The sequence below is a fragment of the Maylandia zebra genome, linkage group LG3 (assembly GCF_041146795.1).
Source record: "Maylandia zebra isolate NMK-2024a linkage group LG3, Mzebra_GT3a, whole genome shotgun sequence".
Taxonomy (NCBI): Eukaryota; Metazoa; Chordata; class Actinopteri; order Cichliformes; family Cichlidae; genus Maylandia; species Maylandia zebra.
In genome coordinates this window covers 5,901,094-5,973,182 of record NC_135169.1, presented here as the reverse complement: position 1 = coordinate 5,973,182, position 72,089 = coordinate 5,901,094, and the positions used below count along the sequence as shown (strand labels likewise).

At 41.7% G+C, this 72,089-nt stretch overlaps 1 protein-coding gene across 1 annotated transcript; it reads left to right on the top strand.

Moving 5' to 3' along the window:
- Positions 1-46,332: 46,332 nt before the first annotated feature.
- Positions 46,333-65,947, top strand: LOC143416643 (C-type lectin BfL-1-like). The gene is made up of 5 exons (XM_076882085.1): positions 46,333-46,353; positions 46,536-46,578; positions 65,121-65,504; positions 65,599-65,870; positions 65,942-65,947. The coding sequence occupies exons 2-5, from the start codon at positions 46,539-46,541 to the stop codon at positions 65,945-65,947; spliced, it is 702 nt and encodes a 233-aa protein (XP_076738200.1). The 5' UTR covers positions 46,333-46,353; positions 46,536-46,538.
- Positions 65,948-72,089: the final 6,142 nt, after the last annotated feature.

Here is a 72,089-nt window from a genome sequence, read left to right as displayed (position 1 = left end):
CAGGAAATGATGTCATTTTCGCGGAAATGTAGTTTTTTTTAAACTTCAGGGCCTCATAAGCCTATACTGGTATTTTTAAAAGTTATGTTTGACTTTATGACTTTCTGTGTCATATCTGGGATACTTAGAACTCAAATTGCACTGCTGGGAATAGTTTATTTTGATGCATATGCCATTTTTTCTTTTTGCAAATTTGCATTACAATATTTATTTTGGTTTTTCCTGCAGTGTATAAAAATTGGTTTATTTCAAAAATAAAATTATGAAGACACTCAAAATAAATTTCCTGTGGTGGGAAACTGTTTTGTGCAACTTTTTTGTATTTACAGTTTTGAGGGATAAGCCTCTTAAATTTCTCTAACTAGAAATATATGTTAAAAAGACAAAAATGATTTTCAATTTTTTTGTAGTTTATTGCACTTTTTTGCAATTTATGTAAGTACTATGCACTTAATGCAGACATATTATTAAAATCTGGGCTATAATGGTTGTATTGATGTATAGCAACTTGAAATGCTCCCAAAAATGGCTCCACAGCATGTAAAAATATAATATAAGCTCTGGTGGACTTGGGCTACGTCCACACATACACAGGTTTTTTTTGAAAACGGAGATTTTCTGTTTTCGTTTTAAAAAATAATCCCGTCCACACGTAAAGGCAGAAATGAAGGAAAACGCTGTTAGGAACATGCCAAAGCATTTTTAAAAATCTCCGTTTTCAGTGACCAAAAACGCTGTTTACGTGTGGACGAAAGGTGCAAATGCTTAGAAAAATCTGAGTTTTCAAAATTACCCGGGTACGTGTGAACGTAGCCTTACACAGATGTTAAAGAAAACAATGTGTCATGTTAGCAGGTATACAAGAAGTAATATGTAATGAATGAGTCCTTTGTTGGTTTTTACACTAAGTGATAAATCAGGTGACATTGCTACAGATCCATAAAATTAAAGCTAGTTTGACACTGACGTTTCTTAAGTTTTTTTTTTCTCTCTGTGTAAGTTTGAGGTCCATGTTAAAATCAGAGGCATTCAAATGTAAAAGGCCTGAATGTCATTTATACAGTCTATGAAAGAGGAGCTGTAGTGGAAACAGAAAGGTTGACCAAAAAAAGACATGACTGAAAACTCCTGAGAAACGTATCCATGTGTCATGGTGGGGATATGGGGAAGTAGGACCCAAATGCTGGACTTCGTGCGATGAAAGCAATGTATTTGTTTACGTGAAGTAAGTCATACACAACAACAATAAATCCTCATGCGTCCCCGACTTCTATGACGTGTCTTCTCCCAGTGTCCGTGCTTAGTGTCCTCACTCCCTAGTCTCCGTGCACCTCGTGCTTGCGGCCCTCTCGTTTTTGCAGTCCTCCTTGGAAAATCACAGAGGGAGATGTAAGAACACTCTCGCAGACTGACTTGCTGGGAAACTGACGGGAAGTCTCACATAGCGATCCGGCTTGGAGAGAGCTCAACCTCTGACGAGGCTTTATCAGCTGCAGGTGTGTGTGATCACCCTCCCGGCTGAACACAGCCTGTAAACTGGTGCTCTGCATATACAAGACAGTGCATTTCTGTGTCTGTCAGGCTTTATTTTCACAGGTTTTTGGCACAGTCCCAATGTGCATTATAACATCATTAATAAATAAACCCTCACTGACTTAAATGACATCACCTAGATTTTAGTAGATTGCAGTAACTGACTTCTTACCTCTCCCAATACAAATGCATAATCCTGTAGTTGTTGCTGTAGGACAAACAGCCAAAAGAGAATGAAAACATTAGATTTAGACTGTAATTTAGACCCATAACGACCTCGTGTTTCTACACCTGTATGGACCACATCCACCAGTTTTTCTCTATCTGTGGAAGCTATCAGTCCACTGCTTCCTGTTTACACCATCAGTGTGGTTAATGGAAGTGATCCAATAATCAGGCTCAAACAAAAAGTATTGTTATATGGGTTTTATTAATTTTAGTCTTGTACATTTCAGTCATATTTAATGTAATAACGTGATTTGCAACTGATTTGCTGACAACTTAGTATAAATCATTATGTGTAAAGTTGCACATAAAAAGTAGTAATAATATTAATAATTAATATCATACTGAATATTAGAGATGGACCAATACCAATACATATCGGTCCGATCCTGAACTAAATTACTGGATCGGATATCGGGGCGAAATAAAAACTGTAATTCAATCCATTAAGTATCACAAGAGCACCTCACAAAACTTGCGACATGGTATAACCCGGCTCATGACCTTAGCACGTCGAAGCAGTGTGCGTCACGTGATAGAGTGGCTGTTGTGTGCAACACCTGTCAGCGGTCTAGAGTTACTTTACACTGAAGTCTTCTGGAGCCTCGCTATATAACCAGTGTTTCATCTCGAAGAAAGGTATCCCAGAGAAGTAAAGCAAGTGTGTAAGTTCATCAATTAATATTTGTAAAGCATTCCTAAATTAACCTTAACAACTGATTTATGGATCTCGGACGTCTGTGCTGCTATTGAAATTTTAACAACAACCTCCAACACCCCCAGGGAGCGTTTTGAAGTGGTTTAATAAGCACATTGCAATGTGGAGAGAAACATCACAGCTAAACACTAGGATAATCTCTGAAATTTGGCCGCTCCCTCACATGTTAAAGACACAGACAGATAAAGAAGATTCCACAACTCTTATATCTCAAGGGGGCTATACCTTCAGCCCAATCCTTAAAACCTTCTCCCTCACAGAGAGAATTATGACCTTTCTTTCTGCTTGGCCGTCACCTCCCTTAAATAGGATGTCTGGAGATTTTCAAGTCTACAATGGGTCCACTGTGAAGGTGCATCTCCGAAAACATTAGAGCACTTTTGCATATGTGATGTCTTGATAAATCAAGCAGATATTTAAAGTTTACACCGCATGAAAATATCTTGAAAGTTTATATAAGATATTGCATTTCGTCATTTTGAGCTGATTGGAGACCAGAACAGCCAATCAGACTGTTCAGACCAATAAGAGCAACACATTGTGAGCAAGAGCAAATGCAAAAACTGAGCAAGAGGGGCTGCTGTTGTGTGTGTGTGTGTGTGTGTGTGTGTGTGTGTGTGTGTGTGTGTGTGTGGATAATAGCAAACACTGAAATATGTTTTTTGCACGCAGCAATGAATTGTGTTCACTCAAATGTAGCTTTTCTTCGCTCAAAATAAATTTCTCCTCAAAATGCAACACTTGCAACCTGCAATTTTTTTTTACATGAACTCAAATTTTTTTTTTTACGTGCGCTCAGAATAGTGGCACAAAAATAACTCCATACAGTTGTGGCTGCCTCCAGCACAGGAACACTTCCGGGTCGCGATTCCTAAGGTGACCCAAAACATCTGGGAGCACACACTGAGAGACGGGGCAAAAAAGGAGAGAAAACAACAAAAGACTACACACAGAAAAAATTAAACATATAGAAAAATACGTGAGCCCTGGGTCCCTAGTACCAGGCCATGACAAGTATAACAGAATAGTTTTAGTGTTTTGTTTATTAAAACTGTAGTATGAACTACAAAATGCAGCAACACATTTAAAAAAACAAAACAAAATGGATGCTGTATCCTGTATCCTAAAAATAATAATGAGAGAGAGAGGATTGTTTTCTTTTACACATGCACGTGTAATAAGTTGAAGTAGTCGTATCAAAAACATTAATTCAGTGAATACAAATGACTGTGCTCCATGAAAATGTGAATCCTGCCGGCGGCAGAGTGTAGAAGCAGCAGGTACACCACCTGCCAAAACTGATGTGAAGCACACCAAAATCTGTTTTAGTCGTGGTCATGTGACCTGGGTGTTTTGTTATGCTTTGTCATCTGCGCTTCGGAAGCTCAACACAATGCCTGCCTCACACTCTGTCAGTAAACAATGTTTTAAATTAATATTTGACTAAATGTAGGAGTTTTTTTTATTTCACAGACGTGCTGCTGACAACCAAACTCCATTAAAAACTTGCAGATTTAATGCTGAGTTAAATGATTCAGCTTTTATTTTAAAGGAGATGCACTCTCACTAAACAGTGTGAAATAAAACTTATCAGAGACATCGTGACTGTGGCTAAATTAAACCAAAAAACCAAAACCTAATTCAAGACTTAAAGACTTTCTTCATGACACAAATGAGATTTCAGTGTATTAATAGAACTAAATAAGCTCAGAGTTGAAAGGCTGGAGTATTATGTACGTGCTTCACTGTCAGGATCTTCAGGGGGATTCAAAGGGAAACATCAAACTGCTGTAATGAGATAAACTAGTTGGGCTGAACACACTTATCTGTAGTTTGTCTCCATCCAGGATCATCAGAATATAATGAACATGTGTGAAGAGCCACAAAATGCTGCTGCCCTCTCAGCATGATGAGCTCCAGCCTTTGTTAACAGGACAACAGGAAACATGAGACAACTTTCAGAGACAGTAACCAACTGTGGCCACAAGATGGCAGCAGCTGATCTGAGATCCTTTATTGGACAGAACGACTCTGCTCTGTGACATCATCAGAGAGACGGCCTTCACTCTGATAGATCTGACGTCATGTCTGCACTGCCTGCCTTGTTTGTCCTGAGCACCTATATGTGAATGTAAGCAGAGAGAGCGACAGCACAGTGGATCAAAGCTGCAGATGATGATCACACACACCTCAAAGCTTTGAAAACCCACCTGAAGACTAACTGTGCTGACTGTTCTCCACGGTCACCAGACCTCAGACCCACTGAACATTTAAACTCTGAACTTATCCACCTTTTTAGCTCATGATTTAAACCTTTGACCACACATTTTAATCTAAAACTCAAGTCTTACTGTCCATTTACAGTTTGTTTTTTATGGTTATCGATCAGCCTTAATAAACACCTAGATTTAGATTTGTCTCCATGTCTCAGCATTTGGACCACTGCTTAACATGATCTGCGTCCCACAGCAGTGAAAGGTTAAGGGCCAGCCATAAGGGGTTCAGCATCCAGGGTAATGGTGACACTGAGACGGTCGATGGCGATGACAGAGACCGTGAAGGAGGCGTGAGCGGTGGGACGTGCAGGACAGCAGGGAAAGAAACGATAAAGAAGGAGAGCAAGAAGCCAACAACACATGAACTGAGGCAACAGTGTCCCTATAGTAATCTTAACATTGCATTTGGGAATATTTCATGGTGCGTGGTACTTTCTGGGATGTTAGGTGACTGTGAGTGACAGAGAAAGGAGACCAAACAGAAAGGATGAGACCACACCAGTGAGTTACCAGTGATGGACATAAAGTGCTGATAGTGGCTGTAGGAGGGAAGAACAGGTCGCTGATGGAGAGCAGCAACATTAAAGAGTATAAAACAAACTCCATACGGACATGAGAAGTCATAAACGACACACCTGTAACTGCTTCAGAGATGCTATATCTGTATTATCCACGTAGCTCTAGTGCATCACAGCCACAGTCCTTCAACAATGTCACAGATATAGAGGTTGGAGAATATAGTGTAGATGCCTGTGAAGTATCATGAAGTCATTATAACCCAGGATATAGTGCAAGGATGTGCTCTGATGTCAGTACATTTCCTCCTTTATAGTTTTAAGATGAAATATTCAAATTCAAAACAAATATATGGTTCACTATTTCATTGACCTGCATGTGGAGAAATCTGTTGTTAAATCAGAACATATATCTGTACAGGACAGGCTGCGTTCAGACTCATATTACTGTGTATCATGTGTCACTGCATGAATATTTATTTATATGTTTATGTTTCTAACACATTTATGTTCATTCGCACATGAACATATTTATTTTATGTATTTTTTGTCTTTTAACTTCCACTTGTTTACACTGTAAAAACTAAATTCCAAATAGATGGTTTGTATGCAGCATCTTTTCTGCTCTACCTGAGCACACAACAGTGAATACTAAAATTATTTTTGGCTGTGTTACCACCAGTTGTTTTGCTGGTAACTCTAAGACTCCACTGACTGAAACTGGATGAGCAGACAAGATGGTGATGATCCAGAGCAGCTGGTTTCAAGAGATAAAGCCTGATCACATACTCTATGAAAACAAGGTGAGTTTAATATCACGAGTGATTTCGTTTTTCAAGGTATGGATCATATTTTAATAATGAACTGCTTATATTCCATCTGAAAGCAGTTAACTTCTTGTTAAATTCATTGATGCATAGGTAGTGTTTTTTGGGCACTTTTGAGATGAAATTATTTGCAGTGTCACAATAATGCTATGCTTTTTATTAAGGTTCAAGGGTTCTTCATTTGTCACATGCATAGTTATACAAGTATAACACACAGTGAAATGTAGCCTGACACGCTCCTCGACATGTGCAAAAATGGGGGGGGGGGGGGGGGGGGGGTAGAGGAAGAACATTATATATATATATTTATATATAGTATATATTAATAAGTGTTATAAAGTCATATAGTGTAGTATTAAGTGGACACAGCCCTGAAAAATAAAGGCATGAGACCATGTGTCCTTGGGGAGTAGAAAGCTGCAGACTCTCGCTCATGTTTGCCTGGGAAAATGTAGATAAGAGGGACCATCTCTAGTGGAAAGTTACTGAGACACTGTTGTTTAGACTAGAATGAGAGCTTCTGTAATGAGACTGTCAGGGGCACATCGCCATTTTGAGATCCGCGACAGCGTGTCATGCAGGACGCACCTCCCTTCTAGAAGTAATGTGAAAGAGAATAAAAGTGTGAAATGATCTACTGAGCAGTGTTTTGTCTTCCATTGGATGCCTCTGAGGAATCAAAAGAACTTGGTGAAGTGTTGGTACTTAACAGCACACACATAACTCTACATGTATTATAGGAAAATTATTAATGATAATGCACAGTAGATCTGACCAAAGTCTACCTCTGTCCTTTCTTGCTGGTTTTCAGTGGTAGAAACAGTGTACACATCTATTAAAGTCATTTTTCACATTGGTTTGCTCAACATTAAACATTGTAGTTTTATTCGGGTTATTTTTAGCTTTGAAAACAACAAAAGAAAACTTTTAAATTTCTCCTATCCTGTCTTGTCTGCTGGGATTTAGGAACTGTGTTCACAGGCCAAGGTTTTTGCTTGGAAAGTGACCGTGCTCTCATTTTCAAAGACTTCAGTATTATTAGGGCCATTATGGCCACATCCAAATCTTGGCAAATAATACAGAAAACAACAAAACAAAACAACAAAAAACCCTACTAAAACAACCAAGTGTCCAATAAAATGCCAGCTTTATGTAAGCTGCGTCAGACTCATTGACTATCTTTCCTCTAAACTTTCAGCTTTGTGGAGCTGCTGTCACACTGTGCCTGGGATTTCTGAGATGACCCTAATCTCATTGAAAAGCACAGAGTCGCTGCTTTCAGAAACCATTGAAATTTTTCAGGTGTTACAGACGTTTAAAGACAGTTGGATGATTCCTGTCTAAAGCCAGCGACTGGTTAGGATTTAGAGGCTTAAGCATTCCCATCCCTGAGATTTATTAACAACCTGTACAGTGCCCTGAATCATGGAGAACCATGTCTGAACTTATTTGCTTTTTTCCCTATTCAACAGCTTGATTTTCCTAATGGTTTGCATGCTGGTGAAGCAGAATCATCTTTGTGTAACCTTGCTTATGTTTCTTTAAGCATTGAGGCACGTCATTTACAGAATTCCTGGTTTTAAAGAAACAGGTATGGTCACATGGCCAAAAATACCACTATATTAAGTTTTGGTAGTGAACTACAAAGCTACATGTTGTTGTGTTTTGACTCTCTGTCTGACTTTCATCTTCTCCTGTGACACTATGCCTTGGATTTCTGAAATAACCCAAATCTTACTGAAAAGCACAGAGTTGCTGCTTTCAGTTTTTCAGGTTTTACAGATGTTGTTTCCTGTCTAAAGCCAGCGACTGGTTAGGATTTAGAGGCCTAAGCATTCCCATCCCTTAGGTTCACTAACAAACTGAATCATGGAGACACAGACTCCATAATCCTTTTTTTTTTTTTTTGCCTGTCCCGTTTGGCTCTTTTGCCATCAGAATTATTGTCTAAAGGCAAAGAAAGATGCCCAACGGATTTACTTTACCAAATTGACCATCCCAGCCTTGCCATAATGGTCCATTTGATTCACCTTTTATTGTTTATTTTATTTTCACTTACTGAATACGGGACAGACTTGACTGGGGGAAAGAAGGGGAGAAAGAAAGAGAAACAGCTGAGAAGAGGGACGGGGGAGAAGGGCAAAAAACTAAAACCAACAGAATGGACAGAAAAAAAAAGAGAAAAAAAATGCATATATCGATCACCTGGATCACCTGTTGAGAAAGAAAAAGGAAAACAAGCAGAAGAGAACAAGAGTAATAGAATAAACAACATCACAATGATATATGGGAATATGACAGTAAATACTAAATATTAAACATTATTGTGCAGCACATAAGATCAACAGCACACAGTGTGCTTTGAGGTAGGAGCCAAAAAGGGTGTAGTTTGTGGGTGTGATCACCCGTGTGTACACCTGTGAGCATGGACGCGCTTGTTTTTTTAAAAGGTTCCTTCATGTAATGATCTGCTAGAGCGTGTGGGGGGGGGGGGGGGGGGGGGCACAGCCCCGTCCTCCGGGGCATGAAGCAGGTATGGAGGAGATCAAAACTCCAGACATCCAGAGGCCCCCAGAACACAAGAGACCAAGGAAGACTAACAGACTCCATAATCCTTCCTCACTTGTTCCTCCTAACAACTATGTCTGTTCCGAGAATGACGTCTGAGCTTATTTGCTTTTTTTCATATTTAACAGCTTGATTTTCCTAATGGTTTGCATGTTGGTGAAGCAGAATCATTTTAGCGTAACCTTGCGTGTGTTTCTTTAATCACTGAGGTGCCACTGCAAAAACATTTGATGACTGTTTTGACTCACAAAGCCTGTTGCCCCACAGGTTTTATAGAAAATATCTGCAAGTCCACTTGTTACCTTTTTGAAAATTACAGATACGCCTACTTGAAGATATCAAACATTTATGTATGTTTCTACAGAGACGTCACTCCCTTCTGGTTTCCTCATTTGACAGTAAAATATATGAAAAGACCAAATACAGACCTTCTTAAGAGCCAACTTCAGTCCACAGATGCAAAGATAAGCTGTCAGGTAAGTTATGCATCATTAATTATAAAATTATATTATTGTGTATTTTATATTCTAAACATTATTCTAAAACTTAGAAATGATCATTTAAACCATTTTAAAGACACGACAGATTTTACATGTTTAAAAAGTATTGGATATAATGTTTTTGGACATGCATACAAACTGTGTTTAAGGCACAGGTTAAAAACTGGTTATGGACAAATCAAGGATGTGATCATGTATAAGTATAGTTTTAATGTTTTATTTGGGAACAGAATGGTGTGTATGTGTGAGTTTGGTGATGGAGTTTTTATTATGAATGAATTATGATTTTTTTATGAATTATGTCTATTTTCTATGTTTATGGACAACAGATGGAAATTAGCCCTTGGCTCTAATCTGGTATGTTTACATTCATGTAATTTTTTACATTTATGTTCATTAACATGCACTGTCCTAAATAAAGAAATTAAATTAAATATACTAAGAAACTTAGACTGCAGATAAGAAATCTTAAATAAACATCTTTGGTAATAAATATGGTACAATAATAATCATGATTATATCTGTTATACATAAGCAGAGAATGGAAGAAACCTGTTTACTGGTCATCCTGCTGCTCTCAGGTCAGTAATATTAATATCTTAAACATTTCAAATATATCCTATAAACACATTGAGACAGACTGATGTCATTTGGGTAATCAAATTACATGCACATTTTTAAAAAATGTATTTATTAACACATCAACCGCAAGCACCGGGAGAAATTCTTTACCTCCTAATACCACAATACCTGCATTAATTTTCAATTATGTTGGCTTTTTAAAATCATTAAATTTAGATTTTTTGAATGACTGTTTGCAGCTATTTCTATGGTAGCTATTGAACTAACTAGTTTTTAATGTTTAATGCTGATACATGGTCTGAAGAGCTTGGAATGCAAAGCATCTGGACTTCTTTGAGTTGCTTGAAGACGTTTCACATCTTATCCGAGAAGGTTCTTCAGTTCTAGGGTCAAATGATGGAGAGTCCCCAATTAAAGTCATAGGGGAGGGTCCCCCAAGGGGGTCGAGAACCCCCTATTGATCCTCTACCTAATCGCACGAGCCAAGGTGTGAAAACGGGTGTAGGTCACAATCAGCCAAGGTGAAGCCGCTGTCAAAACCTAGCCCCACCCTATCATGTAATTTCCTGAGGTCAAAAGGCCAAGGATGAGAGTGGGCGTTAAGGCATCTGGGAAAGGATCTCAAAACTGGATTATAGATGGCAGACAGTTGGTGTCTAATCTTCTTTTCTGTGACCCCCTTGGGGGACACTCCCTTAGGACTTAAATCTGGGACTCTCCCCCATTTGACTTTAGAACTGTAAGAAGCTTTTCGGATGAGAGGTGAAACGTCTTCAAGTAACTTAAAGAAGTCCAGACACTTTTCTTTCCAAGCTCCCTAAACTACGATGACCTTCACTTCTTTCCCTCCTCATTGTTGCATAAGCATTTCTTTTTTTAATTTATTACATAAAAAGCACCTTCACTAAGTTAGCTGACTGATTTCCCTCTATAATTGATACAATGCTTATCCTGGACATTGACGAAGTAGGGTTCAGAACTAATAATACAAAGCTACACCAAACTTCACATACCTCTTATGTCAGTAGGTTGAACTAGCTCACCGTGTAGTCCTTGTGAACTGTGAGTGTCTATAGCGAAGGTGAACAACATTAAAGCTACATATGTTGGTCAGAGCTACTTACCGCATGTTTTTTCCTTAGTCCTGACTAAAAAGTTATGGTTGAAGATGCAGAGTTGGGTTTTACTCTTCTGCTTGTTGGTAAATGAGGACAGTGCCAATGTCCCTCCGTTCCTTCTGCTAACTGTGTTAGCATAGCAAGATAACTGTTAGCTAAATGTTACTTTTAGGTATTGCATTATCTTTTTTATTTCCTTAATTGTCAGTACTTGAAGGCAGCGGTTCTCAGACTTTTCACAATGAGTACCACCTCATAAAATATATGGCTCTTGAAGTACCACCCTTATGACTGACATTAAAGTACAGTAGTATAGGCCTATTTAACACCATATACAGTTTACATGAGACAATTTCATATCTTATATGAATGTTATCACTTGTCACATCTTCTTTATGGCAGTTAAAATAGATAATCATAAAAAGTGTACCGCATTAAAATATTCACAGCAGGTGGGATATCCGATCTTTAAGCGATGACGTGATTAAATCTTGTGAATCCTGCTTCCAGTTCCAAACTACTAAGTTTATTAAGGCTGTTGTGTTTTTAACATGTTTTAATGCCTTTTATCTTGTTCTCTTTAATCTGAACAAGACCCTAAAAAAAGCACAACATTATATACCAACTAGCCCAACTTCAGTAACCCTACAAACACCACTGCTGTTTAGTTTTCTGTCTTCACGTACGTTGTAATTTTTGCTGTGGTGGTTAAGCTCCAAGATTGTTGGCTTCATGACCCTCCTTCGTGGTTTGGGGACATCAATGCTCAGTTTGCTCTTCGTGGCATTTCAGCTGATGACACAAAATACATCTTGTGGTGGCTTCGCTGGATCCACTGTCCACCAAACTTTTCACAATGAGCACCAATGTGATAACCCTCCATGACCCCACTGATTATCTGTGGGCCTCCAACTCACGGATAGTGGCTGGGATCACAGCACTGCGGAAAAGGGCTCTTTTTATTTACCATCAGCATTTTGGCAGCGTTGTCTGCCGCCTTGCAGTTTTAAGGTTAAATATAATGGGGTCGGCGGACGCGCCCGCGTATCAAAATCAAGATGCAGCGCGTCAGAGTCTCCATTTCAACTTGGGTTGAAAGTGCGGACTTCAAACTATATACCATTTTTTGAATTATATGATAATAAAATGATAAAAAATACACGCAATGTTTTTTTCTGAACAAAACAGTGGTGTTTACAGCGGGAAGAAGGGTAAAAACTGCGTTTTCTACAGACAGCGCTAGCAAACACTCTCCGCTTGTGAGTGAAAAAAGAAAAAGAAAATAAGCCCCTTCCCCATTGGTGTTAGAGTTTACTATGTCAGCCAATCAAAAAATGATAAGGCAACATGTGGCACTTGGTTGTTTAGGGAGAAGGGGAAGTTTTTAGGAGTGACACCGGTGACGGAAAGCGGGCGAGCAAAAGACAGAGAGAGAGCGAGTTTTCACATGTGAGACATTAGTGACGTTTAGCGTGTTTGGAGGCTGTAGTTAGCTCCTCCTGCTGTCAGACCTGCAGGGTTTACGCCTGTGCTGTTCTCCTCTGTCTTATACTGAACACAAACTATTTTTTTGGACTGGCACAAATAATTTGTGTGCCTTCTTATTTGATGCAGCCCAGCTGATTGTTCTGGAAATAGATTTAAATGGTTATATAAAAAACTGAGGCCTTGGCTGCATTTGTAGGTCAATAGTACCAAACAACTTTGGTGTTTGCAAAACTTGTGCATAATTTTTAGAAATGTACAATTTCTATTTGTATTTCAAGTTACCGTATTTTCACGACCATAAGACGCACTGTGCTAAAAGGCGCAGTCTCAGTTATGTGTGCCATTACTGTATTTAACACACACATAAGGCGCACTGGATCATAGGGCGCATACAAGTACCGTATGCGTATTTAAAAATAAAGCGGGAGCAAACCTGAGTTCGGTACCTTACTCACATTTTTATTACCAGTAATCGTCATCATCAACAACACACAAGCATACAAGTGTGCGTATTTAAAAATAAAGCAGGAGCAAAACAAAGTTTGGTACTCACATTTTTATCATCAATCAAACCCATCGAAGTCCTCATCCTCTGTGTCTGAATTGAACAGCTGCGCTAAATCTCCATCAAACATGCCAGGTTCACTTTCTTCACTGTCAGAGTCACTTTCCGTGCCGTGCGGCTCCTCGGAAATGATGCCGGCTTTTGCGAAAGCTCGAACAACAGTGCCACCAGACATGTTAGCCCAAGCATCTACAATCCATTGGCAAATTGTGGCGTAACTCGCCCGACGCTGCCTTCCACTCTTGGTGAAACTGTGGTCTCCATCGGTCATCCATCGCTGGATGTGTTTGTCGCCGATGTGTTTGCTGCAGTAGGAGCGGAAGATGGCCAGCTTTTCCTTATAATCCGCTGGAAGTTGCTGCGCTACCGTAGTCCTGGTCCGGATGGAAAAATGGCACGGTTTCATAAAAAGTGAAAGTGAAACTGCTTTTAGCCGAAAGGTGACCGTCGAAACGCTTCTCCCTTTAGCGTTCTCATTGTGTTCTCTACTACGTCCTCATTACAACACACAGGGCGCACTGCGCTATAGGGCGCGCCGTACTTTTTGAAGAAAATCTAAGACTTTTAAAGTGCGCCTTATGGTTGTGAAAATACGGTATGAAAATAATTCATTAAACAAGTTTGTTGGTTTTACAGTAAAAAATATAACTTTTTTCTACTCGGATTTTGAATTCTTTGTCTGAATTTAGATCAACTATGCTCATATAGTATGACAAAATGAAAAAATAACTCAAATTTCAGATATTTGAGGTTGTGCTGAAAATACTGATACCAAACACGGACAAAAAAACATATTTTAAAGGTGAAATATAGAGGTAAAATCAAAAGTAGTCAAAAAGTAGCCAATTACACCATGGACCCCAGAGGGTTAAGCTGTTAAATTTACTAGTACTCAACAACTGAGGCAATCGTTTGCGTTAATATTGATATGTTGTGTGAGATGTTTTTTGAGCATTAATGTCTAGATCTTTGAATTTTGGACAATTAAGAAAGATTACAACAACTGGGAACTATTACTTACATTTTACTACAGTTTTGAGAAATTGAAATTCTGTTGGATATGTTGACCAACAATGTATATGGCTATTTTATCTCTGTCCCCATGTATGTTATAATGTTGTAAAGTTCCTTCTGCAAAATCTCTGTACATCACCAATTAAAACTATATATATATATATATATATATTTTTTTTTTTGATAAACAAAAAAAGTGATGTTCCAAAAATGTTGTAATGGTTGCACTAAACATAGTTGTTGCATTTTGAGTACAGAGAAGAGAAAAAGAAATACAATTAAAATATAAAAAATATAAAAATATAGCTCATTCACCAGCAGGACCTTCTTTTATGCAGTGATATGAAAAAGAAACTTCAATCAAATGTGTTGAACGGAGAAATGTGATAAACTAAATAATATATAAACTAAAAGGACAGAAATCTGTAAAAATGTAAGATAAGAAAGTAAAATATCTCAATAATCTAGGTAATATAACTATAACAAATTATTTTTGCTTTTTACTTTCTGCCTCTGATAAACCTCCATTAAGTATGACTATTTATATTGTCTTTTCAGTCTTTTTCAGTGGTTTGTCTAACAGCCCAGTTTCCACAATAAAAACTTTTTCTTTTTCTCAGGAGGACTTTCCACTCTTCCTCCCCACTCCAGAGAATACCACTTTGTGAACCAGCCGATGACCTGGACTGAAGCTCAGAGTTACTGCAGAGAACACTTCACTGACTTGGTCACCATCTACAACAGCAACATCAACCAACTGCTTCTCTCAGTTTCACCAAGGATCAATAATTGGGCTTGGATAGGGCTCTATGATGATCGTTACAGCTGGAAGTGGTCCATGGAGGGAAAACTTTTTTATGTTGGCAGTACACATGAATTTCTGATCTGGGCTAACGGCCAACCAGACTGTGTAAATGCAAAGGAATACTGTGTGGCTCTTCAGGGACAAACACAGATGAATGATAGACCCTGTGGAGCTTCTTACCCTTTCCTGTGTTACAATGGTAGAAAAAAAGATTTGTTGCCATAGTTACCCTAAAATTTCATGATATTCACAACATGTTTTTTTTTTAATTCTTTGTTTCTTTTAATCTTTTACAGCCAAAAACACAAGTTACATCTTAGTGATGGAGAGCCGCTCCTGGTCAGCGGCTCAGTCGTACTGCAGGACATACCACACAGACCTGACCAGTATAAGAAGCAAAGAGGAGAAATCCAACATCACACTCACTTTGAATGGATCAGGGGTTCAGTATGTGTGGATTGGCCTCTACAGGGATCCCTGGGCCTTCTGGTCTGACAACACAACCTCCACGTTCACTAACTGGCTGTCTTCTAAGCCTGGAAACTACTTTTTAATTGAGTACTGTGGAGCATTTAATTTAATGTCAGGGAAATGGGGTGATGCCGACTGTGGTATCAGATTCTCTTTTTTCTGTTTCACAGGTGAGGTCCAGAGTGCAAACACTGTAAGATCCTGTCATCATGTAAAACACTAATGTTTGTGTTTTATATGTGGTTCATTTTTAGCAGTGACAAAGCAAACAGTGGTGAAAATGAAGCTTCAGTCAGAGGCAGACATGCACAGCACAGAGATCCAGCAGCAGGTTTCACAGCAGGTCAGCAGTTCAGTCACCAACACAAACTTGACACAAGTTCAAACTATGCTTCATGTTTTTCATCATCTGCACATTTTGTCCAGCTGTCAGGCCTCATGCTGTCAGAAGGACTGACAGACTTCAGGATTCGTTGGAGGAAAGTCCAGAGTTACCGTGACGACCAGTCAAAGAAGCAGGATGTGGACGGTGGCTGCAAAACTGAAGACTGACTGGACTGAACCACTTCATGTGTGAAGTTAATAACATGCTGTGCTGAGCTGTCTCATCCTTTGAATCTTTCAATATTTCAGAGTGTAAAGTTCCACCAACAGCTCATTTGTTCAGCTGCAGTTGTAGTTTGGTAGAAAGTCTTTAATCAGAGGTCCACTCACTAGTTTTCCTGATAGGCTCTAGTCTCTTGCTTTGTTTTGCAGCGTCTCTTTCAACACTTTAGACTCTGTCCTTCTGTATAAGTCACTGCACAGGCTTTGTCTGTGTGCAGTTTGTTAGGATCCATAGTTCTGTTTCATCTGACAGCAACCTCTGCTGACTTACACAAATGATGGAGGACAAAGTGAGGAGAGCCAGAGATCTGCTTGAGGAGGTCAGGGGGGACAACAAAACATTGTAGTGTTTATGTCCTGTTTCTACTTCTGCTGTTTAATAACTGTAACAGCCATGAATGAGACCATAACAGTCCCAAACCTTATCTGATAGAAATTTGGTTCATCGCTTTCAATGGAGTGCAGTTTCAAAGCATGCTGGATGTCCTCGTATCTGTCATTTTAACTTGACTGTTACTTTGTAGGAGCAGACAGAGTCACAGAGACCTAACTGTAGTAAGCAGAGCAGGTGATGGGTAAAGCTTGTGCTGGTGTTACCATAGTTACTGTTGTGATCTTAGTTTTTGACTTGTATTTTCTCCTGTGTTAACATGTTTGTCCACTTTTGTGTTTGTAGCTTTCAGCTTTCTTCTAGTTATAATTTAAAGGGTTTTTACGTGTTCAGTTTCTTTTATTTCAAGTAATAAAACAGCTATTTGATTGAAAACGATGCATCGATGTAGGCAGGTATACAGAAAGTAATATAAAGCAAGAGATACATATTTAAAAAATTTAAAATTTTATTGCCTTGTGCGGCTCCTTTTCTTATTCAATAACTTGACAATAGAACATTTACATCTTGCCCACACTGACAATTTGGTTTGTTTCATTAGCTTGGCTGGAGTGAACTCATGAAAATAGGGACTATTTTTCTATTATTAAGTGAATAAGTATTTTGTGGATTTTTACACTGAGTAATAAATCATGTAACATTGTTCCAGATCCATGATCATAAATATTTTTGATGCTCAAGTTTTTTGTTTCCTTTTTTCTCTCTCTGTAAGGTTGAGGTTTATGTTGAAATCAGAAGTTTTCAAATGTAAAAGGCCTGAATGTGATTTCTACAATCTAAAAAAGAGCAGCTGTAGTGGAAACAGGAAGGTTGAGAGAAGACAGCTGACTGAAAACTCCAGAGAAACTTATACATGTTTAGTTAAACTGGTGCTGGGAAGTATTTTATACACATGTTGCAGTTATGCTTTGTACTACAATTGTGTTTAATATATAACTTTTTATCAATGACAGTAAAAGGTCAAATCCCAATGTTCCTGCTCAGACATGAAGGTTGAACGTTGTCTCAGAGTAAAACTGGATGCCTGAGGTCTCACAAAGTTCTCTTGAATATTTTCGTGCGTCTGTATGTTTGCAGACTTTAACTTAAGGCATTACTCACAGTTTATACCACTGTGATGTTAACCAAAGGTTAACCAGGGCAATCATGAAAGCACTACAAAAAAAAAAAACCTTAAATAAGCAGAAGAGAAAAAACTAACTCTTAACCCTTTAAGACCTACCATAGAACCGCGTTTTTAGTCACTGAAAACGGAGATTTTTAAAAATGCTTTGGCATGTTCCTAGCAGCGCTTTCCTTCATTTCTGCCTTTACATGTGGACGGGATTATTTTTTAAAACGAAAACAGAAAATCTCAGTTTTCAAAAAAAACCTGTGTACGTGTGGATGTAGCCCAAGACCGCCAGAGCTTATATTATATTTTTACATGTTGTGGAGCCATTTTTGGGAGCATTTCAAGTTGCTATACATCAATACAACAATTATAGCCCAGATTTTAATAATATGTCTGCATTAAGTGCATAGTAATTACATAAATTGCAAAAAAGTGCAATAAACTACAAAAAAATTGAAAATCGTTTTTGCTTTTTTAATATATATTTCTAGTTAGAGAAGTTTAAGAAGCTTATCTCGCAAAACTGTAAATACAAAAAAGTTGCACAAAATAGTTTCCCACCACAGGAAATTTATTTTGAGTGTCTTCATAGTTTTATTTTTGAAATACACCAATTTTTATACACTGCAGGAAAAACAAAAATAAATATTATAGTGCAAATTTGCAAAAAAGCAGCATATGCATCAAAATAAACTATTTCCAGCAGTGCAATATGAGTCCTAAGCATCCCAGAAACGACACAGAAAGTCATAAAGTCAAAGATAACTTTTAAAAACACCAGTATGGGCCCTGAGGCCCTGATGGTAAAAAAAAAACTACATTTCCGCGAAAATGACATCACTTCCGGTTTCGAGCAAGTAATGGTGGACATGCAAAAGTTCGCGCTGACGTCTATTCCAACTTTGGAAGTGTTATGAACAGCTGATCGGATCGGCAAAGCGTGTTTCTGGAATATTATGTTTTTGTTGCTGCAAGTGCTTTTTATTCAGTTTTTGCAAAGCTATATGTGGAAGGAAACCGTGACCGAGGACAAGCTGATGGCATAAGTTGTAAGTACAACTCCTCCGGTTTCATATGCAACAAAAATTATTGCACTAGCTTACGTGGTTGCAGTGCTACCGGGATTTAAAAATAGTTACGCAAAACAGAGCGTGCCCGCTCCGACCGGCTCTAAAGGGTTAAATCTTAGGGTCGACTTGAGATTACCACATCTGTAGGAACATAAACTGTCACAGATATAACAGATTTAAAAATGCATTGTTGTACGTCACTGATAAAGAGCTTAAACTGTTCTTTTTTTTATCTCAAACTTTTTTCAGCTTATAGTTCACATGCTAAAAGATATATGAAAAACGTTGGGTTACTTAACGTAATCCCTGGTTCTTTGATAACAGAGTGAGGTGTTTCACTATAGGAATCGCCTCGCCGTGACCAACTACGGAAGCTCCAATGACACCACGTCTGTCTATGACAGACCTGTCGAGCCGTCCTCAGGGCTCCGCCCCCTCATACTAACACGGCCGACCAGCTCCTCCTAACTCATTCCAAGCAGATTTCTTTCCGTGCCTAAGCAAGGAGGGAAGTGTTGGTGAAACACCTCACTCTGTTATCAAAGAACCAGGGATTACGTTAAGTAACCCAACGTTCTTTTTCTAACTTCGCTCGGTGTTTCACTATGGGAGATATGGCCCACTCCCGGATTGCGCCAGCTCCCGAAGCTACTCTCCAGTGCTACTCCAGGATCTCAGGTCGAACCTGAGGCACCAGAATCCAGCACCGTCTGAGCCAGGGATGACTGTGCAACATCCAGCCGATAAAACCGGACAAACGTGTGCGGTGTAGCCCAGCTTGCTGCCGCACAAATATCCTGGACTGATACACCTCTGAACAATGCCCAGGATGTGGCCACACCCCTAGTAGAGTGTGCTCGGAGTCCCGGGGGGGCCTGCAAGCCCTTACAGCTATAAGCCAGAGCTAAGGCCTCTACAATCTAATGAGCTAGCCTTTGGCATGATACGGGCCTGCCCTTGTGAGGGGAGGCCCAGGAAACAAACAGCTGATCCGACTTCCTGAATCCAGCTGTTCTGTCAACATAAGTCCCCAAGGCCCGGACAGGGCACAAAGTGTTCAGCCTCTGCTCCCTCTCGGAAGAGAATGGAGGGGGGTGAAAAGCTAGGAGCTCTACTGTAGAGCACCTGTATGACGTTTCCAACACTTTAGGGACAAAGGCTGGGTTAGGCCTCAGGAGTGCTTTAGTGAGTCCCGGGGCCAGCTGTAGACAAGAGGGGTGAATAGACAGAGCCTGTAATTCACTAACTCGCTTGGCTGTGGTTAGAGCCAACAGCAGAGTGGTTTTAAGAGAGAGAAACTTCAACCCCACTGCCCCAATAGGCTCAAAGGGGTGGTGGGAGAGGGCGTCTAAAACGACTGACAGATCCCATAAAGGGACCAGTGGTCTAGAAACTGGGAGCGTTCGACGCACCCCTCTCATGAAGCGACCTACAAGGGGGTGCTGCCCAGCAGGTTTATCACCAAGCCCCACGTGGCAGGCTGAAATAGCTGCTAAATAGACCTTTATAGTGGAAAAAGCTTTCCTTTTGTCCAGCAAGTCTTGAAGAAAACACAACAGCTCCACCACTGAACACAGAAAAGGGATAATCTGCTTTTCATGGCACCACTCTTCAAAAACACGCCATTTACTGCTGTAAATGGAACGAGTGGAGGAGGCTCTGGCATTCTGAATGGTTTCAATAACCTTCGGAGGCATGCCTGCTGCCTTCAAATTCCACCTTTCACTGGCCAGGCCCAGAGAGCAACCTGGTCTGGATGGGGATGGTATATCTCCCCCCGCGCCTGAGACAGAAGGTCCCTGCGGATGGGGAGTGGCCATGGCTCGTCCACCAGAAGCTGGATGATTTCTGCTATCCAGTGTTTGGATGGCCACCGTGGAGCTATTAAAATCAGAGACAGCCCCTGATCCCTCACTCTGATCAGTGTTGGGGAGATCAGGCTGAGGGGAGGGAAAGCATACAGCAGAGTTTTTTGGCCATGGATGGGCCAGCGCATCCACGCCCAGTGGCGCGTGTGCGTCTGACAGGGAGAAAAACTGGGGGCACTGTGTGTTTTCTCGCGAGGCGAAGAGATCTACGGCAGCCCGGCCGTATCTCTGCCAAATCTGCTCCACCACCTGTGGGTGAAGCCTCCATTCTCCGAACAGCGGATTTCCTCTGGACAGGAGGTCCGCCCCCCTGTTCAGAATTCCTGGCACGTGAGTTGCCCGAAGGGTGCTGCTCCACATAATTATTTCCCTGGCTAACCTGTGTAGCTGCCGGGAACGGGTGCCGCCCTGGCGGTTGATATAAGCAACTACAGTGGAGTTGTCTGTTTTCACTAAAACATGTTGACCCCGGAGATACGGCAGAAAATGCCGTAAGGCTAGGAGCACCGCACGGAGCTCAAGCACATTTATGTGATTCAGAGTGAGTCTCTGTGACCAAACGCCATTCACTGCTCTGCCCATCATAGTTGCACCCCAACCTGACAGGGATGCATCTGTGGTCAGCGTCACCCTGGATGATACTGCCCCGAGCGGTACCCCCGCCACGAGAGCTGTCGGGCTCCTCCAAGGCCGGAGAGCCGCGATACACGGCTGCGTTATTTTTACACTGACTGAGATGTCGGCGAGGGCACAGCTGCAGAGAAGCGACCCACCGCTGAAAATCTCTCATCATAAGCAGCCCCAAGTGTACCACCGATATCACCGAGGCCATGAGGCCGAGACAGAGTCGGAACCGCACGACTTTCCCCAGCTGAAAACAGGAAAGACAGTGAGTGAAGGATGCGATCCTCCGCTCTGAAAGTGCGATACGATAAGAGATGGAGTCTATTCTGAGCCCCAGATACTCTGTAAACTGTGCGGGTTCCAAGTGGCTCTTTTCCAGGTTGATTGTGAACCCAAGCTCCATGAGGTGATTCACTACCACCTCGGAGTCTTTGATCGCCTGCTTGCGCGATCGTGAGCATATTAGATAATCGTCTATGTAAGAGAATATTCTGATGCCGCTGTTCCTTAACGGAGACAGCGCTGCCTCCACACATTTGCTGAACACCCTCGGAGCTAAGGATAGCCCGAATGGGATAGTTTGAAACTCGTACGCTACGCTCTGATAAGCGAACCTGAGATATTTCCTGTGTGGAGGATAAATGGCGATGTGAAAATATGCGTCTGATAGGTCGATTGTAACAAACCAATCGCCTGTGTGAATTGAGCGACAAAGCGTCTTGTGTGTGAGCATTCTGAACGTGTACTTTCTCAAATGCTTGTTTAACACACGCAGATCCAGAATAGGACGGAGCAACGTTCCGTCTTTTTTCGGGATGAGGAAATAGCGGGAGTAAAAGCCCTGCTGAGCTTCTTCGCGTAACTTGTGTAACAGGGAGGATATTTCCTCCTCCAGCACATTCGCTGAATCTCGACTGGCCACAAAAGCTAACACTCCGCCGAATCTCGGTGGTTTTGCCGCAAACTGTAGTCTGTAACCATGGGAAATGGTTGACAAGACCCAGGGATGAACTGCGCATGCGCGCCACCGCTCCAGCCGCGCTGCGAGCGGGCCTCTGAAGAAGCGGTAGCGTGACGTCACCCCTGTCACCCGGAAGGAGTTGGGGCTCTCCCCCTCGGGAAGAGCGTGAGCTCCCCCCGCTGGGAACAAAGACAAATTGCAGTGATTTTCTTTTGTTTTTATTTTGAAACTGTGGGGACATTCTGCCCTTGGCAAACTGCCTGGCTGCAGAAATGCACGTTTTATTTCTTTTGTTACCCCCAAACCACAGTGAAGTGTCTGATGACTCTGGGCAGTGCTTGGTGACACAGACAGAGTGCTTAGAAGTGTTTGGTGACACTGCGCCATTTGTCCACAAATCTGTCCTCCCTGAACTGGAGGAGGAGACTGAGAGGGTGCTCCTGGTGAACTGGAAACTTCCGGAGACCCTGAACTTTGGAGTGATTTGGTTACCCCTTCTAACACCTTCCTTCTCTTTGGGGAAGAAAAGAGGGGTGACACAGAATGCTGCAGGTGTGCTAGGCTGACCGCTTCTTTTTTCCCTCTCCGGGGTGTGACGGCTTGTTCTTTGCAGCAACTGCTGCAAAGGAATGCTTGCCCCAAGGTCTTCGGTTCTCTACCTTGGCCTGGTGGGCACCCTGCTGGCCTCCTGCTCCTCTCTGCATTCTGACCCCACTCTGTCTCCCTGTCACAGCTGCTGCTGTTGCTGCAAAGCCAGCTCTTGGCACCTGCTGGGGCTGAGAGTTAGGTTTTCTGGGTAAGCAGAGGTTGAATGCTTCACCCTCCTGCTTTCTGCGGGTGCTTGTTTCTCTCATTCTCTCCAGGGCTGGGCCAAAGAGACCCTTGGTTGGGTCATAGGCTGCATCCATGACCTCAGCCTTCTGAGCATCACCTAGGCCTGACAGGTTTAGCCACAAGGCTCTCTCACCCGAGACTGCAAGGCCCATAACGCGACCACACCCTTGGACTGCTCCCCTGGAGGAGCGAAGAATGAGATCATTAACCACGCAGATTTCATCCCAGAGGGCTGGGTTCAGGGAACCCGAGTCAAGCTGACGGCCCACGTCTTCCAGAATTTCTTCCTGATATGCTGATAGCAGTGTGACTGCATTAAGCGAGCATACTGACTGTGCAGCATATTTGTACGTCCTTTGATAAATAGAAGCCGTGAGGCGATCTATCTTGTTGGGCAAAGAAATGCCAGAAGAAGCTGAGATTGCCCAGCGGTTAGGGTGAAGGTGATACGCCACTGAAGGCTCCACTGCTGGGGGTTCGGTCAGCCCCAGTTCACCCATCCCCTGGATCTCAAGCTTAGAGCAGCCCTTGGTCGGAAGCTTGCTTTTAAAAGGGCTTGACCAGTAGCGATGCCTAGCTTGGCAGCAGCCCGTTTGCAGACCTCGTACAAATTGCTGTCCACCACGGGTGCAACTTCAGCCCCACTCGGTGGCCTGGACTGCTGGGGAGGAAAGGTAGAGTCATCCTCCTGTTCCTCATCCATGTCCTCCAGGTCGAGGAGGTCGGAGTTGGCATCGCCCTCCGCGTCCTCGCCACCCGGCTCGCCCACGTTTTGATCGAGGAGGTCCTCGAACGATGGGGGCATGAGCGGGGACTCTTCTTCCATCATGTCCGCCCAGCTTGTGGAGGCTCGCGGATGACGGATATCGCTCGTAGCAGTAGCAGCCGACAGGCAGGGGTCCTGACTGTTCGTTACTGCTACTCTCAGCCTCCTTTCCAGGACTTTCTCTGGCATCAAAGCACAGTGTGGGCATCCCTGAGGGTCCGCCAGTGAAGCCTGAGCATGCTTGGCACCCATACAGACGATGCACATTGGATGAGGGTCCCTGCCCGAGATGGTGGCACCGCATGATGCGGGGCACGGGCGGGATGCAGCCTCTTTAGCCTTCGGCTCCGACCTTTTGGCGGGAGTAGAAGCCGTAGACATGGTTAGCGGAAAGGGGTGAGACTAGGCTACACCAGGCTCGTCTCGACACGTTAGCCCGTAAGTAGCTAGGACTAGCAGCGGGTGTTAAATCCGATCTAATCGCGGCGGGAGTCAGCTCGTCGTGACACGTTAGCTGCACTCCGCTAGCCAATATCGTTAGCAACTTAATGCTAACCGAACCCTAGGTCGACCAACAAGCTAATGCTAGTGAGACGCTAAGGCAAGGCAAGGCAAGTTTATTTGTATAGCACAATTCAACAGCAAGGTGATTCAAAGTGCTTTACAGAGACATTAGAAACAAAAACAAATAAAAAGCATGATTTAAAATTGATTAAAACAAGCAAATAAACTAACTAACTAATTAACAAACAAACAAACAAACAAACAAACAAACAAACAAACAAAACAGTATATAAAATCAAAACAGATAAAATCAGAACAGTAGATAAAATCAGTAGTTAAATGTAAGTTTTGAAATTTAAGCTTAAAAGTGTGGATTTGGTGCTTTATTCAAATGCAGCTGAGAACAGGTGAGTCTTCAACCTGGATTTAAATAAACTGAGTGTTTCAGCTGATCTGAGGCTTTCTGGGAGTTTGTTCCAGATATAAGGAGCATAAAAGCTGAATGCAGCTTCTCCGTGTCTGGTTCTGACTCTGGGAACTGATAAAAGACCACATCCAGATGACCTGAGGGATCTGGAAGGTTCATACTGGGTCAGGAGGTCATTGATGTATTTTGGTCCTAAACCATTCAGAGCTTTATAGACCAGCATCAGAACTTTAAAGTCTATCCTCTGACGGACAGGCAGCCAGTGTAAAGACCTCAGAGCTGGACTGATGTGGTCCACTTTTTTGGTCTTAGTGAGGACTCGAGCAGCAGAGTTCTGAATGAGCTGTAGTTGTCTGACTGATTTTTTAGGTAGACCTGTAAAGATGCTGTTACAGTAATCAAGCCTACTAAAGATGAATGCATGGACTAGTTTTTCCAGGTCCTGTTGAGACATCAGATCTTTTATCCTTGAAATATTCTTGAGGTGATAGTAAGCTGACTTTGTTATTGTCTTAATGTGTTTTTCTAAGTTTAGGTCTGCATCCATCACTACACCCAAATTTCTCGCCTGGTTTGTGGTTTTTAGATGTATAGATTGAAGTTCTCTGGTGACCTGTAATCGTTTTTCTTTGGCGCCAAAGACTATTTCCTCAGTTTTGTTTTTGTTTAGCTGGAGAAAATTGTGGCACAACCAGTCATTGATTTCCTCAATGCATTTACCAAGAGCCTGCACAGGGCCTTGGTCTCCTGGTGACATTGTGATATATATTTGTGTGTCATCTGCATAGCTGTGATAGTTTATTTTGTTGTTGTTTATAATCTGTGCCAGTGGGAGCATGTAAATGTTAAACAGAAGGGGTCCCAAGATGGAACCTTGGGGAACTCCACATGTGATACTTGTCTGCTCGGATGTGAAGTTACCTATTGATACAAAGTATTTCCTGTTTTCTAAGTATGTTTTGAACCAGTTTAGTACAGTTCCTGAAAGACCTGTCCAGTTCTCCAGTCGTTTGAGTAATATGTTGTGGTCAACTGTATCAAATGCTGCACTGAGATCCAGTAAAACTAAGACTGACATTTTTCCACTGTCTGTATTCAGACATATGTCATTAAACACTTTGGTCAGAGCGGTTTCAGTGCTGTGGTTCTGTCTAAAACCTGACTGGAAGGCATCGTAGCAATTATTCTGTTTTAAGAAGTAATTGAGCTGTTGAGAAACTGCTTTTTCAATGATCTTACTTAAAAATGGGAGATTTGAGATCGGCCTGTAGTTGTTCATTTGTGTCTTGTCAAGATTGTCCTTTTTCAGTATAGGTTTGATTACAGCAGTTTTTAGTGATTCTGGAAACACACCTGATAATAAAGAAAAGTTTACGATCTGTAACAGGTCTGACTCTAAAGTCTTTGAGACCTTTTTGAAAAAACTTGTTGGCAGGACATCTAAACAGCAGGAGGAGGAGTTCAGTTGACCTAAGATGTCCTCCAGGTCTTTGCTGTTAATAGGTTTAAACTGTTTCATGGTATTTAAACAGTTTTTTGGTGGACACAGTACATTCAAATTCAAATTCAAATTTTATTTGTCACATACACAGTCATACACAGTACGATATGTAGTGAAATGCTTGGACAACTGCTCGTGACCTAAAGAAAACAAAAAAGGAAAAGGCTATGAATAAGATAGGAAATAAATATTGAAAAATTAAAAAGGGTAAATTTAACTAGGAAGGAATAAAATATAAATTAAGGTTAAAAATGAAATAACTGTACAACACACTGGGAAAGAATAAGATAAAATATATAAATTAAATTGAAAATAAAATAACTGTACAACAAAATACACAATACACAATATAGAACTATATAAGAATGTATGAACAAAATACACAAGAAGTATAAATAAATATATACACAATAACAGCAGCAGTGATTTAAGTGATGAAGTGAAAACAAAGTCCAGAATGTCCAGTGTGTGTGTAAGAACTATATGTGTGGGTCAGTATTGTGTGGTGGTGTGATTGTAATTGAGAGACCGTATCGCCTGCGGGAAGAAGCTCCTCCTCAGTCTCTCTGTGTTGGTCTTCAGGGAGCGGAATCGCTTTCCTGACCTCAACAGAGGTACATATCCTGGATCTGCTGTTGATGTACCAATTGCTTGTCTAATTTTTTGGATTTTTTCTGTGAAGAATTTGGCAAAGTCATTGCAGGCCATGGTCGAATGAAGTTCAGCTGCCACTGACACAGGAGGGTTTGTTAGCCTGTCAACTGTAGAAAATAAGACCCGAGCATTATGGCTGTTTTTAGTGATGATGTCAGAGAAGTAGGACCTCCTTGTACTCCTCCGTTGTAAATTATAATTGTGAAGTTTCTCTTTATAAATGTCATAATGAACCTGGAGGTTTGTTTTTCTCCATCTGCGCTCAGCTTTCCTACACTCTTTTTTCATTTTTCCCCAGTGTGGAGTTTCTCCATGGAGACTTTTTCCTTCCAGAGATAACCTTCACCTTAATGGGAGCAATAGTGTCCATTACATTTAACATGTTAGCATTGAAGCTATTGACGAGCTCATTGACTGACCCTCTGGACAGGTCAGGTGTTAATGGGAAGACCTGGTTAAAAATTGCACTACTGTGTTCAGTTATACACCATTTTGTGATCACTGCTGTTGATATATTTGTGTGGGCTGAGATTTTACTTTCAAAGAAAACACAGTAATGATCAGACAGGCCCACATCAGACACAATAATGTTTGAAATGCTCAGGCCCTTGGAGATCAGGGCCCTGTTTCAGGAAGCCGGTTTAGTGGAAAAACTGAGTAAGTATACCCTGAGTTAACGAAAACTCTGGGTTTTCGGTTTCACAAAGCGAGTTCAGCTGAAGCCTGAGTGAGTCACTATGACGACACACGCCGTGAAGCTAACCTGCCCCCTAGCAGGTTTACTACAACTAACCCTGACTGTCTCCGCCCCTTTGTCGGAAACCTGACAGTAGGAAGTGTCGGACATGGCGTGCCACTTCCTTGAAGAGCCAGTAGATCGTGAAGCCCAAATTCTCCGCAGAGCTCTCCGCCGGGAGAGAGTGATTAGAGCGCGTTTGGACATCTTATCATTTCCTGATGATTTTCTGTGCGAACGTTACCGTTTCTCAGCACAATCAATAATTTATTTGAATAACATCCTCAGGCCTAATATTACTCATGTGACACATCGCGGACATCCTCTCAGTTCATTACATATTATTTGTATTGCACTTCGGTTTTTTGCAAACGGGAGCTTTCTGTATAATATTGGTGACGCTGAGCACGTTTCCAAGGCTACCGTCTGTCGGGCAGTCAGGAATGTTACAGTTGCACTGAAACGTCTCCTGTACTCGTCTGTGGTGTTCCCCGGTCACAGACCCACAAGATTTATCAAAGAGGGATGCCACAAAATTGCAGGTATCAGGATGAACGAAACTTAATTCATGATGTGGTGATACTTGAACTACTACTTAAATATTACATTTATTTTCAGGGTTCCCAGGCGTGATTGGCTGTATAGATGGCACTCACATTCCAATCATTGCTCCTTTAGTAAATGAAGGAGACTATGTGAACAGGAAGTCTTTCCACAGCATTAATGTGCAGGTACATAGTTCCCTGTAGCATTTCAAACTAACAAATTATTTCATCATAGTAATGGATGCTAATTTGTGTTCTCTGCACTGTGAAGATCATATGTGATGCTGCCAACATTATCACAAATGTGGAAGCCAAGTGGCCAGGCTCTGTTCATGACTCACGAATTTTTCGTGAATGTACACTGAGCACAAAATTTGGACATGGTGAGTTGAAAATACTTTAAAATATATAAAGACCAATTGCTACAGGGACATTTGAACTGAAGTGTATCCTTCTGTCTTAGGAGAGTTCACTGGCTACGTGCTTGGTGATAGGGGGTATCCATATTTACCCTATTTGCTTACCCCTTACCCTGACCCTGAACCGGGCCCACAGCAGCGATATAATCTGGCTAATTGCAGGACAAGAGCCAGAATTGAAATGACTATCGGAATGCTTAAGGCCCGGTTCCAGTGCCTGCAATGACTCAGGGTCACCCCAGAAAGGGCATGTGACATTATTGTGGCATGTGTGATTCTTCACAACATTGCCACAATTAGAGGAGAACACTGTCCTTCTGAACCAAACATCAGCAGTGATCCAAACCATGAACATCCTGACCCTCCCACGGACATACAAGATGGAAGCGCAGTCAGAGACACCATATGTCACAATCATTTCTTTTGACCCATCACCTCAACATGTTGAAAGAAGAATAAACAGATTTTTTGTTCAACTGGCTTTATTGGTCGCCTGTATTTCCTGTACACAAAGTATTAAAAGATGTGAACCTCATAAAGTGTCTCTGTTGCTTCCTCCTCTGTAACAGCTGTCAATGTTTCTTCATTATTTTCCTGTAGTAAAGAAATAAACAACATTGCTGTTCTACTGCAAACTCATATAATCTGTGGAGTATTACTCACAACTGCATGTTGGTCTGGCTCAACAGGAGGCTGCACCAGATGCAGTACACCATCACCATCAACTGATAGAATATGAGGTTTATACAGGTCACTTATAACTTACAAGGGACCAAATGGCAATTAACAAACATACCAATCACCTTACACTTCATTGTCATTATGCTCTCAAAGACAACCAAGGCTGAGGGAAGGCAAAGTCAGTAGGAAAATAACTTCACTACAAAATAATTCATTATGGTAAAGAGTTTATCAAATGAATGAGTAGCACTGCAAAGGTGACTGTGAAGAAAGGATGTATGCACATCATGTATTATTTTGGATTTACCCCCTATGTAGGCACTTGTGTCTTGCGGGGTTATTGACTCAGAGGATGTCCCCGCAGAGATGCCTTCGGCCACAGGGCGCCCACTGTTTTGGCTGAGGGCCAACTGCTCAGCCTCTGTGAGTGGTGGTGGTGGAGGACCCCCACCTGTTTTTCAGGCCTCCGCTTCTTTTCTGTTGGCTATAACGGGTCACATTTGAGCATACAGAGTAAGCAAATATGTACTTGTAATGTGCTCAGATAATTTCAATAAGTGCTTACAGAAAGAAAATTAATGTAGCCTCTAACTGCAATTGATTTACATCGGACAAACAGACCAAGCACTATGGCTCATAATACAATTACACCTTACCTGTTTGGACTATATTTTTATATTTCATTTTTACTTGCTGCCAGGAACGTTTGGGGCCTGTTGGGTTGCACCTGTGCTCACATCACATCACAAAATAAAATGTATAAAATAAGAAATAAAATAACATATGATAAAATAACGTGTTAAATGGGTGGAAATCCCTAGATCAATGTTTAAATTAACACTCACGCATTGACTCTGTCGGCTTTGTTTTGCCATGCATGCTCCCTTTCTTTTGCAGCTGAGGCTGTGTTACTTTTTTCCGCGGAATTTACATGTTATCGGCATATGCTGCCATCAGAATTTCAGCCTCAAGCGCTGTAAAATACATTGACCGCGCCTTCTTTCCCTCCGTCTCCATGGTGACTCGCTTAATCTGTGCTCCGCTTATCAGGGCTTTATGTATCCTCGTGCGCGTGCTTAACTTGGGGTTAAAGCAACTCCGCGTTGATTGAACTAATTGTTATCAGCCTTTCTGAAACCGAATATTCCGAGTTGGACAGTTCGGGGTTACTCAACCCTGAGTATCGTTTTTCACTCTGAGTTTTCTAAACCGGCTTCCTGAAACAGGGCCCAGTAGGTCAAGAGTGTGTCCTCTATTATGTGTAGCCTCTGTTACATGCTGAGTCAGCCCAAAGTTGTCCAGAGTGTTACTCAGGTCTTTAGTCCCTTTGTCCTGAGGGTTGTCCACATGGATGTTAAAATCCCCAACAATAATTACACAGTCAAAATCAACACAGATCACAGACAGCAGTTCACTGAGGTCATTAAAAAAGTCTGTGCAGTATTTGGGAGGCCTGTAAACATTAAGAAACACAACTTTGGATGGGGCCTTCAGCTGTAAAGCCACATATTCAAGAGACTGAAAACTTCCAGGAGATAGCTGCTTACATTGAAATGATTCATTAAATAAGACAGCAACCCCTCCTCCTCTCCTGCTCACCCTGGCCTCACTGATAAAACTGTAGTTAGGAGGGGTCGTCTCGATGAGAACAGCTCCACTGTTACTTTGGTCCAACCAAGTTTCAGTTAAAAACATAAAATCAAGGCTGTGCTCAGTGATTAAATCATTAATTAAAAATGTTTTCCCAGCTAAAGATCTAACGTTTAATAAAGCCAACTTAAGTGTTTTAGAGGTATTACTTGTCCCCTCGTGTTTGGGAGCAGTCTGTGGCACTTCACCTTCATGCTCTGTCTCCGCAGTCTGATGTAAGTACACTTCTGTCGAAGGACTTACTCAGCACGATCCAAACTGGAACCGGAAAAACTGCTAATGTGGTTCGTGGCCTGCTAACAAGTTAATGCTAGCCGGACACTGAACGAACAGCTCGCCGTAACGCGTTAGCCCGAGTCACACAACGTCGGCTACCTCGCTAACTAAAACCAGGAACCGCTGGGACAGCTCGCCTGACGCGGTTGCTATTCCACAGTGCAACTCTAAGTACACTTCTGTCGAAGGACTTACTCAGCACGATCCAAACTGGAACCGGAAAAACTGCGTTCGGCGACGTACTCCTGCACGGGATGCCTGAGAACTGTTAAGCAGCTAATCAAGTTAGCCTGTATGCGCTGAGGGAGCTCAAAGTAGTTTCTCACGGGAAGAAAGCGAGAATGAGTTAGGAGGAGCTGGTCGGCCGTGTTAGTATGAGGGGGCGGAGCCCTGAGCACGGCTCGACAGGTCTGTCATAGACAGACGTGGTGTCGTTGGAGCTTCCGTAGTTGGTCACGCTGAGGCGATTCCCATAGTGAAACACCGAGCGAAGTTAGAAAAAGAACATGTTATTGTAACCCAGGTTGAATGTAAGGCTTATGTGTCAAAATAAAATCCCACTTTATCTCTGACAAAGTTTCATTATTTTTTCACATTATATGAGAGTTCATTCACTGAGTGTCAGAGTCCAGTGTTAAGGTTCAGATATTGAGGAAGGAGAGTACAAACAACCATGGTCCAGAAGATCTTGGTCAAACAATGATTTTAATGAATACACACGTGTGGGAAGAACAGCTCCGTTCGCAGACAGGAACTGATCTTCGACTTACTCAAAGCAGACACAGATTTTTATAGCATCAGGGTTTGATTACTGACGCCCCTTCATGCGTCACAGATATATTTTATACATACATCAAATCAACACCACAATGACTTTTAACACAGTATAAAAGAGCGTTGTCGTCATTTTCATAGCCAGTACATCCTGTTACTGCCGGATGCTCGCTTGTCATCTTGACACCTCAACAGCAGTTCTGCGACAAACTGCTCTTTGCAACCCCAGCTAAACATGATTAAACTTTCATCTATAAATGATTCTCTCTAACTGAGTGTGTCTGTGTGCTAACCACAATTGCACCCTGTTTCACCTCGCCGACTAGCTCCTGACCTCTAACCAGACAGAGAGACAGAAACAACTCTCAGATATGTAATAATCGAACTGAAACTATGGATATATCACCTACTAAATAAATGTTCTAATCAAAAACCTCTAATGAAACCTTAATATAAAATGACCTGATATAAGTGTTTTGTAAGCATGTATTGCAATCCTTCTATGTTCTAGTTTTCCCTCAGCATGGATCATCTGAACAGTCACGTCAGTGAAGCTTAAGACCTTTAAAGAACCTGAACATCAACTCAAATAAGCACAGATATGCAATATGTATAAAATAGTTATAACTGCACCTGAAATACAAAGTTAACATCATCATAAACATCTTAAGGCCATCTTAAAGCTATCTGTTACATTGTTAAAGCAATGATCGTCTTAGCCTGCTGCTCAAAATAACTTTCTGCTTTCACTTCTGCAAACTCTCTGCAACTTCCTGTCAGCCTGCCACTTAGTCTTTCTGAAAGACACACACTGTTCAACCTCTGAATGCAATATCCATGCTGCAGATTATATTTATTATTTAACAATAGCAGTAAAATAATTTCCCTACTCCACACCAGCAAAGTCACATCCACTTCTAAGACAGTTTAAAAAACACAAGCCTTCCACGGATGTGGAAAAACCTCCGCATGCATCTGGATCTGGTGCCCACAGTAATAGAAACATGATAGGACTATGTGGTTGAATTCGGAGGGGTAAGAAAACAGATCCCAGTTGACTGCAGTCTACTGACACCTACTGGTGAAACATTTCACAACATGTCAGTTTTATTGACTGTTACCTCTCTTCCAGCCTCGAGCACAGACGACATTCAAATCAGACTCTCACTTAAATGAGCTGTTTGGCAAGAAAAGAACAAATAAAAGTCCTGCGATAAGAAAGAAACCATTTTTTGGTAGGAAACATCCTGAGAAATGTCAAAGTACTGTCATGAACTCACACAATAGCTGCACACAGTGGTAAAAAAAATAAAATAACCCACTGTAAATTTAAGGTGGTGCATCTCTGTGTATTTTTTGGCCCAGTCCCAGTGTGCACGTAATATTTAATAAATAAACCCTCACTGACTTAAATGGCATCACCTAGATTTTAGTAGCTTGCAGTAACTGACTTCTTACCTCTCACAATACAAATGCATAATCTTGTAGTTGTTGCTATAGGACAAACAGCCATGAGAGATTAAAAACATTAGATTTAGACTGTAGCCCATAACCAACACGTGTTTCTACACCTGTATGGACCAGATCCAGATCCACCCAGAGTTTTTCTCTATCTGTGGAAGCTATCAGTCCACTGCTTACTGTTTACACCATCAGTGTGGTTAATACAAATGATCAAATAATCAGGATCAAACAAAAGGTATTGTTATCTGGGTTTGATTAATTTTAGTCTTGTACATTTCAGTCATATTTAATGCAGTAACAGGATTTGCAACCCATTTGCTGACAACTTAATATATATTATTATGTGTAACTTTACACACAAACATACATTTAATAATAATTAATATCATACTTAATATTAGAGATGGACCAATACCGATATTAGGGGTGCAACGATACACAAAATTCACGGTTCGGTTCGGTTCGATACTTTGGTGTCACGGTTCGATATTTTTTCGATACAAAATAAAATGTTCATGCCTTTTTAATTTGTCATTTATTAAAATTATAAATATATATTTTAACTCAAAAGTACAGTTTTTAAATTTAACCCTAACCCTTGTGCGTGTTTTTTATTTTGACAGCGAATGCGCACCTGCGGACCACTTATGTGCAGCCCTGGTTATATAGCTCATCATATTGCAGCCACAGAAATTCTTTTGTCCATGAAACCATAAAGCTGCACTTTCTTTTTGCCTTATAGTCTGAGTTGTCATAACTTCTCCGTTTTGTGGTAAGCTTTTCTTTGGCTGTCACTTCTTCACCCTGACCTGTCTTATTTGGCTCAGCAGAACTAAAATATATATCCTGCTGCTTTTACACACGCACTCACATAAGCTCAGCGATTCTCTGCGCGATCAACCTCTCACATGTTTAAGCTTGCTGCGGGAGATTTCACTTGTCATGTTTGCATAGTAAGCTAACGATTAATAAGACGATGTCAGAGGAATTGGTGCACAAATTATCATCACTCACCAATCAGTGCTGTCGCTCTCTATACACAGTTCACGCGATTGCAAAGTGAAAGCAAAATACAAGCGCAAATTCAAACACGACTTCAATATGTCACATATTGACAGTGGCTCACCGATGCCAATGACATAATTACCCAGCTACATTTCCGAAAGAATGCAAAAGCATTGACATATATTTTTCCTTCCTACAATAGCCGGACGGGCAGGGAAGAGATAGATTTTGGTAGCCCGACTGGAAAAATCTCTAGCCCCAGGACGTCGGGCTAGCGATTTTGCGAGCCCTGTATCTGATTGAGGAATCACTCATCTTTGGAAAAGAGAGTTTATTACAGAGAAATGGCTCTTTCCAAAATAAAAGCTATACTATCCGCTTCTTCTGGGCTATATTCTCAGCAGCATATTAAACATATCAGGTCCCCATAAGAAGAATCATGTGCTAACGGCTGTCTAAATGACTCGGGTAAAGTTTGTAGCATGCATGCTTGTTGTTTTTGTCTTTGCACTAGGATGATGTCGGCGTAAATGTGCAGTCATATTCGTTGTGTTCCCACTATTGCTTTCAGGATAACCTCGTTAAAATGACCTTAACGCCACAACACGGCAAATCTCCGTTAACGAGCTACCCCTGATCGCCCCGTGCATGGGGCTAGACAGCCAACACGTTAACGAGCTAACTGCGCTAACACACTAGCTCCCACCCATGTAATTGAGCATTGCGTGGCACATCCAACATACTGTTTTACTTTAGTCCATGACGCGCTTACCTTCAGGGTCATACGTCACATGAAAACCAAAATAATTCCAAACGCCAGATCTGAATGAGAGTGGTGGAGGTCAATGTTTCAAGGAGAGCTTAACTTCTGTCTCGCTAGCTTGCCCTGCGCTCTTCCTTCTGACTATGCTGTCTGTGTGGAGCGCTCAGTGGATCTGCGCTCGACAGTGCAGCCTAGGCGGAGTAGTCGAACGCAGATTCACTGAGCGCTCCACACAGACAGCATCGTCAGAAGGAAAGTTGATAAAATATCGATACGAATATCGTTGCACCCCTAACCGATATGTATCGGTCCGATCCTGAACTAAATTATTGGATCGGATATCGGGGGAGAAATAAAATGTAATCCAATCCATTAAGTATCACAAAAGCACCTCACAAAACTTGCCACATGGCGTAACCCGGCTCATGACCTTAGCAAGTCGAAGCAGTGTGCGTCACATGATAGAGCGGCTGTTGTGTGCAACACCTGTTGGCAGTCTGGATGTTTACTTCCCACTGAAAGCATTTGAAGTCTCGCTAGATGCTGCCAAACCGGCATTTCATCTCAGAGTACAGTAGGCTATCCCAGAGAAATAAAGCAAGTGTGCAAGTTCATCTCTGAATGTTGGTAAAGCATTCCTACTTTAAGCTTAACATCCAATATATGGAGCTCGGATGTCTGTGCGTTGTTGTTGCTAAGTCTGACTGTACGATGGACAGACGTAAATTTTGCAAAATGCAGTGTTGCAGGGTAAACACTTTCGTGGTTCGGAAAAAAAACCCATGAAAAACACTTTTTTCATACTTGTTAAGTTTTGTAGAAAAATGACAAAAAATTTAGTCTCCACTGGGCCGATGGTGATTTTTGTTTTTATAGGCAGATGTGTTTTTGTTTTTTGTTTTTTGGAAGGGGGATCTTTTGTAACGGTATAAACAATGAAAGGCGGTGGATTGGCCAATTCATCATGTTCAACTCTGGGCTGGACCAATTACAGCCGAGGAGGTTGGATGCACCTTGCTTGGGCTCTGAAAGCAATCTTATCACAGACAGAAGAAAATGGTATTGAGCTGCACAGCTGCCTCTTCGTCCAACACGTTCTCTCTCCCAACTCGTCAAATGTGTGACGCATGGTCAGGCTTCCTCTGCTTCACCTATCGAGCTCCCTAAACGTTGTTTATTGACGACAAGAGATTGCCACGGAAGAGCCTGTTGTCCGTATATTTATACATTTTCGAAATCGCATTGTAGTGACGTATACTGAACACAATAAATTATATAATGTAAGCAACTACCTGAGAAACAGCAGATACATTAATTATAGGCTATTACTTTTGTATGGTTTATTGCATTTATGGAGGGAGTGATGTATGCTGGGTAATGGCACGGCTAGTGACTGGGTGACTTTATTCACTCGCTTCCAGGGGTGGATCTAGAGAAGTTTTCTTAGGGTGGCAAAGAAATCGAATTGGGTGGCAAAATCAAAGCCTTTTTTTCCCCCAAACACATATGCAGGTGGTTACATATGGTTAAAATGATTCAAATGCAGTAAGTATACACGTTTTTCATATACATCCCATGCTACAGACAATAATTAAGTTATAGACTATATATAGTCTATAACTTAATTATTGTCTGTAGCCCACATGATTACACACTTTAGTTACATAAAACATGTGAGTTTTGATGTTATGTACTGCATAGCCTGTATAACAAATAAATATGTAGCCCAATAAGTATAAAATCCAGAAAGCTACACAACATGGGGCGGTTCATTTACAAACACAAGTGTAACTTAAGTTTCACTGTTTTTTGTTAGAAAATAATCACATTATTACAGCTTAAATCACACACAATGTCAGAAATCTGCACTGTCATGAACAAAAATTTAAACCTAATTTTTCATGATTTGTTGGATGAACCTACTGAGGTCTGAAATACAACCGGCCATTTTTGACTCCTTTTGAGTTTACGTTTGTATTATTTATTATTTGTATTTCCCCCTCAGATTGTTTAATTTTATTTAACTTATTTAATTAATGCCTTGTTTGGTATCTTTTCAGCTCAACTGAATTTAGTTGTTTTTTTCACTGACATACTGCATTAGTATTACTGATCTGAAGACACACAAAGAACTTAAAATCCTAGTTGTATTTTTTACTATAAAAAAACCCACAGACTGAAATAAACCCTATGAATATATATATCTCGTCAGTGCCATTAGGATGAAATTATTGTGTCACCAACATTTAACGTTAGACATATAATTCTAACAGCCTCTGTAAACTAATATCCTGGCTGCTCAAAGCTGCCGTTTTCTCTGACAGTTTCAATCAAAATTAGAAATGCTGCTCTGAGACTGAGAGAACTAATAGTGCTGCATGTTGTGCAGTTAGTTTCCAAAACACGTTATTCATGGTTACATATAGTTTTAGACTGATGTGGGCCAAAGCCTAGCATAGCCTGTAACGTTATTATGACGGACACATTTTATGAGTGATTTTGACTTTAAGTGACTTACAGGTTTCTTTGAAGAATACTTTGTTATATCCAGGTTCTTCCTCTTTGCTGTATGTAATGTGTATCTGTATGTAATACCTGATGACAAATGAATGACAGCTTACACAATAAACAGATACGAGTGTGATGATGGAAGTAGAAACACAGCTGAGACAAATGAACAAAACGCCACAGGGGAAGTAAAACTAAACACACTGCACAGGAAACACAAGACTGTCAATATAAAACTGGAACATGGTGAAACACGGACTGTGACAACAGGAGCTTGACACAGGGGTTGAGAAAAGGCAGACACAAGAGGGAGTGAGGACACGAGAGAGAAACGGAGAGAGACATATGTTGTGGAATTTTTATAAATAGTCTGCAACACAGAGAGAGCTGTGGTCAAGCTATTTATTACTGTGTGCAGGAAAAGGGATACACACATCAATACATCACAGGTCTAAGTTATTAGCACTCTGACCTGGGGCATCGCAGCACACCTTTTATAACATCGCACAAACTCTGTGTATCTTTCAGTTACAACAGTCTTTTGTCCAACCCGCGCTGTTGCTGAACAGACTCCCACTATCTTTTCCCAGGGCAGCACCTGGCGCTGGCTCTGAGCTTCATCCTTCTGAGCAAAGCGGTTAGCAGATAACAAAGTGAAACATTGTTAGGCCTAGCTAAGCTGTTTTTTATTTCACGAGGTCATACTGACACATACACAAATACCTTATCTAAGCATGAAAAGGTTACACAAAAAACATACAGTGAAATTCTAACCACATAAATCTAAATGTGAGGGCTAAGTCGAATTCCCCATCACACGTGACGGGCTGGGAAAACATGGAATGAAACCCAAGGAGGACAGAAAATGGAGACAAGACACAAAGACGCAACTGGGATAAACAAAGGAGAGGGAGACTTTAACACAGGGGGAATGACAGGCTGACACACTGAAGACCCAACACTATGAACAACTCAAAATACTGAGTCAGTTGATCCTGAACCATGCCAGTTTCATCTTCATTGTGTACAGCACTGGATACTGTGGCTCCTCTGAAGGAGAACGCCTTAAATCATAGGAATTTCACTCCCTGGTATAACTCACGAACCTTAAAGCAGATAATTCATAAGCTGAAGATGTCTCAGTAATGCAGAAGATCTTCATTTAGCCTGGAAAAAGAGAATGTTGCTCTATAAAAAAGCCCTCTGTAAAGCTAGCTCCTACTATTCATCAGAGATCGAAGGGCACTGATGACTGGACAGAAGCAGTGATATCAGCACATGGCTCACATCATACTTTAAAGATGAAATATTCCAAAAATATATATTTGCCCACTGCTTGTGTGAAAGAGGCAGGAACTTGTAGAGAAATCTGCTGTTAAACCAGACCACATGAGCACATCTGTACATGACAGGCTGTATTCACACTCATATTCCTGTGTGTCATGTGTCACTGCATGTTGCTTATTATGACACACTTCGGTGGTTAGAGTCGTATTTTCGTCTCTGCTATACCTAGTGCCTCCTAACTACATTCAGACATTCATACTCCAATGACCAACTTACCCAGGGATACTTTTTGTTTGCTGCCTGTCCCGTTTGACTCTTTTGCATCAGAATTATTGTCTAAAGGCAAAGAAAGATGCCCAACGGATTTACTTTACCAAATTGACCATCCCAGCCTTGCTGTAATGGTCCATTTGATTCACCTTTTATTGTTTATTTTATTTATTTTTATTTTCACTTGCTAGATATTGGACAGACTTGAATCAGGAAAAGAAAAGGGAGAAAGGAAGAGGGGGAAAAACAGCGGAGAAGCGACAAAAAAAACCATATATCGATCACCTGGATCACCTGTTGAGAAAGAAAAAAGAAAACAAGCAGAAGAGAACAAGAGTAATAGAATAAACAACATCACAATGATATATGGGAATATGACAGTAAATACTAAATATTAAACATTATTGTGCAGCACATAAGATCAACAAAACACAGTGTGCTTTGAGGTAGGAGCCAAAAAGGGTGTAGTTTGTGGGTGTGATCACCCGTGTGTACACCTGTGAGCATGGACGCGCTTGTTTTTAAAAGGTTGCTTCATGTAATGATCTGCTAGAGGGTGTGGGGGGGCCACAGCCCCGTCCTCCAGGGCATGAAGCAGGGATGGAGGAGGCAAGGCAAGTTTATTTGTATAGCACAATTCAACAACAAGGTGATTCAAAGTGCTTTACAGAGACATTAGAAACAAAAACAAATAAAAAGCATGATTTAAAATAGATTAAAACAAGCAAACAAACAAAACAGTATATAAAATCAAAAATCAAAACAGGTAAAATCAGTAGTTAAAATGTAAGTTTTGAAATTTAAGCTTAAGTGCAGTTTTGGTGCTTTATTTAAATGCAGCTGAGAACAGGTGAGTCTTCAACCTGCATTTAAATAAACGGAGTGTTTCAGCTGATCTGAGGCTTTCTGGGAGTTTGTTCCAGATATAAGGAGCATAAAAGCTGAATGCAGCTTCTCCGTGTCTGGTTCTGACTCTGGGAACTGATAAAAGACCGGATCCAGATGACCTGAGAGATCTGGAAGGAGATCAAGACTCCAGACATCCAGAGGCCCCCAGAACACAAGAGACCAAGGAAGACCAACAGAGGGGCAGCTGCACCACTGTCCCAGAAAGAGCTGAGGAGAGTCCCAGATGAGGGCTCACTCAGCAGCCGCGGAGCAGAAGCCAGGGGGGGTTGCAGTGACGCGCTCCACCGGCAGCCAGCTGCGCCAGAGTGACCGAGAGGCCGAGGGCACCCCACCCCCGAAGGGGCCCGAGCGAGCCCCAGACTCCAGGCCCCGATAAGCAGCCACCAAGGAATGAGCCGGTGTGTACCTGGGCGCCCACCACCGGACATAAAGAACCACTAACGCACCGATGTCTGAGGGAGTCCGCCACCGGCAGGGGAAGTGGTGGGGGGAAGATAGGCCTCCAAACCTTGGAGGGCCTGAGATGTCCCCAGAGAGGTGGCGTCTGATACCCAACCTGACATATAGACACAAACATACAGGCACACACAGACACAAACATCCATTCCCACCCTCATGCTCTCATATGCACTTACTCCACACTCAACCAACGTGGAGACAGACATAAAGAGACGTTGTACACATGATCACACTCCCCAAGCGTACTCTACCAACCGGGTCTAGGTACCCTTGCCCCTGGAGGGGGGAACTGCACCCAGACCCAGGTGGTGTTACCCTTTTCCCTGCGGTGGGGGGAGAGGCAGACCGCCCTGACTCCACAGCAGCAGGGAGGCCCCACACTCCAGACCGCAGTTGGATGGCCAACTCCTCCTCCTAGCCCCCCCGCTCCAGCAGGTCGCAGAGAACGGGGGTGAGAGAAGACTCCAAACCTCCCTCCACCCGCTCATTGTAGTGTTGATGCATATGTGTTCTAAGGTGCATTTAAAACCCAGGAGGGCATGGAGCTACCTGCCAGAGAGCAGCAGGTAAGCGCATGGTCCCTCCTGCTAGCCCTCAATGTCTACGTGTATTTAAAACTGAGAGGTGGGCAACGATGCCAGGGGTGAGGTGTACACCCTGATGGTCTTTTGGAGTCCGTGTTGCGTGCCCACCCCCAAGATCCTATATGTATGTTTAATGAGGGTGTGAGTAATGTGAATGTCTAAGTTGTGGGATAAAATTGAGGCAGAGGCAGCCAGAAGGGGACCGGGGGGGGGGGTAGCCTCCTCTGCACCCTGCTGACATACCCCTACTCCAAGGCCCTGCATGTGTGGGTGATTGTAGTGGAGCGGGAGGAGGGAGGCAGCTGGAGATGGGGAGGGAAGGAAGGGAGAGGCAAGTGACCCCTCCCTGGGGCCAGCTCCCCCGCTGACCCCAGTAGGCACCCCCATACTCTGCCACCCACCAGGGAAAGGGGGCCCAGGCCCATCCGGACCGGGGCCCAGAACAGCAGCGCCGCCTGGCCCCACAGAGCCCGGGACAGTCCACCCAACCCCACCACAAGAGCTTCTGGCTGTGGCTTAATTAAACCAACAAAGAGCCCCAGAAAACTCATGATGAACAATATTTTTGTTTTTTAAGCAAAAATTCCTTCATCACATCTTCTTCAATTTTAATATTTTATGTTTAATCACATTTAATGGTAATAAACAGCATTTCTGCTGTAAGCAGAGAGAGCAACAGCACAGTGGATCAAAGCTGCAGATGATGATCACACACACCTCAAAGCTTTGAAAACCCACCTGAAGACTAACTGTGCTGACTGTTCTCCACGGTCACCAGACCTCAGACCCACTGAACATTTAAACTCTGAACTTATCCACCTTTTTAGCTCATGATTTAAACCTTTGACCACACATTTTAATCTAAAAATCAAGTCTTACTGTCCATTTACAGTTTGTTTTTTATGGTTATCGATCAGCCTTAATAAACACCTAGATTTAGATTTGTCTCCATGTCTCAGCATTTGGACCACTGCTTAACATGATCTGCGTCCCGATGGCGACGGTCGATGGCGATGACAGAGACCGTGAAGGAGGCGTGAGCAGTGGGACGTGCAGGACAGCAGGGAAAGAAACGATAAAGAAGGAGAGCAAGAAGCCAACAACACATGAACTGAGGCAACAGTGTCCCTATAGTAATCTTAACATTGCATTTGGGAATATTTCATGGTGCGTGGTACTTTCTGGGATGTTAGGTGACTGTGAGTGACAGAGAAAGGAGACCAAACAGAAAGGATGAGACCACACCAGTGAGTTACCAGTGATGGACATAAAGTGCTGATAGTGGCTGTAGGAGGGAAGAACAGGTCGCTGATGGAGAGCAGCAACATTAAAGAGTATAAAACAAACTCCATACGGACATGAGAAGTCATAAACGACACACCTGTAACTGCTTCAGAGATGCTATATCTGTATTATCCACGTAGCTCTAGTGCATCACAGCCACAGTCCTTCAACAATGTCACAGATATAGAGGTTGGAGAATATAGTGTAGATGCCTGTGAAGTATCATGAAGTCATTATAACCCAGGATATAGTGCAAGGATGTGCTCTGATGTCAGTACATTTCCTCCTTTATAGTTTTAAGATGAAATATTCAAATTCAAAACAAATATATGGTTCACTATTTCATTGACCTGCATGTGGAGAAATCTGTTGTTAAATCAGAACATATATCTGTACAGGACAGGCTGCGTTCAGACTCATATTACTGTGTATCATGTGTCACTGCATGGATATTTATTTATATGTTTATGTTTCTAACACATTTATCTTTATTCGCACATGAACATATTTATTTTATGTATTTTTTGTCTTTTAACTTCCACTTGTTTACACTGTAAAAACTAAATTCCAAATAGATGGTTTGTATGCAGCATCTTTTCTGCTCTACCTGAGCACACAACAGTGAATACTAAAATTATTTTTGGCTGTGTTACCACCAGTTGTTTTGCTGGTAACTCTAAGACTCCACTGACTGAAACTGGATGAGCAGACAAGATGGTGATGATCCAGAGCAGCTGGTTTCAAGAGATAAAGCCTGATCACATACTCTATGAAAACAAGGTGAGTTTAATATCACGAGTGATTTCGTTTTTCAAGGTATGGATCATATTTTAATAATGAACTGCTTATATTTCATCTGAATGCAGTTAACTTCTTGTTAAATTCATTGATGCATAGGTAGTGTTTTTTGGGCACTTTTGAGATGAAATTATTTGCAGTGTCACAATAATGCTATGCTTTTTATTAAGGTTCAAGGTTTCTTCATTTGTCACATGCATAGTTATACAAGTATAACACACAGTGAAATGTAGCCTGACACGCTCCTCGACATGTGCAAAAATGGGGGGGTAGAGGAAGAACATTATATATATATTTATATATAGTATATATTAATAAGTGTTATAAAGTCATATAGTGTAGTATTAAGTGGACACAGCCCTGAAAAATAAAGGCATGAGACCATGTGTCCTTGGGGAGTAGAAAGCTGCAGACTCTCGCTCATGTTTGCCTGGGAAAATGTAGATAAGAGGGACCATCTCTAGTGGAAAGTTACTGAGACACTGTTGTTTAGACTAGAATGAGAGCTTCTGTAATGAGACTGTCAGGGGCACATCGCCATTTTGAGATCCGCGACAGCGTGTCATGCAGGACGCACCTCCCTTCTAGAAGTAATGTGAAAGAGAATAAAAGTGTGAAATGGTCTACTGAGCAGTGTTTTGTCTTCCATTGGATGCCTCTGAGGAATCAAAAGAACTTGGTGAAGTGTTGGTACTTAACAGCACACACATAACTCTACATGTATTATAGGAAAATTATTAATGATAATGCACAGTAGATCTGACCAAAGTCTACCTCTGTCCTTTCTTGCTGGTTTTCAGTGGTAGAAACAGTGTACACATCTATTAAAGTCATTTTCCACATTGGTTTGCTCAACATTAAACATTGTAGTTTTATTCGGGTTATTTTTAGCTTTGAAAACAACCAAAGAAAACTTTTAAATTTCTCCTATCCTGTCTTGTCTGCTGGGATTTAGGAACTGTGTTCACAGGCCAAGGTTTTTGCTTGGAAAGTGACCGTGCTCTCATTTTCAAAGACTTCAGTATTATTAGGGCCATTATGGCCACATCCAAATCTTGGCAAATAATACAGAAAACAACAAAACAAAACAACAAAAAACCCTACTAAAACAACCAAGTGTCCAATAAAATGCCAGCTTTATGTAAGCTGCGTCAGACTCATTGACTATCTTTCCTCTAAACTTTCAGCTTTGTGGAGCTGCTGTCACACTGTGCCTGGGATTTCTGAGATGACCCTAATCTCATTGAAAAGCACAGAGTCGCTGCTTTCAGAAACCATTGAAATTTTTCAGGTGTTACAGACGTTTAAAGACAGTTGGATGATTCCTGTCTAAAGCCAGCGACTGGTTAGGATTTAGAGGCTTAAGCATTCCCATCCCTGAGATTTATTAACAACCTGTACAGTGCCCTGAATCATGGAGAACCATGCCTGAACTTATTTGCTTTTTTCCCTATTCAACAGCTTGATTTTCCTAATGGTTTGCATGCTGGTGAAGCAGAATCATCTTTGTGTAACCTTGCTTATGTTTCTTTAAGCATTGAGGCACGTCATTTACAGAATTCCTGGTTTTAAAGAAACAGGTATGGTCACATGGCCAAAAATACCACTATATTAATAAGTTTTGGTAGTGAACTACAAAGCTACATGTTGTTGTGTTTTGACTCTCTGTCTGACTTTCATCTTCTCCTGTGACACTATGCCTTGGATTTCTGAAATAACCCAAATCTTACTGAAAAGCACAGAGTTGCTGCTTTCAGTTTTTCAGGTTTTACAGATGTTGTTTCCTGTCTAAAGCCAGCGACTGGTTAGGATTTAGAGGCCTAAGCATTCCCATCCCTTAGGTTCACTAACAAACTGAATCATGGAGACACAAACTCCATAATCCTTTTTTTTTTTTTTTGCCTGTCCCGTTTGGCTCTTTTGCCATCAGAATTATTGTCTAAAGGCAAAGAAAGATGCCCAACGGATTTACTTTACCAAATGGACCATCCCAGCCTTGCCATAATGGTCCATTTGATTCACCTTTTATTGTTTATTTTATTTTCACTTGCTGAATACGGGACAGACTTGACTGGAGGAAAGAAGGGGAGAAAGAAAGAGGGAAAGAGAAACAGCTGAGAAGAGGGACGGGGGAGAAGGGCAAAAAACAAAAACCAACAGAACGGGCAGAAAAAAAAAAGAGAAAAAAAATGCATCTATCGATCACCTGGATCACCTGTTGAGAAAGAAAAAGGAAAACAAGCAGAAGAGAACAAGAGTAATAGAATAAACAACATCACAATGATATATGGGAATATGACAGTAAATACTAAATGTTAAACATTATTGTGCCGCACATAAGATCAACAGAACACAGTGTGCTTTGAGGTAGGAGCCAAAAAGGGTGTAGTTTGTGGGTGTGATCACCCGTGTGTACACCTGTGAGCATGGACGCGCTTGTTTTTTTAAAAGGTTTCTTCATGTAATGATCTGCTAGAGCGTGTGGGGGGGCCACAGCCCCGTCCTCCAGGGCGTGAAGCAGGTGTGGAGGAGATCAAAACTCCAGACATCCAGAGGCCCCCAGAACACAAGAGACCAAGGAAGACTAACAGACTCCATAATCCTTCCTCACTTGTTCCTCCTAACAACTATGTCTGTTCCGAGAATGACGTCTGAGCTTATTTGCTTTTTTTCATATTTAACAGCTTGATTTTCCTAATGGTTTGCATGTTGGTGAAGCAGAATCATTTTAGCGTAACCTTGCGTGTGTTTCTTTAATCACTGAGGTGCCACTGCAAAAACATTTGATGACTGTATTGACTCACAAAGCCTGTTGCCCCACAGGTTTTATAGAAAATATCTGCAAGTCCACTTGTTACCTTTTTGAAAATTACAGATACGCCTACTTGAAGATATCAAACATTTATGTATGTTTCTACAGAGAGGTCACTCCCTTCTGGTTTCCTCATTTGACAGTAAAATATATGAAAAGACCAAATACAGACCTTCTTAAGAGCCAACTTCAGTCCACAGATGCAAAGATAAGCTGTCAGGTAAGTTATGCATCATTAATTATAAAATTATATTATTGTGTATTTTATATTCTAAACATTATTCTAAAACTTAGAAATGATCATTTAAACCATTTTAAAGACACGACAGATTTTACATGTTTAAAAAGTATTGGATATAATGTTTTTGGACATGCATACAAACTGTGTTTAAGGCACAGGTTAAAAACTGGTTATGGACAAATCAAGGATGTGATCATGTATAAGTTGTATAGTTTTAATGTTTTATTTGGGAACAGAATGGTGTGTATGTGTGAGTTTGGTGATGGAGTTTTTATTATGAATGAATTATGATTTTTTTATGAATTATGTCTATTTTTTATGTTTATGGACAACAGATGGAAATTAGCCCTTGGCTCTAATCTGGTATGTTTACATTCATGTAATTTTTTACATTTATGTTCATTAACATTTCACTGTCCTAAATAAAGAAATTAAATTAAATATACTAAGAAACTTAGACTGCAGATAAGAAATCTTAAATAAACATCTTTGGTAATAAAAATGGTACAATAATAATCATGATTATATCTGTTATACATAAGCAGAGAATGGAAGAAACCTGTTTACTGGTCATCCTGCTGCTCTCAGGTCAGTAATATTAATATCTTAAACATTTCAAATATATCCTATAAACACATTGAGACAGACTGATGTCATTTGGGTAATCAAATTACATGCACATTTTAAAAAAATGTATTTATTAACACATCAACCGCAAGCACCGGGAGAAATTCTTTACCTCCTAATACCACAATACCTGCATTAATTTTCAATTATGTTGGTTTTTTAAAATCATTAAATTTAGATTTTTTGAATGACTGTTTGCAGCTATTTCTATGGTAGCTATTGAACTAACTAGTTTTTAATGTTTAATGCTGATCCATGGTCTGAAGAGCTTGGAATGCAAAGCATCTGGACTTCTTTGAGTTGCTTGAAGACGTTTCACATCTTATCCGAGAAGGTTCTTCAGTTCTAGGGTCAAATGATGGAGAGTCCCCAATTAAAGTCATAGGGGAGGGTCCCCCAAGGGGGTCGAGAACCCCCTATTGATCCTCTACCTAATCGCACGAGCCAAGGTGTGAAAACGGGTGTAGGTCACAATCAGCCAAGGTGAAGCCGCTGTCAAAACCTAGCCCCACCCCATGCTGTAATTTCCTGAGGTCAAAAGGCCAAGGATGAGAGTGGGCGTTAAGGCATCTGGGAAAGGATCTCAAAACTGGATTATAGATGGCAGACAGTTGGTGTCTAATCTTCTTTTCTGTGACCCCCTTGGGGGACACTCCCTTAGGACTTAAATCTGGGACTCTCCCCCATTTGACTTTAGAACTGTAAGAAGCTTTTCGGATGAGAGGTGAAACGTCTTCAAGTAACTTAAAGAAGTCCAGACACTTTTCAAGCTCCTTAAACTACGATGACCTTCACTTCTTTCCCTCCTCATTGTTATTATTACTGTTATTAACAACAAGCCAGTGTATTCCTTGTTCCGGTCCCAGATAAAATGGGAAGACTTGCTTCAGGGATGGCACCTGACATCAAATCACTGCCAAATCAAATATGTGGATAAGAATTAAATTTGCGTACTGGATTGCTAGTGCCCTGAGTTAACACTTGCCAACACCAGTGCTGTTGATAAGCTTCGTACCGTTACAAGTTGCTGGGCTTAGACAAAGGAGGAGGATAGGGGAAGGTGTATTTTAATAGAGAGGTAAAGGCAGTATGGTGTGTGAAAGTAAGGATTTTAAATATAAGGACATGCAGGTTCTTGCACTAACATTATGCAAAAGTTTAACAAATACTTTTTTTTTTTCTCTTTTCAACATTGCATAAGCATTTTTTTTTAATTGATTACAAAAAAAGCACCTTCACTAAGTTAGCTGACTGATTTCACTCTATAATTGATACAATGCTTATCCTGGACATTGACGAAGTAGGGTTCAGAACTAATAATACAAAGCTACACCAAACTTCACATACCTCTTATGTCAGTAGGTTGAACTAGCTCACCGTGTAGTCCTTGTGAACTGTGAGTGTCTATAGCGAAGGTGAACAACATTAAAGCTACATATGTTGGTCAGAGCTACTTACCGCATGTTTTTTCCTTAGTCCTGACTAAAAAGTTATGGTTGAAGATGCAGAGTTGGGTTTTACTCTTCTGCTTGTTGGTAAATGAGGACAGTGCCAATTGTTGGCTTCATGACCCTCCTTCGTGGTTTGGGGACATCAAAGCTCAGTTTGCTCTTCGTGGCATTTCAGCTGATGACACAAAATACATCGTGTGGTGGCCTCGCTGGATCCACTGTCCACCAAACTTTTCACAATGAGCACCAATGTGATAACCCTCCATGACCCCACTGATTATCCCGGGGGCCTCCAACTCATGGATAGTGGCTGGGATCACAGCACTGCGGAAAAAGGCTCTTTTTATTTACCATCAGCATTTTGGGACCGTTGCACAGCGTTGTCTGCCGCCTTGCAGTTTTAAGGTCCAGGGAAATGAGCCCACCAGTGCTCTGTAGCAGCCGTGACCACTTGCGATAAGGAAAGGCTACTCTTCATGGAGCACCCGAGCTTGGGGAAATATTTTCTGGTAAACTCCAGCTCCCAGAAGAACCTCTCGTGTCGTCTGTGTATAGCTCCACAATGGTATATTGTTAAATCTTAAAAAACTGATCAAAGATTTCCCCGTGTACCACTAGAGAGAGCCTAAGTACCACCAGTACTACGTGTACCACAGTTTGAGAACCACTGCTGCAAGGTAATCGGAGATGTTTTTCTGTAAAGAGATAATATAAATATGAATGGTCTTTGGATCTATACACTACATATATTACTACAATTATGACCAAGGGGTTGAATGACACTGTATTCATTCAGAGTAAAGTAGCCTGGATCCTGTTCACGAACTTAAAAACTCGAGTCTGGATCAGTGTATCAGAGCACAATACTCAGTTTAATTTTTTTGTTGTTGCAAAAATTGGACTACAAGAAATTTCTCATTGTTATTGTTTTGAATATGAATGTTAACCAAGCAAGTATTGCAAATATTAAAATAAGAAACCCATAACAGTGGTATAGTATATGTACATATTAGAGTTTTAATAGTTTTCTTAGTCAAATCTACTATTCCGATATGCAGCACTACATATCGTTTTTGGCATTTGACATTTAAAAAATGGTATATTTTAATATTTTTTTAATATTAACAATGCAGTGTTGTTTAGGGAAGCCTGTTTCCGGCACTAAAAAAAAAACAAAAGCAAGTATCTATAACTCGAAATTTCGAGTTATTTTCTCAAAATTTTGAGTTATTTTCTCGAAATTTCGAGAAACATAACTCAAGATTTCAAAATTTTGAGTTAGCTCTGCCAATCAGTAATTTCCGAATGAAGTCACTCTCCTGTTACCCAGAAGCATATGACACAGAGGAATGGGCACTGAAAACCGGATTGCAACAAATTGGCACTTTTGCGAGTACGTTTGCTGATAGTAACACCATGTGATTCAGCTAATAACACAAGGATTTCATCATTTGTGAAGCCATGCTGAAAATACTCAGCAATCTGTGCATTATGACTGGATGTAATACTGGTAGCTTAGCTGTAGCATTTGTAGCTGAGGGCTTCAGTTTCCGGGTAATAGTGATGTGCGATACCACTGATTTTCTTTACGATCCGATACCAAGTAATATTCAGGGTGGTATCGACGATACTGATCCGATACCGATACTTTGTACAAAAACTTATTTTATTTATTGTATTTCAATTTATAGCATCATAATGATTACAGGACATCAGATTACGTGTTCTTATCACTTAATAATGCAGGGTTCATCATATAGAAATACAAAAACTGAAGTTGTGCGCTATTTGAACACGTTGTCTACCTGCAGCACTAAAGGACTCCGTGAGAGACGTCTGTCTCGCCCTAGCAGCACCTGTCCCTCTCCTCCTCTTCAGTTCGTCTGAACATACGCTCGTCATATTCTGTGATATGTTTTACATTGAGGTGTTTGACAAGGTTAGTGATGTTGCCACAACCATACATGCCAACCATCCGGATTTTTCCGGGAGAATCCCGAATTTCAGTGCCCCAACCGAAAATATCCCGGAGCCACCATTCTCCCGAATTTCTCCCGATTTTTCACCCAGACAACAAAATTGAAAAACCGTATCGCAGAATTCATAGTGCAGCCCAGCCAATTCCAGTTTCCAACAATGGCGGCAGCTGCTTAGTTTTAATATTACTCTTATTTCTCTTTCTGGGTCGCAAAAAAACTTTTAACATATTTTCAGGTGAGAATGTAGCTGTGTAAACTTCAAATATCTGAGCCGACCGACACATCGTCTTCAAACCCCCGCGGTCTTTCGCTACTCGGGTTAAACATGATATATAAGTCACTTTGATAACTTAAAAATGTAATTGTTTGGCTTTTTCAGTGTTTTACTTGTTCATGAGTAAATCGGTTTGGCTGAGATTAAAGTTATTAGATTAGATTAAATTACATTAAATTTAACTTTATTAATCCCTCAGGAGGGTTCCTCTGGGTTTTCACACAGCTGAATAAACGTCAAACAGAAAACTAATTAGACAAAGTGTGAGCGCCCGGTTATATTTTAGATAGCAAGGAGCAGACAGCAGAGTTTCACTCCACCGAGGGAGCTCCACCCCCCCCAACAGCCCTTTTGAATGTCTCCCTATGGCCACAACACCTCACTTTTTTGTCACATGTATCGCAAACCACGTCTCAGCTGTTTGTGGAGGTAAAATACGTCCGCACAGTTACGCTCAGCCATTGTTGTGAGTGCGCACACCAAGGGGCTGCGAGACATTTATACAGCCGTATTTTGCACGACTATGAAAGGCGGGAGAGGAGGTAGTTCCTTTGAATGCAGACAATCCGAATGTTATAGTTTCTTTCCACTGTGTTCCTGTTAATGATAAACTACAAATTTACTCTAAATTACTAAAATATCAATATTTTAATGTGAGAATCGATTCTAGAACATAAATGACTGGTATCGGAGGAATCGATATTTCAGGATCGATCCGCACATCACTACCGGGTAACAAGGAAATTACATCATTCACGTAGATTACTGATTGGCAGCGCTAACTTGAAATTTTAAGTTATTTTCTCAAAAGTTTGAGTTAATAAGTCGAAGTTTCGAGACTGATTAAATATAATGGGGTCGGCGGACGCGCCCGCGCGTCAAAATCAAGATGCAGCGCGTCAGAGTCTCCATTTCAACTTGGGTTGAAAGTGCGGACTTCAAACTATATACCATTTTTTGAATTATATGATAATAAAATGATAAAAAATACACGCAATGTTTTTTTCTGAACAAAACAGTGGTGTTTACAGCGGGAAGAACGGTAAAAACTGCGTTTTCTATGGACAGCGCTAGCAAACACTCTCCGCTTGTGAGTGAAAAAAGAAAAAGAAAAAACACCCCTTCCCCATTGGTGTTAGAGTTTACTATGTCAGCCAATCAAAAAAATGATAAGGCAACATGTGGCACTTGCTTGTTTAGGGAGAAGGGGAAGTTTTTAGGAGTGACACCGGCGACGGAAAGCGGGCGAGCGAAAGACAGAGAGAGAGAGCGAGTTTTCACATGTGAGACATTAGTGACGTTTAGCGTGTTTGGAGGCTGTAGTTAGTGTGTTGTGTAGTGCGACCGTGGCTCAGGGGGTTGGGAATCACATCTGTAACCGGAAGGTCGCCGGTTCGATCCCTGGCCTCTCTGTCCTGGTCGTTGTGTCCTTGGGCAAGACACTTTACCCTACTGGTGTTGGCCAGAGGGGCCGATGGCGCGATATGGCAGCCTCGCTTCTGTCAGTCTGCCCCAGGGCAGCTGTGGCTACAACTGTAGCTGCCTCCACCAGTGTATGAATGTGAGAGTGAATGAATAGTGGTATTGTAAAGCGCTTTGGGTGCCTTGAAAAGCGCTATATAAATCCAATCCATTATTATTATTGTGTTGTGTGTCAGTTAGACTGCTGAATTTCATATTTGCTCTAAAAAAGCCGTCAAAGGCAGATTCCAGTGTAAACTCTGATTCCACTTGGAAAACTGGACTGATGCACCTCCTGCAGTCAGACCTGCAGGGTTTAGGCCTGTGCTGTTCTCCTTTGTCTTATACTGAACACAAACTACATTTTTTGGACTTGCACAAATAATTTGTGTGCCTTCTTATTTGATGCAGCCCAGCTGATTGTTCTGGAAATAGATTTAAATGGTTATATAAAAAACTGAGGCCTTGGCTGCATTTGTAGGTCAATAGTACCAAATAACTTTGTTGTTTGCGAAACTTGTGCATAATTTTTAGAAATGTACAATTTCTATTTGCACTTCAAGTTATGCAAATGATTCGTTAAACAAGTTTGTTGGTTTTACAGTAAAAATGTAACTTTTTTCTACCTGGATTTTGAATTTTTTGTCTGAATTTAGATCAACTGTGCTAATATAGTATACCAAAATGAAAAAATAACTCAAATTTCAGATATTTGAGGTTGTGCTGAAAATACTGATACCAAACACGGCCAAAAAAACATATTTTAAAGGTGAAATATAGAGGTAAAATCAAAAGTAGTCAAAAAGTAGCCAATTATACCCTGGACCCCAGAGGGTTAAGCTGTTAAATTTACTAGTACTCAACAACTGAGGCAATCGTTTGCGTTAATATTGATATGTTGTGTGAGATGTTTTTTGAGCATTAATGTCTAGATCTTTGAATTTTGGACAATTAAGAAAGATTACAACAACTGGGAACTATTACTTACATCTTACTACACTTTTGAGAAATTGAAATTCTGTTGGATATGTTGACCAACAATCTACCTGGCTATTTGATCTCTGTCCCCATGTATGTTGTAATGTTGTAAAGTTCCTTCTGCAAAATCTCTGTACATCACCAATTAAAACGCAACGGTGCACAAAATTCACGGTTCGGTTCGGTTCGATACTTTGGTGTCACGGTTCGATATTTTTTCGATACAAAAAAAAATGTTCATGCCTTTTTAATTTGTCATTTATTAAAATTATAAATATATATTTTAACACAAAAGTACAGTTTTTAAATTTAACCCTAACCCTTGTGCGTCTTTTTTATTTTGACAGCGAATACGCACCTGCTGACCACTTATGTGCAGCCCTGGTTATTTAGCTCGTCATATTGCAGCCACAGAAATTCTTTTGTCCATGAAACCATAAAGCTGCACTTTCTTTTTGCCTTATAGTCTGATTTGTCATAACTTCTCCGTTTTGTGGTAAGCTTTTCTTTGGCTGTCACTTCTTCACCCTGACCTGTCTTATTTGGCTCAGCAGAACTAAAATATATATCTGTCTGTGAAGGTTCTCAATCATCCAGGTCATCGTAGTGAAATATATATCCTGCCGCACTCACATAAGCTCAGCGATTCTCTGCGCGATCAGATTTCACTTGTCATGTTTGCATAGTAAGCTAACAATTAATAAGACGATGTCAGAGGAATTGGTGCACAAATTATCATCACTCACAGATCAGTGCTGTCGCTCTATACACAGTTTGCGCGATTGCAAAGTGAAAGCAAAAAAACAAGCGCAAATTCAAACACGATTTCAATATGTCACATATTGACAGTGGCTCACCCAATGACATAATTACCCAGCTACATTTCTGAAAGAATGCAAAAGCATTGACATATATTTTTCCTTCCTACAATAGCCCGACAGGCAGGGCAGAGATAGCCCCGGGACGTCGGGCTAGCGATATTGCGAGCCCTGTATCTGATTGAGGAATCACTCATCTTTGGAAAAGAGAGTTTATTACAGAGAAATGTCTCTTTCCAAAATAAAAGCTATACTATCCGCTTCTTCTGGGCTATATTCTCAGCAGCATATTAAACATATCAGGTCTCCATAAGGAGAATCCTGTGCTAACAGCTATCTAAATGACTCGGCTAAAGTTTGTAGCATGCATGCTTGTTGTTTTTGTCTTTGCACTAGGATGATGTCGGTGTAAATGTGCAGTCATATTCGTTGTGTTCCCACTAGTGCTTTCAGGTTAATCTCGTTGAAATAACCTTAACGCCACAACACGGCAAATCTCCGTTAACGAGCTACCCTATACAGAGGGGCTAGACGGCCAACACGTTAACGAGCTAACTGCGCTAACACACTAGCTCCCACCCATGTAATTGAGCATTGCATGGCACATCCAACATACTGTTTTACTTTAGTCCATGACTCGCTTACCTTCAGGGTCATACGTCACATGAAAACCAAAATAATTCCAAACGCCAGATCTGAATGAGGGTGGGGAGGTCCACTTCTGTCTCGCTAGCTTGCCCTGCGCTCTTCCTTCTGACCATGCTGTCTGTGTTGAGTGCTCAGTGAATCTGCGTTCGACTACTCCGCCTAGGCTGCACTCTCGAGCCTAGGCGGAGTAGTCAAATGCAGATTCACTGAGCGCTCAACACAGACAGCATCGTCAGAAGGAAAGTTGATAAAATAAATTACAAATTTTGTATTGTTCTTTTTTTTTTCTCCCCTTTGGTTTTCTTTCTTTCTCTCCCCCTCTTTCTTTCATTCTTTCCCCCTGTCCTATCCCACAGTCATGTCTGTCCCGTTTGCAACTGAAAATAAAATAAATTCATAATTATAATAAAGGTCAATCAAATGGACCAATATGATGATCCACTTGGTAAAATAAATCCTCTTGGCATCTTTCTTGGCCTCAAGACAACAATTCTGATGGCTATAGATCCAAACGGGACACAAAAAAAAAAAAAAAAAAAAAAAAGAATTGAAAAAAATTGTATTGTTCGATACATATGCGTACCGAACCGAAAGCACTGTATCGAACGGTTCAATATCGATACGAATATCGTTGCACCCCTAATATATATATATATATATATATATATGTGACCTCTGTGTAGTGTCCTCTCTGGTCTGCATTCACAACAAAAAGGCAATGGTTAGAATGCTCTCTTTTTAATGTCGTGGGCAATCAGCACAAAACCTCGCAGGAATCCTCCATTGTTCTGAGGATTACATTTCCACTTGCAGTGTGATCGTATAGTGGTAAATTTATACAACCAAAATAGAAAAACTTCAACACCATTAACATTGCATGTTAAGTTTCCCAAATGAAAGGAATATAGAAATATATTTTAAATCTGTACATGAAACAATGTAAATTCTAAACAGTGTGGCACAGTCACATACCTGCATTCACAACAAAAAGGCAATGGTTAGAATGCTCTCTTTTTAATGTCGTGGGCAATCAGCACAAAACCTAAATGGGAAAGCGACAACAGAGTTAGCTAACTATGCTCCCATTTTGTTTCCTCTCCTCCCAATAAAGAAATCTCACATAAACGTGCACTCAGTTCAACATAAAGACTGGTGAAATGACCCGCAACGAATGATGTATAAACAACAAAAATAATCGGGTCAGACTGTATTACTTTAACAGCCTGCGATATGATTTTTCCTCCCCACGACATTTGCGCATTCCTTACCTCGCAGGACTCCTCCATTGTTCTGAGGATTACCCAGAATCCCTTGCCCTTTGTGAATATTGCAGGGTGACTTTTTCGACAGTAGGTGGCGCCAATGTCCCATTTAGCGGGATTTAACTTCAACTCTATTTAACTATGTTACACACACCCCTCCTAAATCCTGCTAAATTGGGGCATGACAACAGAAAAACAGAAACTTCCAATGCATAAAACATAACAGTGTGACCGTGGGAGCACAATATAGTTCAAGTCAGTTAAAAAAACTTTCCATATGGAATAAGGCAAGCAAGAGAGCGGCCAATTCCCCTGCCAACCCAGATATGAAAGATGCCGTATACACCTCCCATGATGTGAACATTGCTCCACGCAGGTATTGCCCAAAACGTTCTGAGTAACAGCACATTTGCAAAATAGCTAGTAATCTATCCTGAAAACATATTTCGCACAAATGAAAACAAGGAGTCAACTGTCGACACTGAATCATCAACCTGTTGTTCATTGATCTCACAAATGAGACGTGTTGGAGGTTTCACAGGTCTACCTGATCTAGTACAAAGAGGTGGTGGCTGTGTACGCACTACACGGTCCTCTGCACTCAGTCGTGTGTCAGTCACAAGATCAGGGGAAACGACATGTGGAGCATCTCCCGCCAGAAGCTGCGAGGAGGCACTCTGGGACACAACAGATTCAATAGAGGGGGCAGGGGAGGGCAACCGGGAAACCAAAGGGTCACACACAGCAGGCGGGGCCACAGTCGATTCTGCCTCAGAGGTTGGGATGCTGAAAGCCGCACCAAGAGAACAACCAGGTTGACCAACCGCAGAGTCCCTGTCACTTGCTTGGTCCATCTGCATGAGCCAGCGAACCGTCTTCGTCTCACCATCCTGCACATCACCTGGAAGTTCTGGTTCACCTTGTCCACTATCCGCAACCGAGGGGCAGGTCGACACTGGTATGCACTCGTTTCCTGCAGGAATGAAACTCACAGGAAGTAGTAGGTTTCGGTGAACAACTTTTTCCTTGAGTGTCACAGGGTCTCTGATGTGGTACACATTGATGTCAGGTTTCACAGACGCCACCTCAAAAACTGTGGATTCCCATTTGTCAGCGATCTTCCTCTTTCCTCTCTCACCACGATTAGCAAGCAAGACTCTGTCACCGACTGAGAGGGGCGCACCCTTAGCCTTGCGGTCATAATTCTTCGCCTGGCGAGCCTGGGCAATACGGCTGTTCTGCCTGGCAATGCGGGCAGCCTCAGACAGGTCACGCTTCAAATGGGTGACAAATTCACCGTGGTCAACAACGGCACCATCAGGGAGAACATGCTGGAAAACAACATCAACAGGCAGACGAGGAATTCTCCCAAATAAGAGAAAAAAAGGTGCGAAACCTGTTGTTTCATGCTCAGTGCAATTGTAGCAGAACGTCAACATCTGAAGCATTTGCGGCTACCTGGCTTTGGATTGAGGGGGCAAAGCCTGTATCATGTTTCCCAAGGTCCTGTTGTATCGCTCAACAATACCATTCCCCATCGGGTGGTAAGGAGTGGTGTGTGATTTCTGGATGCCAGCCATGTCCAGGAGCTCCTTAATGAGTTGACTCTCAAAGTTGGCTCCTTGATCAGAGTGTATACGTCTGGGAAAGCCGTACACACAGAAAAAGTCATTCCACAGGCGGCGAGCAACCTGCTTGGCAGACTGATTCTTACAAGGGAATGCATGCGCTAATTTGGAAAAATGGTCTGTGACAACCAAAACATCAACGCACTTCTTGTCAGTCTGTTCAGCAGTCCAGAAGTCGATGCAGACTAGCTCCATCGGTTCAGTGGTACAAATGCTCTCCAGTGTGGCACGGTCATTCGGCTCCGGGGTTTTCCCAACCACACAATGAAAACAGCTTTTGACATGATTGACGATGTCACGCTCCATCCCTGTCCAAAAGAATCTCTGCCTTGCAAGAGACAGGGTGCGGACTTGGCCCTGATGACCCGCCGTATCATGGATGCCTCGGAGAACTTCAGTCTTCAGAGTGTCTGGGACAACAAACTGGTAAATCGTCATGTTCATGTTCCTGTCTTTCTTCACCTTATACAACATACCATCTTTAATCAAGAGCCTGGACCAATGTCTGAGTAATTTCATCACACCACGGGACTCGCCAGCACATTCACGCCTGGTGGGCCTCTTGTGACGCCGAACAAAAAAGGAAACTCTGCCCAAAACCTCATCTTGTTCCTGCAGGTTAGCGAGTTCACTTCTCGGCGTACAGGCAGGACGGGCAATAGTTGGGACCTGAGGGATATCAGATCCCACACCCCTCACATGGCTGATACCACCAGTGTCATGCGCAGCCAACACAGCAGAAACATCCTGTGACGAGAGAGAACCTCGAGGGTTAGCTAGGATAGTTGTAGCTCCTTCCTCAGACTGGTCCACAACCAACTGGCAGTTTGCAGCACACCGAAACATATCCTGCACAGTCCCATCCACCAGACCGTGCATTTGGTTCAATAGGGCAGCATAAGGTTCAGTGACTAGCCTGTGGCCTATGCATGACTGGACAAATGGCTCTCTACTCAATGCATCTGCTACAACATTTTTGGTGCCAGGGACATACTTCAGTTCAAAACTGTATGCTGCAAGCTTTGAAACCCATCGTTGCTCACATGCATCTAACCTAGGCTTGGTTAAGATGTATGTTAGCGGGTTATTGTCCGTCCACACTGTGAAGTGGCTCCCTTTCAGCCAATGGCTAAACTTGTCACAGACTGCCCATTTCAGAGCAAGCAACTCCAAACGATGCGCTGGATAGTTTAGCTGAGAGTGTGACAAGGTCTTACTGGCGAATGCCACTGGTCTGGCGATGCTACCATCAGGGGGCAACTGTGAGAGGACGGCTCCAAGGCCATCAAAGGAAGCATCAACTGCAAGGAGAAAGGGCGCAGTAAAATCTGGATGGGCTAATGTGACACTATGCACAAGTTCATGTTTTAGAGCCTTGAATGCTTCCCTGCACTCATCAGTCCAGTCAGCCGGAGACAGCTTCACGTGGCCCCTTTTAAATTTAGGCTTACGGCCTCTACCTCTCTTGCGTAGCGCAGCTGGTTCAGCCACAAGATCAAACAGTGGCTTAGCTTTTGCAGAGCACCGCTCGATAAAATGATGGTAGTAGAGAACCATCCCCAGGAAGGATCTGGTTTTCCTTGCACATGGTGTCACCCCGTCAGACTCCATCAGGTCTGCTTCCTCCACATTGTCTATAGCCTGCACTTTACTTGCGTCTGTTTTCACACCCTCACCACATATGATGTGTCCCAGGAACTTCACAGACCGCTGAAGAAAGTGGCATTTCTTTGGTGCAAGCTTCAGGTTGTTGGCAGAAAGTCGTGAGAAAACCATCTGCAGACATTCAAGAGCCACCTGTTCGGATGGGGCATAGACCATAAGGTCATCCAGATAACACAACAAACTTGTGAAGTTCTCATCACCAAAAATGGACATCATCATTCGCATAAAAGTAGCAGGACTATTTGTCAGGCCTTGAGGCATCCTGTTATATTCATGAAGGCCAAATGGGGAGGAGAATGCCGTGTATTTTTTTGTCGTCCTCGTGGAGTCTGACATTGTAAAACCCCGATGTGAGATCCATTGTAGAAAAAAAAACATTCCCACCAAGTGCTGCGAGGGCGTCTGACTGATGAGGCAATGGATGTGCATCTTTAACTGTTCTTGCATTTAACCATCTAAAGTCATTGCATATGCGCAGGTCACCATTTGGCTTAACAACTAAGACAAGGGGGGATGAGAATTCACTCTGGGACTTACGGATTATCCCTGACTCCTCCATCTCATCTAGGGCAGTGCGAAGCTTCTCGTAATGGCATGGTGGGACCCGTCTGTATGGCAGTCTGAAGGGCTTGTCATCCACCAGGCGGATTCTGTGGACAAAGTCAGCAGCCTCACCGCAGTCCATTTTGTGCCTTGAAAAGATGGACTCATACTGCTCAATGAGTCGCAGCAGCCTATCTCTCCATTCTGGGGAAACTTCACAGGATGAGAGGTCCAGGTCCTGCAGGCCCAAATCACACAAGCGCTGTGACATCTCCGCTTCTGATCTCGGTGCGGGCGACGAGTTCTGTGTGTATTGTGAACTGGATTGAATTTGAATTTGGCTGCGGCGTGCAGCCCGGATCTCAGCTGACCCTTCTCACCCTGGACACAGTCTGTTTGACCTGCTCCCCTCAGGCAGGAGGCTCCGGTCCATTCGCACCAGAACCTCTCGCCACAAGAACAGTTTCTTCCCCTCTGCTGTTGGACACATGAACAATAACCACATGACTGTCCCCGCCACTAACACATGACCCTACGCTGTGTCACTGCATCATTTCATGTCTGGCACTGATCACCACCTGCACTCATGTATATATCTTTCTACGTAGCACTCATAATTCTTATTCTCATGTATATATGTTTGGCACTGATCACCACCTGCACTCATGTATATATCTTTCTACGTAGCACTCATAATTCTTATTCTCATGTATATATCTCATGTATATCTCATGCACATATCTTTCTTTCTACATAGCACTTTAATTCTTATTGTCTGCACTGAAGCACCGCAGCAATTTCCTAATGTTGTAAACCTCAACATCTGGCAATAAACCCATTCTGATTCTGATTCTGATTCTGATTCTGATCAGGAGCAGGCAGCTTAGCCCACTCTAAATGTTCAGACAAGGGCTGCAAGGTGATGCGTCTCTTAAGCTTTGCAGTGCCAAAACTTGGAGGCATTGCTCTGCCACCACAGTCATCAGAATAGGACAGCAAAGTTGCCAAATGAGGAAAAGCATCATCCTGGGTACCAACAGTCATTTTTAACTGTGAAATAAGCCACTTTATCGCATTGCTGCCCAGAATCATGTCATCAGCCTGGCCCGGAACCACCAGAACAGGAATCACCACCTTAAAGCCATATATTGACACTGTAAGATCATACATAGCAGAAGGCGTAATGAGGTGACCCCCACAACCAACAATGACAACGTCTTCAGCTGAACGTCTCTCAATAGCAGGTATCGATTGTGAAAGTTTCTCATCAACTGTCTCACTTATGGTGCACGCCATAGATCCACTGTCCACTAATGCTTTAAGAACTTGTCCACCACTAGTAGTCACTGCAGAGTAGAATAAACTATCAGTGTTTGAGAGCCTATGCAAGCCCTGTGCAATCAGTGTTTTATTTGACAGGACAATGCCACTGTAAGTGGAATACAAAGTGTCATAATCATTAATATCAGTCACATCCAAGATGGGAGGCTTACTTGCTGGGTCTGCGCTGTCCTCCCCTCCACGCAGATCGTTCAGTTTCCCTGATGACCACTGGAAGGAGTACGCTTGCCCTCTGGGCAGTTACGTCTCGAATGACCAGGTAGGTGACACAGGAAGCACAATCTGTTTTCCCGACAGTGCGTGAGTGTGGAGTGGGAGCTATCTCTGCAGATGGAACATGGTGTGTCATCTAAGCCCGGTATTCTCGGCAGTCGGGCACTCTGTCGCCTGGCATTAGCTTGAGCATAGCCTGGGCCTTGAAGCAGCACCTTCTCTAGCATGCTGATCAACCTCTCAATAGCAGAGCCATCCTGACTCACAGCTGGCCTCTGCTCATGGTCAGCCAAACAAGGAGTACCGTTTGTGCTAACCTCTGCCTTATTCACATAGACACAGTTACCCGTCTGTGGAGGAGACCGGAACCCCTTACCCAGGTGATACTCATCCAGTACCTCTTGAACTTCACGAGCGGACCATTTATCACATGTTTTGGTTCTAAAAATAAGAGCCAAGTCCCTGCAGGGGCAGTGTCTGATGAACATGTGTGCAACCTCCACACCAGAGTTCTCAAAAGATTTCCCCTGCTCCTTAAGACAGTTGCCAACAACATCAGCAGCCTTGTTCAGCCTCAGCCAATACTCATATGGATCCTCCCGGTCCTTCGGCAGGGTGGAATAAAAGTCAGCCAGGGGCACAGACGAGCACTGGGTGGAACTAAAATGTTTGTGCAGAAGTCTGTAGATAGCTTGTGGATTACGCTGGACATCAATTCCACCATTCCTCACACCAAATTTCACAACATCTTTTGCCCTGCCTCTCAGATGCATCAAAATCTCCTCAGCTTGGTTTTCTGGAAGAATGGCACTCTTCTTTATGTAGCTCTGCATGGCTTCCTGCCACTCATCAACAGACAATGAGTCCGAACTCTCCCCCCGAAACACAGGTGAATGAATGCTTTATTGGCCATATGCAGGTTGCCCCACAGAGGAATAGGACCCCCCCCCCCCCCGACTTATACACACAAGAACAAAGACATCACATGGGAATACAGTCGGAGATCGGCAGCGTTGGGAGAATAACACTGAAAAAATTACACAACAATGGGAAAAGTACAAGAGGAAAAAAAGAGACCTCTTCTCACGCTGGGCACCTATGGGAGGACAGCATGAGAACAGGAAACAAAAAAAACTCCTCTGCACAGAGAGCACATTAATGTCCACATCACAACATCAGAGCACATGACAAGCCACAGGGGATGGATAGGGTGGTGGGGGGTAATCCGAAGGAACACAGCAGTCGTCCTGCACCATGCTATCATTTCAGCGCGGCACACAGACCTGCTGTCTTCCCCCGCAGGAACAAGCATCGAAGGCGTTTGGAAGGGAGGGGGATGAGTGCGTGCTTATCAGTGTAAGTGTATGTGTGTGCATGTCCATAGTTCAGCTGAGACAGTGTCCTTCGGCCTATCAGGCTAAGTAAACAGTCCTCCAGCCGATCCAGGTGTCCTTCATGGGATGGGAAGAATAGTCATCACACAGTCGTTATCAGGGAGTTGTTTTGGTGGGCTCCAGCCTTGGGCCTGAGCAGCTGGCGCCATGGTGTCCAAATGTAGAATATTGTTGATTTCTCCTTTATGCGAGCAGCGAATTTAGCACTCTGACACTGGGGCCTCGATTTCCCGTTGGAGCGCTGCGAGCCTCCCCATGATGGTATCAAGCTTCTGTTCCGTGGTGTTGTCATTCTTTTGATTCTGAGACCCCACAGCTGCAGTGAGCCGTTCTGCGATGTTATCCAACTTCCGCTCAAGGGTGTTATTGTGAGCAGGCCCCTCTCTGATGTATCCCATCATACGCTCAATGGTGTTAGTTTGAGTCTTCACGGCAGCTGTAAGCGTCTCCAAGGTGTTGACCATGCTGCGTTCGGTGTGGGAGGCCGCGCCTCGTCCCATCGCTTCAATTCCAGCGGTCAGCTTAGGGGGGGTTTGAACAGCTGGTTCCGCTCTCTTATTTCTCCGATAAGTCAGGGCCAAGCCAGCTCCGATCAGCAAGAACCCCGTTATCATGGTTCCGAATAGGTAAATATCCTCAGCGTCCTCGATAGACAGTCCCGCCAGGCACAAGATCCCCCAGGTCTGCCACCCATTCATCGTGTATCCGGCAGGGAAAGTCCCTCCAGGGCACTCGGGCTCTCCCGAGCCCAGACTTCTCGTTGAGAAGAGGGTGTCAATAGCATTCAGAGACCAGTTGATCAAATCCATAATTCTCTGTTAGGTTTTAGAGAACGACAGTGAGAGACTGTTCCAGGGAAAAGTAATGCACATGAGACAAGACAGGACACAAGAGGCTAAGCAGGGAAGATAAGGGGAAGGAGGAGAGGAGAAAAAGTGCGACCGCCTTCACAGAGAGCCAAAGAGAGAGGTGGGTCTTTAACCTGCCGTGGAGCCACCAGCTGGACTTGAGAGAGATCTAGTGAGCGGCTGGAGGGGAGATCTGTTGTTTCATGTGTCACCTCAGGACATGTATATGTAGTAGATGCAGGGCTCAAAGTGTGTGGCGTAGTCAGGTGTGACAGAATGCTATCAGCCAGGCGTTGCCCAATTTCCTGCACAATGTCGCTCATTTGGTCGAATAGACTCACATCAGTTACTGGGGGGTCTGAGGTAGATAACTTAGTGCACTGTACTGACTGCGACTCAGCCACAAGCTCACAAGAACTATCTGCTGCTCTATGCCCCACCCGACGGTCACCCAGTGAAAAAGGAACAGTTGTGAACCCTCTGCCCCTACCCACAACAAGGGGAGTCACATTTGGGGTGTCATTAGAGTCACTTAGATCCATATCTAGCAGAATATTAATAGAGCTAAGGTGGACTTAATACAATATGGCAATATACAAAGCCAATATAAAAGTATGTCCAACAGTCCCCAAAGTTTGATTCCGTTACCCAACAGACTAAACAATAAGGAAGCTGATGCTCCACGATGATGCTGCGACGAGAAGACACCAGCCCGATTCAGCAGCGTCACGAACGAGTCACGGCACCAATGTGACCTCTGTGTAGTGTCTTCTCTGGTCTGCATTCACAACAAAAAGGCAATGGTTAGAATGCTCTCTTTTTAATGTCGTGGGCAATCAGCACAAAACCTCGCAGGAATCCTCCATTATTCTGAGGATTACATTTCCACTTGCAATGTGATCGTATAGTAGTAAATTTATACAACCAAAATAGAAAAACTTCAACACCATTAACATTGCATGTTAAGTTTCCCAAATGAAAGGAATATAGAAATATATTTTAAATCTGTACATGAAACAATGTAAATTCTAAACAGTGTGGCACAGTCACATACCTGCATTCACAACAAAAAGGCAATGGTTAGAATGCTCTCTTTTTAATGTCGTGGGCAATCAGCACAAAACCTAAATGGGAAAGCGACAACAGAGTTAGCTAACTATGCTCCCATTTTGTTTCCTCTCCTCCCAATAAAGAAATCTCACATAAACGTGCACTCAGTTCAACATAAAGACTGGTGAAATGACCCGCAACGAATGATGTATAAACAACAAAAATAATCGGGTCAGACTGTATTACTTTAACAGCCTGCGATATGATTTTTCCTCCCCACGACATTTGCGCTTTCCTTACCTCGCAGGAATCCTCCATTGTTCTGAGGATTACCCAGAATCCCTTGCCCTTTGTGAATATTGCAGGGTGACTTTTTTGACAGTAGGTGGCGCCAATGTCCCATTTAGCGGGATTTAACTTCAACTCTATTTAACTATGTTACATATATATATATATATATATATATATATATATATATATATATATATATATATATATATATTTTTTTTTGATAAACAAAAAAAGTGATGTTCCAAAAATGTTGTAATGGTTCCACTAAACATAGTTGTTGCATTTTGAGTACAGAGAAGAGAAAAAGAAATAGAATTAAAATATAAAAAATATAAAAATATAGCTCTTTCACCAGCAGGACCTTCTTTTATGCAGTGATATGAAAAAGAAACTTCAATCAAATGTGTTGAACGGAGAAATGTGATAAACTAAATATTATATAAACTAAAAGGACAGAAATCTCTGTAAAAATGTAAGATAAGAAAGTAAAATATCTCAATAATCTAGGTAATATAACTATAACAAATTATTTTTGCTTTTTACTTTCTGCCTCTGATAAACCTCCATTAAGCATGACTATTTATATTGTATTTTCAGTCTTTTTCAGTGGTTTGTCTAACAGCCCAGTTTCCACAATAAAAACTTTTTATGTTTCTCAGGAGGACTTTCCACTCTTCCTCCCCACTCCAGAGAATACCACTTTGTGAACCAGCTGAAGACCTGGACTGAAGCTCAGAGTTACTGCAGAGAACACTTCACTGACTTGGTCACCATCTACAACAGCAACATCAACCAACTGCTTTTCTCAATTTCACCAAGGATCAATAATTGGGCTTGGATAGGGCTCTATGATGATCGTTACAGCTGGAAGTGGTCCATGGAGGGAAAACTTTTTTATGTTGGCAGTACACATGAATCTTTGATCTGGGCTAACGGCCAACCAGACTGTGTATATGCAAAGGAATACTGTGTGGCTCTTCAGGGACAAACACAGATGGATGATAGACCCTGTGGAGCTTCTTACCCTTTCCTGTGTTACAATGGTAGGAAAAAGATTTGTTGCCATAGTGACCCTAAAATTTCACGATATTCACATGTTTTTTTAAAAAATTCTTTGTTTCTTTTAATCTTTCACAGCCAAAAACACAAGTTACATCTTAGTGAAGGAGAGCCGCTCCTGGTCAGCAGCTCAGTCGTACTGCAGGACATACCACACAGACCTGACCAGTATAAGAAGCAAAGAGGAGAAATCCAACATCACGCTCACTTTGAATGGATCAGGGGTTCAGTATGTGTGGATTGGTCTCTACAGGGATCCCTGGGCCTTCTGGTCTGACAACACAACCTCCACATTCACTAACTGGATGTCTGGTCACCCTGATAACTACGGTTCACTTGAATACGGTGGAGTACTAAATTTAATGTCAGGGAAATGGGCTGATGGCTACAATACCGCCAGACACTATCTTTTCTGTTTCAGAGGTGAGGTCCAGAATGCAAACACTGTAAGATCCTGTCATCATGTAAAACACTAATGTTTGTGTTGTTATATGTGGTTCATTTTTAGCAGTGACAAAGCAAACAGTGGTGAAAATGAAGCTTCAGTCAGAGGCAGACATGCACAGCACAGAGATCCAGCAGCAGGTTTCACAGCAGGTCAGCAGTTCAGTCACCAACACAAACTTGACACAAGTTCAAACTATGCTTCATGTTTGTCATCATCTGCACATTTTGTCCAGCTGTCAGGCCTCATGCTGTCAGAAGGACTGACAGACTTCAGGATTCGTTGGAGGAAAGTCCAGAGTTACCGTGACGACCAGTTGAAGAAGCAGGATGTGGACGGTGGCTGCAAAACTGAAGTCTGACTGGACTGAACCACTTCATGTGTGAAGTTAATAACATGCTGTGCTGAGCTGTCTCATCCTTTGAATCTTTCAATATTTCAGAGTGTAAAGTTCCACCAACAGCTCATTTGTTCAGCTGCAGTTGTAGTTTGGTAGAAATTCTTTAATCAGAGGTCCACTCACTAGTTTTCCTGATAGGCTCTAGTCTCTTGCTTTGTTTTGCAGCGTCTCTTTCAACACTTTAGACTTTGTCCTTCTGTGGACGTCACTGCACAGGCTTTGTCTGTGTGCAGTTTATTAGGATCCATAGTTCTGTTTCATCTGACAGCAACCTCTGCTGACTTACACAAATGATTGAGAAGAAAGTGAGGAGAGCCAGAGATCTGCTTGAGGAGGTCAGGGGGGACAACAAAACATTGTACTGTTTATGTCCTGTTTCTACTTCTGCTGTTTAATAAGTGTAACAGCCATGAATGAGACCATAACAGTCCCAAACCTTATCTGATAGAAATTTGGTTCATCGCTTTCAATGGAGTGCAGTTTCAAAGCATGCTGGATGTCCTCGTATCTGTCATTTTAACTTGACTGCCACTCTGTAGGAGCAGACAGAGGCTACGTTCACACTGCAGGTCTTAATGCTCAATTCCGATTTTTTGATCAAATCCGATTTTTTTTACTGCTCGTTCACACTACAAATAAAATGCGACAGCAAACGTGCTCTAGTGTGAACGCTCAAAGCGGCCCGCATGCGCAAAAGAAGATGTCACACACAACGCGCTCTGTTTAGACCCAGAGCAACAGTATTGTTTGACTGATGGCCCTTAATATAAAGACTTCGGACTTCACGTTTCCCAATTTTTGCTTTAAGTTGTTTTGTTATTTACATAATAATGTAAATAACCTAATAATGATCCTTATTGCTGTTTAAGAGAGGAGCGGTGCTTCAAAGGATAGCTGCAGATTTCTGTCAGAATCTGCAGATTAAACAGTACAAATAAAATGTTTACGTTGTCTTCCCAACAGTTTCACTGACATCTACGCTGGATGGCCAGGAAGCGTTCGCGATGTCGTATCGGGCGCTTCTCCGGCGCTGATAATTGGCTTCAGTCTTGTGTCGGTGACGTAAAAGACGGATTTAATGCAACTTGACCGTTCAAACAGCAGTCGCTTTCTAAAACATCGGATATGTATCGGATTCAGTACCACATACGAAAGTGACCCAGATCGGATTTGAAAATATCGGATTTGCGCCGTTCACACTGTCATAGCATGATCAGATATGGGTCGCATAGGGTCAAAAAAATCGGATTTGATGAGCTTTCGCCTGCAGTGTAAACGTAGCCAGAGTCACAGAGACCTAACTGTAGTAAGCAGAGCAGGTGATGGGTAAAGCTTGTGCTGGTGTTACCATAGTTACTGTTGTGATCTTAGTTTCTGACTTGTATTTTCTCCTGTGTTAACATGTTTGTCTACTTTTGTGTTTGTAGCTTTCAGCTTTCTTCTAGTTATAATTTAAAGGGTTTTTACGTGTTCAGTTTTTTTTATTTCAAGTAATAAAACAGCTATTTGATTGAAAACGATGCATCGATGTAGGCAGGTATACAGAAAGTAATATAAAGCAAGAGATACATATTTAAAAATTTTAAAATTTTATTGCCTTGTGCGGCTCCTTTTCATATTCAATAATTTGACTATAGAATATTCACATCTTGCCCACACTGACAATTTGGGTTGTTTCATTAGCTTGGCTGGAGTGAACTCATGAAAATAGGGACTATTTTTCTATTATTAAGTGAATAAGTACTTTGTGGATTTTTACACTAAGTAATAAATCATGTAACATTGTTCCAGATCCATGACCATAAATATTTTTGATGCTCAAGTTTTTTGTTTCCTTTTTTCTCTCTCTGTAAGGTTGAGGTTAAAATTAGAGATGGACCGATCCGATATTACGTATCGGTATCGGTCCGATACTGACCTAAATTACTGGATCGGATATTGGAGAAAAATAAAAAATGTAATCCGATCCACTAAATATCATGAAAGCACCTCACAAAACTTGCAACTCGCCTCAGAACGTTAGCACGTCGGAGCAGTATGCATCACGTGATAGAGCGGCTGTGGCATGCGGGACCTGTCGGTGGTCTGGATAGCATGTGGAGCTTAGCTAGCAACCCGGCATTTCATCTCCGACAAAGTTATCCCCGAGAGAAGTAAAGCAAGTGTGTAAGTCCATCTCTGAATGTTTGTAAAGCATTCCTGCGTTAAGCTTAACGAGCGACTGCCTCTCCTGCTGCTACTTCAATCGTGAAACTGCTTAATGATCAGCTGATCGGCTTTTCTGTCGGGAGTCCGTCTCTCTTGTTTGTTTTTGGCCCACTTTGCACCAGAAAGAGGAAACCAGCACGTTTAAGCTTGATAAGCTTTTGTTAGAATTTATTTAATATTACTTTCTACACCAGGATCTTTTTCTACGTAGCTGACGGCTGGTAACTGTGCAGGGGCGGATCTAGCAAAGTTTAGCCAGGGGGGCCGATAGGGCATTAACAGGGAAAAGGGGGCACAAAGACATACTTTTCTTTCTTATTCTCATTTAAAATGTCGAGCTTTTAATAAATAATTATCCAAATCTTACACCCAAAGTTTTAATTTGATGTAAAAGGAATAGAACTCAATTACTGTATATAGTGACTATTAAGTCTGATATATATACCCTAGTAAGCTATAGTACTTTTTCCTTTGGGAAGGTACTATTTGTGCAGTCTGCAATTTTGTTGAAAAAAGATGTTGAATCTATTTAATATTTCTTGAAAAATAATTGATTTCTGTGCATTTTTTTTCACACTGCATCAAATTAAGGTTGATTACGTCGATTAAGCATCATGAGGTGGAGTGTGAGGGGTGGTTCCCTATTTTTTATTTATTTATTTTTGTTGTTGCTGGGAGTTGGAACCCTATTAGTTAGGTTGCTTAATATTTACGCTAAGTACTCTTTAAAATACCAGAATAGGGAGGATGGTGTAGGTTTAAGTTTATTAGATTGATCAGTATTGCTGAACTATGAAATATTTTTTTTTGCATACAGGTATAACAGAATAGCTTTAGTGTAGTTGTTGTTTTAAACTTGAGTATGAACTTATATAAAATGCAGCAAGATATTAAAAAAAACAGTTTTGTTGATTAAAAAACACTATATCGGATTCATATCGGTATCGGCAGATATCCAAATTTATGATGTCGGTATCGGACATAAAAAAGTGGTATGGTGCCATCTCTTGTCCGATCCTGAACTAAATTATTGGATCGGATATCGGGGGAGAAATAAAATGTAATCCAATCCATTAAGTATCACAAAAGCACCTCACAAAACTTGCGACATGGCGTAACCCGGCTCATGACCTTAGGAAGTCGAAGCAGTGTGCGTCACATGATAGAGCGGCTGTTGTGTGCAACACCTGTTGGCAGTCTGGATGTTTACTTCCCACTGAAAGCATTTGAAGTCTCGCTAGATGCTGCCATACCGGCATTTCATCTCAGAGTACAGTAGGCTATCCCAGAGAAATAAAGCAAGTGTGCAAGTTCATCTCTGAATGTTGGTAAAGCATTCCTACTTTAAGCTTAACATCCAGTATATGGAGCTCGGATGTCTGTGCGTTGTTGTTGCTAAGTCTGACTGTACGATGGACAGACGTAAGTTTTGCAAAATGCAGTGTTGCAGGGTAAACACTTTCGTGGTTTGGAAAAAAAAACCCATGAAAAACACTTTTTTCATACTTGTTAAGTTTTGTAGAAAAATGACAAAAAATTCAGTCTCCACTGGGCCGATGGTGATTTTTGTTTTTATAGGCAGATGTGTTTTTGTTTTTTATTTTTTGGAAGGGGGATCTTTTGTAACGGTATAAACAATGAAAGGCGGTGGATTGGCCAATTCGTCATGTTCGACTCTGGGCTGGACCAATTACAGCCGAGGAGGTTGGATGCACCTTGCTTGGGCTCTGAAAGCAATCTTATCACAGACAGAAGAAAATGGTATTGAGCTGCACAGCTGCCTCTTCGTCCAACATGTTCTCTCTCCCAACTCGTCAAATGTGTGACGCATGGTCAGGCTTCCTCTGCTTCACCTATCGAGCTCCCTAAACGTTGTTTATTGACGACAAGATATTGCCACGGAAGAGCCTGTTGTCCGTATATTTATACATTTTCGAAATCGCATTGTAGTGACGTATACTGAACACAATAAATTATATAATGTAAGCAACTACCTGAGAAACAGCAGATACATTAATTATAGGCTATTACTTTTGTATGGTTTATTGCATTTATGGAGGGAGTGATGTATGCTGGGTAATGGCACGGCTAGTGACTGGGTGACTTTATTCACCCGCTTCCAGGGGCGGATCTAGAGAAGTTTTCTTAGGGTGGCAAAGAAATCGAATTGGGTGGCAAAATCAAAGCCTTTTTTCCCCCAAACACATATGCAGGTGGTTACATATGGTTAAAATGATTCAAATGCAGTAAGTATACACGTTTTTCATATACATCCCATGCTACAGACAATAATTAAGTTATAGACTATATATAGTCTATAACTTAATTATTGTCTGTAGCCCACATGATTACACACTTTAGTTACATAAAACATGTGAGTTTTGATGTTATGTACTGCATAGCCTGTATAATAAATAAATATGTAGCCCAATAAGTATAAAATTCAGAAAGCTACACAACATGGGGCGGTTCATTTACAAACACAAGTCTAACTTAAGTTTCACTGTTTTTTGTTAGAAAATAATCACATTATTACAGCTTAAATCACACAATGTCAGAAATCTGCACTGTCATGAACAAAAATTTAAACCTAATTTTTCATGATTTGTTGGATGAACCTACTGAGGTCTGAAATACAACCGGCCATTTTTGACTCCTTTTGAGTTTACGTTTGTATTATTTATTATTTGTATTTCCCCCTCAGATTGTTTCATTTTATTTAACTTATTTAATTAATGCCTTGTTTGGTATCTTTTCAGCTCAACTGAATTTAGTTGTTTTTTTCACTGGCATACTGCATTAGTATTACTGATCTGAAGACACACAAAGAACTTAAAATCCTAGTTGTATTTTTTACTATAAAAAAACCCACAGACAGAAATAAACCCTATGAATATATATATATCGTCAGTGCCATTAGGATGAAATTATTGTGTCACCAACATTTAACGTTATACATATAACTTTAACAGCCTCTGTAAACTAATATCCTGGCTCACTCAAAGCTGCCGTTTTCTCTGACAGTTTCAATCAAAATTAGAAACGCTGCTCTGAGACTGAGAGAACTAATAGTGCTGCATGTTGTGCAGTTAGTTTCCAAAACACGTTATTCATGGTTACATATAGTTTTAGACTGATGTGGGCCAAAGCCTAGCATAGCCTGTAACGTTATTATGACGGACACATTTTATGAGTGATTTTGACTTTAAGTGACTTACAGGTTTCTTTGAAGAATACTTTGTTATATCCAGGTTCTTCCTCTTTGCTGTATGTAATGTGTATCTGTATGTAATACCTGATGACAAATGAATGACAGCTTACACAATAAACAGATACGAGTGTGATGATGGAAGTAGAAACACAGCTGAGACAAATGAACAAAACGCCACAGGGGAAGTAAAACTAAACACACTGCACAGGAAACACAAGACTGTCAATGTAAAACTGGAACATGGTGAAACCTGGACTGTGACAACAGGAGCTTGACACAGGGGTTGAGAAAAGGCAGACACAAGA

Excerpts from the sequence above, each read along its gene's own strand:
- LOC143416643 (XM_076882085.1), top strand. The coding sequence starts at position 46,539 with ATGGAAGAAACCTGTTTACTGGTCATCCTGCTGCTCTCAG. Across the intron at positions 46,579-65,120 it reads GGTCATCCTGCTGCTCTCAG|GAGGACTTTCCACTCTTCCT; the intron begins GTCAGTAATATT and ends TATGTTTCTCAG. Across the intron at positions 65,505-65,598 it reads CCCTTTCCTGTGTTACAATG|CCAAAAACACAAGTTACATC; the intron begins GTAGGAAAAAGA and ends AATCTTTCACAG.